The following is a 72,089-nucleotide window of genomic DNA, read 5'->3' as shown; positions in this document are numbered from 1 at the left end:
TTTTTCTTTAACAGGTAACCAAATCAAAATTTATTCAAAAAAATTAATATTTTGGTTTAAAAATATTATATATTAAATATATATATTTTTAATTTTTTCAGTTATTTTGACTGGTTAATTCGTTTTAAACCCAAATTTAAACACCTCTAAAGCTAAATAATATATATATATATATATAATATTAAATATTTAATTATTTCAGTTAATTCGATTAATTAACAGATTTTAAACCGAATTAATCGATAATCGAAGTTTAAAAATAATCATTAACGATTAATCGACTGAACTCAAAATTAATCGATCAATTAATCAACTAAAATTCCGATTCGATCGATTAACCCGATTTTAATCAAATTATGTATACCCCTAATTGAAGGGTCATTTTCAGGTGAGGACCAGAAAACTGTTTTGTGCCCAAATTCAGCATTAAAACAAGGCATATAATGGAAAGGAAGAGAACCGAAGCAATGAAAGACAATCAAGGGAGACAGCTCATCCATTTATAACATATTATTATTTTTCACATTCGGAATATTTCAAGAGTGCCCCCTGAACTATAACATTTTTTCAATACGGTACCTATATTTAAAATCTAAAGTAGTATTTGTCTTCAAATTTAATCTAAATAATATTTGTAAAAACAAATGCTCAAACTAGAATCACATAAAAAGAAGAACATTTCCTTTACCGTTAAAATTGTTCTTTGAATTTTTAATATTAAAAAGATATTTTTTTTAAATCATATATAATATTACGTTTAAGTTCCATTTTAATCACTCCTTGTGAAAAATGTGAAAAATATGTCTTATAATAATGTATTTTTTGTAAATTTTATATTATTTTTTAATTAAATTCTTATTTTATATCGAATTCACTCAAATTTATATTCTAAAAATTAGAATAGAAGCAGAGTAGAATGAAGGACACATATTTTGGATTGAGTGAAGTCGGATAGAGGATAATTGTGTCAACATTTTGATGAGTCTTTCTTGTCCACCAAATCTTCCAGCTTGCCCTTATGTCAATCATTAATGGTACGACCGTTATTTAAAGAAATACCGAGGGTCAATACGTAAAACAAATCCTTGAAGTTTTCTTCTTGGAAACTGCACCATAAAAGCGCCCAACGACGTGTTCTTCGCAAAATACTAAAATTACGAAAATCAAAAAAAAAAATTTCTCAGCGCCTCCTTTGAGTCTTGGGTTGATTTCTTTCCGATTATTTCTGGGTTTATTTTACTTTTTTTTGGAACCGGTAAGTTAATGATGATTCTTGTGTGATTTTTCTGCATGTTTTGTTATATTTATTTGGAATTTCTTATTGGATTTTCAGGTGTTGATCTAAAAGGGTTCAGGAAGAGGGTTTTCTCTCGGAGTGGTAACTGTTTCAGGTTTTGACTAGTTTTACATTGTGAGTGTTATCTTTTCATTTCATTATTGTTTTTTTTCTGTATTTCATTCGTCGATTGAGATTAAGATGATCTTCTAGGCCTTTGATTTTGCACCTTTTTCTTTATGTTTCGATTGTTTTTGTGGATTATTCATTGTTGATCGTTGATATATTATGTTTATATATTATCTTTTTCTTGATTGTTGATTTAATGATAGTGGTAGAACTTATGAAATTTATCAATAGATTATCAATAGAAAATATGTAAATTATACGGAAGTAGATTATCAATAGAAAATATCTAAATTATACGATAATTTGAAATTTTTAGGGAAGCCGACGCCCTTGAGTTTATCCCTGTATAGAATTCTTTGAATGATAAAACTTGTGGCCATTGTTATAGAGATTTGGAAATTTAGCTGCTGTCTGAGGGTATTCTTTGTTTGTTTCACCGCCTTGTGCCATGTCGATTGGTGCATATTAGTTATTTGAATTTCTATGAAGTATGATATTCAATTATCTCATCATTTGCATATTATACATTTGGGGTGGATCTTGATTATTTGAAGTTGGTTTAGTGCTTAATTTTAATTTGGGTGGCTCTATCGGGAAGATTGAATGATCTAATGGAGACCAAAGGTGGTAAAAAGATTAAGTCCAGTAGTAGATCCTTGTTCTATGAAGCTCCTCTCGGTTACAGCATCGAAGATGTTCGACCTCACGGTGGAATCAAGAAGTTCCGATCTGCTGCTTACTCCAACGTGAGTCTTTGTTGAATTTTGTGTGGTTTATATTTCATCATAAAAATATTGAGAATCTTTTAATTGACATTTTTCTGATTTTGTTTTCTTTGCAGTGTGTCCGAAAACCATCCTGACTTCCCCTAAGTTCCCAGTAGTCCGAAAGCCTCAGTCTCACTGCGATCATATCTAGTTTGTTTACTTGCCTGCTGCCTTATTCTCTAGTTCTTCCTTCTTTCTCTGCTTGTTTACTTTAATAGTCCAAGATGGCCTTCCCTGTCTCTGCTATTGGATTTGAAGGCTACGAAAAAAGGCTTGAGGTGTCATTTTTTGACCCTGGTTTCTCTGTTGATCCTCGAGGGACGGGCCTCCGTGCCTTGTCCAAAGTACAACTGGATGAATTCCTAAAACCGGCTGAATGCACGATCGTTTCTTCACTGTCAAACGATCATGTTGATTCTTATGTCCTTTCTGAATCGAGCCTCTTTGTTTACCCGTACAAAATAATCATAAAGACTTGTGGCACTACTAAATTACTCTTTGCAATCCCTGCTATTCTGAAGTTGGCCAACAGCCTTTCCCTTTCTGTACAATCCGTGCGATACACTCGGGGGAGCTTCATATTTCCCGAGGCTCAACCATTTCCTCACCGTAACTTCTCTAAGGAAGCTGCGATCCTTGATCGCTATTTTCCTAAGCTTCGTTCTGGTAGAAAGGCTTATATTATGGGTGGCTCCGATAAAACGAAGAAATGGCATGTTTATTCTGCTTCTGCACGAATGAGTATTCATTCAAAACCAGTGTATACTTTAGAAATGTGCATGACCGGCCTGGACAGGAAGAAAGCTTCTATGTTCTACAAAACTCATGCAAGATCAGCAGCTTTGATGACCGAGCATTCTGGTATTCGAAAGATTCTTCCGCAGTCTCAGATATGCGATTTCAAGTTCGACCCTTGCGGATACTCCATGAATTCGATTGAAAAGGATGCGATTTCAACGATTCATGTCACTCCGGAAGATGGTTTCAGTTATGCTAGTTTCGAGGCATCCGGTTATGACCTGGAGGCTCTGAATGCGAATCAATTGATTGAGAGGGTCTTGGCTTGTTTCAAACCGACCGAGTTCTCTGTATCTTTACATGTCAACATGAACGGAGATGATCTTGGATGTAGAATCCCATGTTCTGTGAACGGATACTGTTGCGAGAAAAGGAGCTTTGAACTGCTCGGGAATGGCGGTTCGGTCATTTACTACAGCTTTGTCGGTGCCGATCTGTGCGTGTCTCCGAGGTCGATTCAGGAATGGTGCAGGTGGAGGGAGGATGACGATGAGCAAATTGTTGGGGTGAGGCCTGTACCCCACCTTTTGAGTGCTTTGTAGCTTTGGATTCAACAAGTTGAACTGAAATTTTAGTACTTGTGTTTTGTTTTAATAAATATGTGTTGAATAAATGAATTTCTGTAGAATGCATTTTATTTAAGCTATAAAATTTTTATTTGATTCCCATTTAAAGATAATATTATTTTAAAATTAAATATTAAATTATTATACTTTAATTTTGGGGTCTTTATATATTAAAAAAATACTAGTTTATTGTTGTTTAATCTTACAATTAACTGTTGTTTTAATAACCATATATAGAAAAGTAAAAATAATTTTTTTAACCCCTCAGATTTATAAGTTTTATCAACTTTATTATTTAATTTTTAGAATAAGTAATATTTAAACTTAATTTAAATTATATTTAAATGTTAAATAATATAATACTATAGAATAATGTAACTACAAATTATATGATACTTGACAAGAATATATCCACCACAAATAATTCTCTCTAAATGTTATATTGTCTTTGAGTACGGAAATTTTAATTTTTTTCTCTCTTATTTAAATAATTTTGTTGAAAAAAATAAATTATTTAATTTAATTTAAAAGATATAAGATATTTTTGCATTTTGGAATAAAATAATGTAATATTCAAATTATTTTTATATTTAATGTGACATTTCAATTTAGGAAATAAACATGATATAACTTTTTAGCCCTCGTTATCCATAGACTATAATTGATTATTATAATGTTGACATGATAATTTATGATATTGATATAATAATCTATAATATTAACATGACAGTTTACGATAATTAATAATAATTAATGATATGACATATAAATTTATGATTTAATATTAAAATAAGTGTATAAAGTATGTCTCAAAAAATATTTTGTGCTTAAAGAATTTTTCTGCCTACTGTTATATTTTTTTTCAATTTTTAATAATAAAATATTATTTTTTAGAAAAAAAATTAAAAACTGAATTTATTTATAAAAAAATCTATTTTTTTACTAAAATTATAAACAAGCTAAAAACCTAAAATTTCACATTTCAACCCATTATTAACCATCATGGGCCATCTCTGACTATCATCGTTATTGTCGAACGATTGAGTTTTAATCGAAATTACATAGTGGCTCAAATGATTGTGACAATGTGACTTATGGACTTCAGAATCGACCGAAATTGATAAAGAACAACAATGATGGTTTAAAATACGATGAACCTTTGAACGTTTCTTCACGAAAAACGGTGCCAGATTACGACAAAAGATCAACGAGGGTTTGATTGGAGGTCGAACTCGGTGCTGTTGACTACGGTAGTGATTATTACGATTGGCTAGCCGATGACAACCGGAAGGGAGAAGTGGGAAGAGGGAGGCATGGGTGTTGTTTGCGGTTTTTCTAATAAAAATATTTTTATTTTTTTAAAATAAATTCTCAAAATTATCATAGCGTGACACGTGTCACTTAAAGAGATTATTAACGACGATTAACGTTCGAATATATAAAAATGTAATGTTTAAAACATTAATTATCATTTTTTAGCAAAAATTTCTTTAAACATTAAAATATTTTTCAATACATAATTTATCACTTATTTTTGTATTAAGCATAAAAATATATTTTATATAATCTTTTTCGTGTCATTGCATTGTTCATTTATAGTGGTAACCACATTTTCAAGTAAGCTTTGATTACAGATTACAGACACAAAGAGAAAGATATGAAAAAAAGATGAAAACAAAAGAAAGAAGAGACGCAAGTTAAGTCGGCGAAGTTTCCTTTGCTATCTTTTCCTTCCTTTCTAATTCGCTTTCCTTTCCGTTTACTCTCTCGGCTCTGCTGTTTTCTCAAAATGGGTTTGTGGGATTCACTTCTCAATTGGCTCCGCAGGTAATTCTCCTTTGCGATATTAATTTATTCCATGAAAAAAAATCCTAAAAAATTTGTATTAATTGCTTACAGTTCGTGAAAAGGAATTTTAAGAACAAATTAGAGATTGGGTATAGGAGAAATATTGATTCTGTAAGACTATGCAACACTGGGTTTTGGTTTTGGTTTTGGTTTTCTGTGCTTTGCTTGGCTTGGCTTGCTGCGAAAATTGTGAACCTTGCTAGGTTTTGAACACATTGAACACCCAATACACCATACATATTGCTAGAAATACGGACTAGTCTAAGTAGCACCGTAAAAATGGCTAGTCGAGCTCGAGTTTTGATGAATCGACGGTACTTGAAAATTTCAAAGTTAAAAAATTTGAGAGTTTAAAGTTGTTTCTATTCAAACTTGAAATAAAAAACTAAAGCTCGACTCAATTTCGAAAATGTTTTAAATTAAAATATTTTCAAATTTAGTTCAATTGAAGCTCGAACTCGATACTGTGCCCTTAAGAACATGAGAACCTCATGTTGCCTTCTTTTAAAGAAAAAAACAACATATAAATATTAATATTATTAATTAATTTTAAAATTAAAATTTTAATATATTATTTCTTCAAATTGCTGACTAGCTTTTCGTGTTGGTTATTAAGTAGTTCGTTTCGGCTCGTTAAGAACTCAAGTCAGATCCATTCAATTCGAATGTTGACTGAGTTTTAACGGATAAGAACTCAAGTAATTCACGATCTGTTTTGTTTCATTTAATGCTCTAAGTCTAACTAGCTTTACCTTCAAGCTGTTGGAATATGGTCAATGTTCGTGTCGAATATCTTTTGTTCGGCTCGATCTAATCATAAAATCCTAGTGTTTTCGGTGGGAAATATGATTTAATGTTTAACATCTCATTTCCTAATATCGGAAGGTATCATTGGCATGAGTTCATCTGTTGTTTGAGATTTTGTGTTCGTTTTATTCGATCTTCATTTAGAATAGTTGAGTTAATTTGATAAGGTTCTTAGTTAAACCAATTGTTTAGTCATGTCTTGGCTTTACATTCTGTTGGGTTCGATGAAGCTCGTTCGATCAACCGAAAATGAGTCAAAAGAGGTTGAATTGGCTTTTTAAAATTTAGAGAGCAAAGAGAATAAAGATAATAAAATTTGCACAATGATTTATAATGGTTCAACTTATCGACCAAGTCTACATCCACTACCTAAGTTCCTCACTTGTGATTTTCCAACAAATCAACTAATTTGTTCTTTTTCAAGGACAAAGATATAACATTTACAAACTCCCTAGCTTTTCAAATGCTTAGTTAGAACCAAAACCCCTTTACAAATAAAAAGAATTGCAAACAAGAAAACCTCTAAAAATGAATGTGTTTACAAATTAAAACTCACAAAAACAAAAATATTTACAAGAGAAAGAAAATAAAGAATGAAAAGCTTTTCTCTTGCGTTTGATTGTTTGGATAGGTGTTGGTAACTTCTTCAAGTGTCATTGAGTTGTTTTTATAAGTTGGAATGAGTTGCTAGCCGTTGGGATGTTTCGGAGCGGTTCGGAATCAAAATAGTCATTACTTGCAACTTTTAAGGCACAAGGGATCGATCCTTTTACCAAAGGGATTGATCATTTTTCAAATATTTTGACACCAAAGGGATCGATCCATTTTGAGAAGGGATCGATCATTTTCCTCGAGAGATTGATCCTTTTGTCAAGGGATCGATCCCAAACTCACTGTTGTCCAAGGGATCGATCCTTTGAGCCAGGGAAGCTTGGAAACGTGACTCTAAAGCGCGGAAACGATCAAGTATGTTTTGAAAAGGTTCGACTAAGTTTGAAAAACATTTAAAAACATATTTTTAACTTTTATTTGGACTTTGAATTATTTTTGAAGACTTTGAATAAATTCAATATAGTCCAAAAATATTTTGCCCTTATTTGTTATATCAAAATATAAGTTTTACACATTTGTTGATTTTTTTTTGCTAAACGTTCGAATTGAAATCGAGTAGTCATATAGAACTTCAAGTTTTGGTCATTCACTCATCCTTATGCCCGAAATATGGGCAATGCTATCTAGCTTTCTTCTCTTACCCGAGTTGTCGATTTGTAATGTCATGTTGTAGACACTCATTTTCGTCCATTTATTTTCTTTTATTTATTTATTTCATATATATCTATATATTATATAGTTTGCAAATGGTTTTTGAATATATATATATAATATATAGTTTTGAAAACATGTTTGAAAACATTTATATATTATATAGTAAATATAATATATAGTTTTTAAAAAACATTTTGAAAATATATAATTTTTAAAAAATATTTTTTGAAAACTATATAATTTTGAAAACATTTTTAAAAAAGTATATATAATATATAATTTTAAAATATTTTTATAAAATATATATTATATAGATTTTTGAAAAATATTTTTTTTATTTTAATTTATTTACCTCTTGTTATTTTTTTATTTATCATTATTATTATTTATTTTATTTATTATTTTTTTCTCATTTTTTCAGGTCCAAAACAGTCCATCAGTTCGGATCCAACACGGGCTAAGCGGGCCTGAACCAGCCCAGGGTTGCAAAACCCTAACGTATCAGCCAACACGGCGCCGCATAAGCAAGGAAACCATACGGTCAAACGGCGCACCAGTCGGTCGGGAAAACCGGGATTGCACCATCCCGAGAATCCCGGCCACGTGAACGTTGAGGGGAACAACCCCATTATCATCGAAAAAGGCATTCACCGAGGGGATATAAATACCTCGGTGAGGCCATGCAAAAGGGGAGGAGAACAACTGTATCACACAAAACAGAACCCACAGATAGCATCATCAACACAGAAAATAGAGCCATCACAAAACAACAACCACGATAACATCACAATACCATCAACACAAACAACATCAACCAAAAACTCAGAGTAAATATCAACAAAAACCTCACAAAGATACAAAGCAAGAAACCATATAAAACCAGTACATCGATGGTGCGTCGGAACCAAGAGGAGCCAAACACCTTCGAGGCCCGAGGAGTCGTCGGAAAAGGTAACGGAACCGAGGGGTTTTTTTTAGATCTAGGGCGTTTGGCCCATTGCATGGTATTTTTGTGGTTAGATTCGGCTTCGGGGTGACGGGAAGCACATTCAGAGAGGTTTCGTTTATTTTCGGCCGCAAGCGGCGGCCGGTGATGGTTATCGACGGTGACAGATGGTGGTCGGCGGGGGCTGACCACCCCTCAGACGATAGGGCTTTAGACGAGGATGAGAGAAAACTTTTCTCTCATTTGTTAGAGAGAGGAAGGAAAATGAGCAAATGAAAGATGGAGGCCTTCATGGTCGGTTTTGGGGGTGTTTATACCCTCCTCAAAACGATGTCGTTTTGGGGAGGGACATCAGTGTAATTTCAAGAGTGGATAAACTCCGTCTTCGATCATCATCTTTTTTAATATTTATACATTGGTCACTGAATTCAATTTTTCGTATTTTAATCTGGGATTCGAATTTATCATGTTTATATTTTAGTCCCTAATTTATATATTTTCAAATCTGGACCAGGAATTTACGCGGGTTTTATTTTGGTCCCAAGTGTAAATTAATTTCTTTTATTTCAGTCTTTACATTATATAATAATGTCATTTTAATCACTAATTTTATGTGTTTGGTATTTTGTGTGATTCTTTAAATTTTATTTATTTTTTTATTTTATTTATTTTTTTTATTTTATTTATTTCTTCATTTTTTTAAAACTCAATTTCACCAACTTTTTTTAATAACATTTTTATATTTTTTTTATATATTATTTTCCCTTTTTTTCTTTGACTTACTTAATATTTATTTATTATTTGTTATTTAACATTTTTTTTACTTTTTTAGAGAAATTCCAGTCAACCAAGGGTAAGTAACTCGAATCGGATTTTTAAATTTTGATTTAAATTTTTAATCTTCGCAATTAAAGACAACCGATAAATTAATTGGTACCGAAAGGGCGGTTCAAGGGTGCTAATCCTTCATTGACCGTAACCGACTCCCGAACACTACATGTTTCTGGTACAACGCAGATCAGGTAAGATGGTGTCCGACCCACCTAAATTCGTTTTAAAATGGTCGGTGGCGACTCCAATCCACTCATTTCAAGTCGAAGCCCAATTCCGGAGCCCAACCGAAAGACGGTTCCGACACATGTAGAAATCGAATTTCATTGTATTGTTTGTTTTGAGAATCCGAGGTAATAGTTAGTGTGAAGATGTGTTTTCAAGCACTTCCGTGCTTATTTCGAGTATCCGCATTGCAGCTTATTCTTTAAGCAGGAAATGGAACTATCGCTTGTCGGTCTTCAGAACGCCGGAAAAACATCTCTCGTCAATGCCATTGCTGTGAGTAACACTGAATTTCTTTCTTTCTTTCTTTCTTTCTTTCTTTCTTTCTTACTGCTGTTTTATAATACTTCACTTTCTAATGTTTACCAGACAGGGGGCTATAGTGAAGACATTATTCCCACCGTAGGTACCTTTTCATTTAGACAAATCGGATATAATGATTATCCTTGAGGATATCTTAAAAGAAAATCATCGAATGTCGAATCCAGGGTTGGGTTTAATATGAGAAAAGTTACAAAGGGGAACGTGACGATAAAGGTATGGGATCTTGGAGGGCAACGGAGGTTCCGTACCATGTGGGAACGTTACTGTCGCGGCGTCTCCGCTATTGTGTAATGCTTTCATTCCCGTAATCCAATAGCTTTTGTCATCTTTTTTTACCGTTTAACGTACATATAATGGCAGATATGTAGTTGATGCTGCCGATAGAGACAGTGTTCCGATATCCCGAACCGAGTTACACGACCTCTTGACAAAACCTTCCTTGAGTGGAATTCATTTACTTGTTCTTGGCGACAAAATCGACAAGTCGGAAGCTCTTTCGAAGCAAGCTTTGGTGGATCAGCTGTAAGTTTTACAAGCTTTATGATAAGTCGTATTTCTCTTCTCTTCTTCGATGATTTACTCCGAGAAAACTCGTGTCTCTGCTCTTTCCGAGAATCTAAAAACATGTTATTGTTTCGTTCAATATTTGTTTCATAGGGGTCTTGATTCGATCAGCGATAGAGAGGTTTGCCGCTACATGGTTTCATGCAAAGATTCCGTAAATATAGACATTGTCATCGTTTGGCTGATCAAGCACTCGAGATTCGCCAAATAAGCAGCGGTGCCGATGATTTCCTATCGTCTCGTTGCCGGTGAAGGAAGGACAAAGGACTCGTGTACAAGTTGAAATTGTGGTAAGAATTTTCATTGAATTTCCTTCAAACTAATGTCTTGTGTGAGTGTGATCCAAATAAGTTTATTTCTTGAACTGCACGAAAGAGTTTAGGCGTGGCTCTGACGAAACGGGTTGCATATAGCATCGGAATCGTTGATTAATGCCCCAGAATATTTAGGGGAATTGATATTCTTTAATGTATTTCAAACATGATACTCTCGTATTCTTGTCCGAAAATGTGTCGGATATGTGTGTCGATAGGCACAGACCCGAGCCCGACAGATTCTGACCTTTCTCAATCTTGTTAGACTTGGTTTCTTTTAAATAATTCGATTCCAAATCGGGTTCGATCAAATTTTTAGGAGATAAGTTAACGTGAAAGTAGGTTTGAGTTCAGAGTGAAAAATATTCGACATGACCCAGAAAATAATGTAATTATATATTGTATATTTAGGTATAATTATAATAATAATAATCTTCTCTATATTATTACTTTTAATTAAATTCTTATATTACCGGAAAAAATATTTTTTAATATATTTTATTTCGGGTTGAATTGAGTTTTTATATAAAAAATGTGAGTTGAGTTTCAGGTCAGGTGGGGTCGAGTCAAATTTTGAGTTATAAGTGTATATTTTTCGGATTAGATCGGCTGAAATTCGTGTGATTGATAGAGATGTTTAGTTGGGCCTTTGGGGTTTTGAGATATACCGTTGGAACAGGTTTCAAGGTACCTAAAATTGATTTTCAAGACAATTTTTGGCTAAATTATTCATATGGGTATTAAATTATAGGATTTATTCTATTTTACTCACCAAATTAATTTTTTTCAATTAGATTAGTCAACTGTTAAATTAGGGTAAAGTGCACAAATGGTTCTCCGACTATAGGATAATATTTTATTAAGCCCCACAACTATTAAAATTTATGAAATGGTTCCTTGACTATAGTCCATTATTTTTTGAGTTCACTGACTATTAAAAGTTACAAAATAGTCACCTAATTATTCATATATTCTAAACTCATTCTTTTTCGTTAAAAAAAATTGATGGTAGTCTGAACTGTACGTTAATATGTTAATTGTGACATGATAGAATTGATCCTAAAATCTCAAATCTTAATTAATATATTAACGTTCAGTTCAGATTATCGTCAATTTTTTAGAGAAAAATGGTGAATTTGGAACATACAAATAGTCGGGTGATAATTTGTAACTTTTAATAGTTAAAGAACTCAACAAAGCAATATCCTATAATCAAGGGATCATTTTGTAATTTTTAATAGTCGATGGATTCAACAAAACAACACCGGCATAAATGCTTCAAATTCTTTGATACTAATAAATTTAAGATTATTTAACATATTTTGATACTTCTATTCTATAATGTCATTAGTTGTTCAAAACAATTAACATTGTTAATTAAAATGTTTACATGATTTTTTTAATATTATTTCACTAGAAATAAGTGTTAATTGTTTGAATTAATTAATAATAATATTTGAACAAATACTACGTTCTATTAACTCTAAATTATAAAAAATAATTAACAATATTATAAAAGTTAAAAAATTTAAAAGTACATCAAATTAAAAAATAATGACTAAATCTGAAATTTGGACATAGTATAAGCATAAGAACCCTAATTTGACCATGACTAAATATTTATTTATATATTTTTTGGAAAAGAGTTAGATTTTCAATAAATAAAAAGGCCTGAAGATAGATAAAATCAATTCGACATATTGTTTTGAGAGCGGTTTTGAATGGATCAAATAAATTGTCACAAAAGAGATTTAATTATATGAGATCGTTGACTAGAAGGCTTGACGATTGATAAAATCAATTTGACATATTGTTTTATGAGCGGTTTTGAATGCATCAAATAAACTGTCACAAAAGAGATTTAATTATACGAGATCGTTGACCTTTTTGATCAAGAAGAAATGAGTCATGATGAATGCAAAGTGAAAGCCAAACTATCATAACAATAGACAAAATCATGTCATAAATGTAGACGAAAAATAGTTTCATAAAAACAGACAAAATAAACGTTTCGAGATTATGAAAAAAAAGAGAAAAAAATAATAATTATTTTCTTTGTTATGAAATTCAGTATTTTTTTAATAGTATGCAGTGATTATGATGCAGTATTTATTTATAATTTTCATAATTAATCCCTGCAAACGTTGTTGCTCAAACTCAAGACATCTAGTGAGAACAACATTTTCTTTCACCACTAAGACCACTTGATGAGTTCTGAAATTCACCATTTAAGTAAGCTAGAGAAACAGTTATTAAATATATTTTAAAATTAACGTTCGAATCTTATTATTGTAAATAGAAAAAAAATAAGAATGATCTCATAACATGTGGCATCTAAATTTAAATTAATTGATCAACGAGTCAAATATCGATAGATATGTTAAAAAAAGAGTAAATTACACATTTAGTGCTTAAATTATCAGTTTTCATCTGTTTTAGTACTTAAACGTTCAATATTTTCAAATTCATACCTAACGTTTAGTTTTTGTTTCATTTTAGTACACTGCCGTTTAAAATTTAACACATCTAGTATCAAAACTATCAGTTTTTGTCTGTTTTAGTACCCAAACTTTCAATTTTTTTCGAAACTTAAATTTTGAACGGGATACCAAAATGAAACAAAAACTACACTTTAGGTATAATTTTTAAAAAATTGAAAGTTTAAATACTAAAACAGAGGAAAACTGATAATTTAGATACTAAACACATATTTTAACCGAAATAAATTACCAATGATTGAGAAAGTAAACGTAGGGTATAAGGAAGAGATAACTAAAGGAACACCATTTGCAAACACTACCTTTTACAAATAAATAATCACATATAGATCCCCTTGTTTTATAACATTAAGACAAAGCCAGCTTTGTTAAGTGGAGGGGAAAGTGTCCCTTTTCTCTCCTTATAAGCTTTTTTTATAATGGGCAAATTGCACATCTTCCCATTTGTCCTTTTGGTGGAAAGCAACATTTCGTGAAGAAAAAAGAAAAAGAGATCAACAAACCCTAAATAAATTCTGCCCTTTTGTTGTGCAATTCTTGGCATATTTATGTACCTGCATCGAATTGTAACAATGATTAAGTTATTCATTCAAACCCAAAGAATCGTTCTAGTATATTTCGGAATAGAATTTTTAAAATTTCGTCTCTATGGTTTAACCGGAATTGAAATAAAGTAAAATATCGAGACTAAATCCCAAATCGAAGCAAACTATAGGGACTGGAATTGGAATTTGACCTTAAAAAAGTAACTAGTTGCTTAATGTGTGGTTTTCTTTTTCAAGAAAGTCCCAGACATTTAAATTAAATAAATTATTTACGAAAAAGCAACGTTTCAGTTGAAATAAAAGATTTCCTTAAATACCAATAAAAGGATATTAGTTTATTTAAAAGTAGGGTAAATTACGTATTTAGTCATCTAACTATCACTTTAGTTTTGTTTTGATCATCCAACTATTTTTTAAAAAGCGTCACTAAGTTACGTTTTGATTTCATTTTGGTCACCCACCGTTAAAAGATTAATAGAACTACTAATATGACGTTTAAAAAAAAATCAATGATGATATGTCATTATCTTATAGGGACACATTATAATTACCTTTAATTTTTTAACAACAAACGAATAAAATGAAATCAATATTTAACATTAGTGATGATTTTGAAAGTAAAATAGTTGGGTAATCATAACTTAATCAATGTGATAGTTGGATGACTAGATGCATAATTTACGCTTAAAATAATTAAACAAAGTAGAAGGACTTATTTAAACAAAGCAATGAGCTGGAAGGGCTTTTCTAATATTTTACCATTTCCTCCCGCCACCTTTCTTTAGGAAAGCATGAAAAATGACAATGACAGCAATCCCATTATCAGCAAGTAATCCAATGACAGTGGCAAACGTCTTTTAGCTGCAATTCCCCAAGCCCCCACGGTGGAGAACCGTGCATAACACTTCCCCAAGAACAAATCGCCGTACACCGCCGCCCGGCAATCGCTTTTCAACCGTCCGATCGCCTCCGACAAACAATCCCGGCATTCTCCGACGCCGAGATCCCCCATGCATTGAGCCAAAGCCTGAACTTCTCCGGACCCGCCCACCCTAAACATCCCGCCGTCGCTCATCAACCCGCCCATCACCGCGTCACGACGGCCGACGATCTCCTCCTCCTTGGCGTACTCCACCGACGGCCCGCACTTCTTGTACACCACGTTCTTGTCCTCGGCCCCGAGGAACGAGGCGTTGTCGTACTTGACGTAGCAGCCCTGCAGCTGAACCGCGCCGCCGCATGCGGTGGGGCAGTAAGAGCCGACCTTGGTGATGGCGCGGGCGACGCAGGTGGCGCAGTCGGGCATGGAGAGGTCGCCGCGGCATTGGTAGAGGCCGTAGACGACGTCCTGTGGAGTCGAGCCAATGACGGTGAAGCTGTTGTAGGAGGAGTAGGTAGCCGAGTTGACAAGGGAAGTGAGTAGCGAGTTGAGGTTGGACTCGAAGGGTGAGTTGGGCGTGTACTGCGGTTGGCTGCAGCCACCAAAGACGAATGAATCTGTTGATGACGAAAGCACTGTTTGGATGAAGAAAGTGCATATGGAGAGTGAGAGTGAAAGCACAGCATTAGTTTCCATTATCGCCATGCTTACTAGAATGACAAGGAAGATAATCTATACATGTGTGTATAAAATCATATAATATTTTCTTAGTTGACTGGCACGGGTCGGGTCAGGCCTGGCCGTTTTCTATAATATCCACTTCGACCCGAAAATATATTACTTTTACCTAATTCTACTCCGTATCGATGGTTGTTGGGTTTTTTTTCGTCTTGAATTCGTTCTGATTCGACTCGATCCAATTATATTATTACGATTGGAGAATCTAGAGATTCATAATGATTTCTAGTTCATAATCAGAAACCTCAAGAAAATGAAAACTGTATCTCTATTATTTAAGAAAAAATGTGAAATTTAGTTTAATATATTAAGAAAAATAGAAAAAATAAAATTTTTTGCATGCCCATTATTTTTAGGAAAAGAATATTAAAATTTTGCACCCCTATTTTAAAATTTCTAGATCCACCACTGTACCTAATGTTAAGTTTTTGAATCTAGTACCCGCCATTAAAAACTTAATGCGTTTAGTATCTAAACTATCAATTTTGGCTCGTTTTAGTATCTAAACTTTTAATTTTTTCAAAATTTAGCGTTAAATTTTGAACGGGTACTAAAACGAAATAAAAACTAAATTTTAGGTATGATTTTGAAAAAAATTGAAAGTTTAGATACTAAAACGAACCAAAACTGATAGTTTAGGTATTAAATATGTAATTTAACCTAAAAGTAAATAAAATATTTATTATTTAATTTCTAACTTTTTGTAGTTTTTTTAAATAACCGAATTTCATTAACCAAACATAATGTCAAAATTGACAACAACTGCAATACAAGATGATATATCAGACCGACGCGTAATTTGCAAGTGCATGGGCCGCGCCATTAGCTTCACGACGGATGAACTGGATTGTAATGAACGGGTTTAAATCCAGAATTTGCCGCGCTTCACGAAGATAAAACTGAAGAGGCGAGACATCAGTGGTCGGGTTAAGAAGATGGTCCACAACGTTCCATGAGTCACTTTCAACTACCACCCGGGGCAATCCAGCATCACGAGCTAGTCGGACACCATTAGAAATTGCCAACTCCTCAATCACACCTGCTGAGGGGGGGTACAGAAACTCGAAAAGCTCGTCCTGCCATCACCATGCCTGTTGAATCCCGAAGCACCATACCTATTGCTAGTGTAGTAGATGAGCATGGACATGCTCCATCGACATTCACTTTGAAGGATCCCACTTGAGGTTTGGTCCAACGATGAAGATGAAACCCGATGTAAAGGCAGCAGCCGAGGACCCCGATGCAGTCATGGCATTGACAAAACCCGATTGAAGCGCTGCTCCAGATGCAATGAGTTGCCACCCAGGTAGCTGACCTTCATGGAAAAACAGATTTCGACGGTGCCAAAACTTCCAGAGCAAAACCAATAAGGTGATGAACCGATGCACTAGCAGTATGTTCATCAGGTGTTCCAGCCACGCCCCAAAAGATGAGAAAGCCTGGTGATTTTGCACAAAGGAAACACCAGCTTCCACCAAAATAGGTGTAACCAATGGGCAGTCACGTAAAGCATGAAAAACGGTTTCATTATGAGATCCACAAAGACAGCAGGTTATATCAGCAGTACCAGTGTGGGCTAGGCGTCGTCCGATTGGTAAAGCTTCGTGAGCTGCTTACCAACCAAACATCCTAACTTGTGGGAGAGTATGCAACCGCGTCAGATAGAGCCAGAGCCGTGATGGCTGCAACGTAGGCATTGACTGGCGGACCAACCACTTATAGCCCGATCGCACAGAGTAGGTGCCGGAAGAGTGGCCACTCCAAATGAGCATATCAAATGGAATCGGGTAGATCGCACAACGCAAAATTTCAGTTGCATCAGTCGGAGTGAAAATTTGGTGGACCAACGGGGCATTCCAACGTGTAGCATCGGGAACCATGAACTCTCCACAAGCAATTGGTTGTGAGACACTGTCTACGTAAGCAGATTGGAGCCGAACAGGGTGAAGTCCACCCAAATTAACACTTAACATAGCAGTTGGACTGTTCAGACCAATTCGCCAATGAAAAGCAGGTTTTAAGACATGAATAGCATTGTAAAGACTGCGTCAAACAAAGGAAGGGTTGATACCAAGTTGGGCATCAAAGAGATGGTAAGACGGGAAATACTTCGTTGCTAGAACGCGGGTCTATAAACATGTAGGATGTTGGAGTAGCCGCCATAATTGTTTACCCAACATCGCATAATTGAATTGTCGCAAGTCGTGAAATCCAATTCCCCCTAAGCGTTTATGTTGACGGAAAGTATGCCAAGCAACAAGAGGCCATCCTCTAGACGAAGAGTCATCTGTCCACCAATAGGTGCGAAGTGACGAAGTGATGTCAGAGAGCACCCCGTCCGGGGTTAAAAAATAGCCCATAACATAAGTCAGAAGTGCTTGTCCCACCGCTTTAATGTCACGACATGACCAGCATAGGATATGAGATTCTTGTTCCAACTCCGAACTCTAGAAGTCACTTTGTCCTGGAGAAATCCAAAAGCCAAATTCTTATTACGGCCAACAATTAGAGGCATACCCAGATATATACCGAGGTCAAGGACCGTAGAAAAACCAACTGTAGAACTAAGCTGATCCTGTAGGTTTTTAGGCGTCACCGGAGAGAAATAAATACTGGATTTCTCATAATTCACCTTCTGGCCCGACAGCCACTCATATAAAGCAAGCACCTCATGGACACGTGAAAATTCTGGTTCCGAATTACGGATAAATAGTAGACAATCATCGGCATAAAAGAGATGCGCGACAAGTGGACCAGTACGGCTGACCCAAAAACCCTGAATACGGTCATGTTGTTGCTCCCAATGAAGAAAGGAAGAAAGACCTTGGGCACATAGGACAAAGAGGAAAGGCGATAGTGGATCGCCTCGGCGGAGACCGTGGGATGCATTGAAACTTTCAGAGAGACATCCATTAATACGGACTTGGTAAGAGACAGAGGTAACACATACATGATTAATGAAACCCACCGTTCCGCGAAGCCAAGCCGAAGGAGCATATTGCGGAGGAAGAGCCATTCAACGCGGTCATTCAAAGAAGCGCCACGTGGCGAGTTGGGCTGCCCATGTTATAAATAATGAAAGAGTTCATAAGAAATTAGTACGTTGTCTGTGATCAGTTTACGAGGGGCAAAAGCACCTTGATTATCATCAATACAATTCGACAACAATGGGCGTAGCCAGTTAACCAACACTTTAGCAACTATTTTATATATGACATTACGCATAGCAATTGGTCTAAATTGTGATAATAATTCTGGTTCCACCACTTTAGGGATGAGTACCAACACAGTTTTATTTAAATTATGCATCGATTCACGACCCTCTAGCAGAGCTAAGCAAGAACTAAGTACATCATCGCCAATAATTGGCCAAAAGGATCTATTAAAATTGTCGGGTAAACCATCTAAACCAGGCGCCTTATGTGGATCTATCTGGAGAAAAGCAGCATGGATCTCGTCTTTCGTATAAGCAGCAAGGAGACTATTATTCATGGAAGAAGTAACCACCGACGTAACCGCAACAGCGAGTTCATCATGCGGTGGAGGGGATGAGGTAGGGTAGGTCAATTTTTCTTTGCCCAAAGAAGATGTCTAATATTTTCAACATTATCATTTTAGGTTAGAGATAGGCACGAGGTAGGGTAGGTCGATTTTTCTGTAGCTCCGACCCCGACCTGGAAATACATTACTTCTACCTAATTCTACCTTACCTCGATGGTTGCTGACTTTTCTCCCGCCTCGAATTTGACCCAATTTTTAGAATAAAATCCCAACCCGATTCAAATATATTATTACAACTAAAAAATCTAGAAATTCATAATGATTTCTAGTTCATAAACAGAAACCTCAAGAAAAAGAAAATAAAAAAAATTATATAAACTTCGAATGTTAAAGGGTTACTTCAATTATGGTTTGTTAGAGCATTATATCAACGATTGTCCTAAGGCATAAAAATGTAGCTTATGCGTGGTCAACACTGTCTATACAGTGAGGTTGGAGGTCCACGAGAGGGGTGGCGCTACATCTAGACAGTTCAGTAGAGGTACAACTGGATTGGTAGTCAGTTTCAAGATAAGAGTGGCCTCGAGACAATATACAGTGAGAGCCCAGTAGGAGTACGATGGAGAAAATGTGATCTCAAGTACATTTACAATGTTCTATATTTTAGTGCCCGCTTTAGTAGACACAATGTCAACCCACTCTTATATTTGTTATGACCTTGTCTAAGAGAGACATTTCAGTAGAGGAATTAGAGATATGAGTTTGAGTATCTAATCCCCTAGGATTAAACATCCTTGTTGATAAGCTTCATTGTCGATGTCTAGTGGAGATTCAAGGTCATAACTTCCTTACCAACCTAATAGAGTTACCATTGTAACACCCTAATTCAATCCGATCGGAAGATCCATGGATTACGATGCCACATGGGACCACCGAAATGGTTAACCCAAAAATTTCTTTTCAAAACAATTTATGCTTATCAAAATCATTCATCATAACATAAGCGGAATCAAATTTAAGTTTACAAAATACATGAGTCTCCCAAATACGTACAAATACAACCCATAAGTTTAAATCAAAAGAGAGTTATGACTCGAATAAGTACAAAGTCCACATAAAATACATGCCCTTTAAAATAGACTCAAGACATACTCTACAGTGGCTAATATGTAAAGTATTCATGCGATAGGCTCCTCGACGATCCCTCTACTAACCTACGCACAGAAACACATTCCATACACTGAGCTCACAAGCTCAGTGCCACAAGAATAACTATGCAATATTACATGCATCCATTATATGAACATGTCAGTTTACAAAAGTCATAAACATGCAAAAGTACATACAAACATGAGATGGACCAAGTGGTGTGGTCAGAGGAATTTACGTGCATCTCAAACAAACACACTAGCCTATCTAGAACGGGATAACTTTGGGTAAAAAGTGAAATTTAAGTGGATCAAAACTTATAGCCTTTAGTCTACTCAGATCCTCGAACGGTCGGGATGAGGTTTAAAATTTAAGTCCCAAACCTAGTCGAGCATAAGGTACGATTTCATAATTTATGTGTATTGGAATTCGTATTGGTACGACCCAAAATTTACGTAAATCGAATGCGTGCCAACAGACAATATCTGAATATTTACAAACAAAGGATGATCGTCATAATACTAGAGTAACTTGGGTGTCCTAACCGTTTCCCGAGCATCATTCAAGGCTAAACTTATGTCATCCTATCTTGCTTGATTTCTAGGTGAGAAATTAGTTATGTTATTTGTTTTTACTTGCATTGAACACTTACATTTTATATGAATTCAAAAACACCCAAGCCCGAACACCAAAACCAATTGAACCAAAATTTCAAAAAATCACCACGGGTATCGATATAGTGCCAACAACATTTGATACTGACCCCTTGGGTATCGTTACTTACCTGAGTATCGATACCAAAATTTACTTCGATGTTTTGAAAGGAGTATCGATATCAAATTTGGCTTTGATGTTTCAAAAAATGTCTTAGTATATATACTTACCCTTTGAGTATCGATACCAGACCTCGAGTATCGATACCCCTACATAGAGTATCGATACTTCCCTTACAAAATAGCCTTATTTTGGCCTTTCACGAAGAATAATATCGGTACTGTTCTTATTGTATCGATACCGATGGACTGAGTGCTCTAGTTTAAGCTCGAACTCATACCCCGAAACTCATCATACACTCCCCTAAGACTAGTAAAGCTTATTAGAGTCTTATTTGAGGGCTTAGAGGTCAAAAGTTGTCATCTTTCATGCTTACAAATATCAAATATGAATTATGCCATGGATTTACTCTAGTATGCTTTCATGAGCTTAACATACCAAATATGCACATAAAATGATCTACATATGGTATGGTCAAGTTAGAAACGTGTTACCTTGAGTCCAAACTATTGAAAAACGTTCTTGAATCACCCTAAGAGTGAGATTTTCCTTTCCCCTTGCCTTAGAGCTCTCATCATTCTCTTGCACTAATCAAAACCATGAAGAATGAGTTATTGACTCAATTTAGAACTTAGGAAGATGTTAAAATGATCCTATAACTCAAAAGTCTCCCAAAATTGAATAGGAAATTTGAGGTTCATAAACCACTAAAACCCACTCTTGGAAAAATTAAGCCCAAAACTTACAAATGGGGCTTGAATGAAAACTTGGAAGATGAAGGTTGTAAATCTTACCTTGAGATTTCAAATGTAAGCTTAAAACTCTTAAAGTTTCTAACTTTGGCTTGGCTCTTGAAGAAGAAGGAATATGGAGAGTAGAGAATTAGAAGACAATCTTTGTGGTGAAAAAGAGATATCATAAACAGACATGAGATCATCCCATATTAATGAGATTTTAGCACTTGGTCCAAAAATTGGGATAATTGCTCACCTAGTACCTCCACATTTGGGTCAAGATTAAAGAACACTTTTTAAAGCTTGTTGGGCTCATCTCAAGCCCAAATAAAATCTATTTGGGTCCAAACCTTCATAAACTAAGGGAAATTTATTCTAAAGCCCAATCGAATAAACCTGAAACTCTTAACCCGTATTTTAGGGAGTTATAACTCTCTCATCCTAAGAAGAAATTTCATCCTTGAAATTTACCTGAATAGAAGATGTATGATACTAAATTTGCATATCTTCATCGAATTCCCATGTCGTTTCCTCTATGCCATGGTTCATCCCTAAAACCTCTATGGAGCCATATGAATATTTTTTTGAAAACTATTGTTGTAGGCAAACTCTACCAAAGGCAAGTGATATTCTCAACTGCCCTCAAGATCCAAAACGGTGCACTTGAGCATATCCTCTAAGATCTGAATAACTTGCTCAAACTGTCTATCCATTTGAGGGTGAAAGGTGATGTTATAATGCAATTTAGTACATGATAACTCCGTAAAAAGGCTATATTTAAGGCCTTTTCACTTAAGTTATTGGTTTTCTTAGAACTCGTATAGGTTCATTTAGGTACATTAAGGAGCATTTAATTGTATTTGGCGGTTTGGCTTTGTCGTGACATTTCTTATTTGTAAATGGTGCTATATTACGGGAAATGTTGTACTCTTACTGGTGATGTTCATGTCGATAAAGCAGAGGGAGAATATGGAGGATTGCTGCAACATTCCCAGATGGCGAGCAAGGAGAATTACCGAGACAAAATGGGACAACCACTGTATGTAGAAAAAGATAAAAACGAAGAAGATATTTTTATGGGAGCTACCAACTGTACACACTCATGTGTTTTCTGCCACCAATCGCCTAGGAGGGGACCATATCCTCATTTGTCACCACCTTCATGTGAAATGAATGTACTTTAGGGTACTAAGGTAATTTTTGCACTAAATCCTAAGAAATTCTCTTAATATAAGTAGAAAAGGTGGCACAAAGCTAGATGAGGATTCTTTAGAAAAAGAAAGAGTGAGCTAAGCAAGATGGCTAGAAAGCTTCCAACTTTCTTTCCCTTTTAATCTTTTCAAGGGTCTCCCCTATAGTCAAGCTCAAGGGAGTGGCATGCTAGGCGTCCGAGAGGAACTAGCTCGTTAAGGTGACATTCATGGTATCCGAGGAGCAATCGAGAATGCGAGTTTGGAGTGTCTTTCACCCTTATGCTTTATTTTCCTCTTGATTTGTTGGGTTGTATGGTTTGGAATATTCTTTGTGGGTGTTTTGAACCCCACCATGAACTAAGCTTTATATGGTGTGGGTTTTTTTATGGATGATTGAGTACTTGTTTTAATGAATGTTTGATGTTTTTATGTTCATCTATTTGTTTTATTCATTGTGTTAAATTACTTGAGATTGTAGGAGGCATGAAATTGTCCATTTCTTACGTACAATGCTTAGTGTTCAAGAGAAAATAAGGGAGGATCTATGTGAGCAATGTGTTCTAGCTAACAACTAGAGCCTAGTCCAACTTATTGTTTGAGAGAAACTGAGGTAGGATTTCAACGACTAAAATGAGTGGTGCTTATTCGATAGGTTAGATGTTTTTGTTCATGTCGAGAGGTATTGCTGTGGCATTTTAGCCTGTAAAGTTCCCTTGACTCGAGAGAGCATAGAGACACTCTTAGTAAACTTTGTCGACCAAATAGACCATAGAAACTCAAATGATTATGAGAGCCAAGGCTTAGGATTCTTTAGAAACCCCACAATTCATTCATGTAGTAGTTTGTCATGTGAGGATTATCAAGTCTGCTCATTTATTTTCGAATTCGTAATTCATTTTGCTTTTACATTTTCAGTTACTTACATTTTAAACATTTTCACTTGTCACGACATTTCCATATGTCATATTACTATCACATCTCACATTGCCATCACATTTTCATAGTACCATCCACACCCATTTTATTTGTTTTACCACGACATTCTCATTTCTGCAAACCACCACACTAACTATACTCAGGTAGTTTAATTTTGGTGCTTTAGCTTAACTTGAAAATTCCTCTAATCATTGTGGAACGATACCCATTCACTCTTTATTACTTGTACGATTGTGTATACTTGCACATATTTTGCGTCCAATTTATAGTACTCACAACACATAACAAGTTTTTGGCACCGTTGCCGGGGATTGGCAACTAGAAGAGTAACAATTTTGTTTCAACATTTTGATTATACTTTCGTGTGTTTTTAGTATAGTTTTACTTGTTATTTTCTTTTTCAGGCTTTGCCATTGCATGTCCAGAAGGTCCGTTGAGAAATCTCTTTATCCTCTAGCACCTGAGATTGAACTGCTTTTCAGACAAAAGGAGACGTACTCAATGTGCTAATAGAGCCATGAACAAAGATCTAAACCAAGGTGTTCAGCAAGTGCAAGATCCAACAGATCCAAATGCTGTGGTAAATCAGAATGCTAGACTTGTACCTCGACCTTATGCTATCAGAGATCACTTTACTCCTATTTTAAATGAACTCAATCCAAGTATTGTAGCACTCGAGATTTAGGCAACCCACTTTGAACTTAAACCAATCATGTTTAATATGTTGAATTCGATAGGGTAATTTGGTGGCATGCCTCATGAAGATGCCAAACAACACATTCGTGCTTTCCTTGGGGTTTGTGACTCATTTCGATAACAAGGAATGCATGAAGGTATGTTGAAGATTAAATTATTTCCCTATTATTTGTGCGGCTGAGCAAGACCTTGGTTGAGTGGAGTTCTATCCGGTTTGATGGAGTCATAGGCTAATCTATGTAAAAGCTTTTTGATGCGGTGTAATTCGTCGAACATGAACATTCAACTTAGAAATTACATAACATCATTTCGAAAGTTGATGATGAGTCTATGTATGAGTGTGGGGACCACCATAAAGGATTTCTTCGCAAGTACACTAATCATGGATTTCAAGATTGGACTCAAGTTGTGATGTTCTGCAATGGAGTCAACGCACCCACCAGGATGATGCTAGATGCCTCAGCAAATGTCACTTTGCTAGATAAATTACCTGAAGAGACATTTGACATCCTTGATAGGATTGACAACAATGACTATCAGTTTCCTTCTTCAAGGCTAGGAACAGAGATGAGAGCAGCATGGACATGAGAGCTAGATGTTAAGGATTCAGTCTCCGCCCAACTCTCCACTATCACAAATATATTAAAGAATTTGCAACGTTCCAATGAAGTGAAAGAAGTGAAAGTGGTTAGTTCAACATGTCTGTTATGCGATGGAAATCACCACAAGAGTGAATGCCTAGGAAATCAAGAATACATCAACTACGTGAGGAATTACAATCGAAGTAGCAACAACAACAGCCCCTACTCCAACACGTACAACCCAAGATGGCGTCAATTTCCTAATTTCTCGTGGGGAAATCAAGGAGTCAGTAATGCTATTCATCCAGTTCGAAAGTAGATTGTAAACGAGCCCCAAGGTTTTCAAACAAATATGTCTTCACATGATTCTAACAAAGGGGCAACGACTTCATCAAATACGACTTCGTTGGAGGCTACCATGCAAGAATTTATAGCAAGCACAAGGATAATGCTACAAGAGCATTCTTCAGCTATCAAAAATCAAAGAACCTTGATGCAAAGTCATAACTCATCTCTACAAGTTTTGGAGGGATATGTTGGCCAGATTGTCACAGCATTACAAGAATGCCAACCATGTCTTCTACCAAGTGACACTAAGGTCACTAAACCGCATGGCAAGGAGAAATATAGTGTACTTACACTACGGAATGGCACCCAAATTAACCAACGAGACAATTTTGGGGGAAAGAAGACTAATGGTTCCACCCCAATGAATGTGCGAATAGAACAAAAAATGTAAGAAGAAATATTTGAAGAGAAGGAAAATGATGAGGGTTTAACAAGTGAACTTACTGATGGGGAAAACAAAAATGCCACAAAAAAAGTAGTTCTTACACCATCAATAGAAGAAATTAGACCCCCACCACTTTCCCCAAAGGCTGAAGAAATACAATGATGATGTGCAATTTAAGAAGTTTGTTGTCATTCTGGATCAACTCTATATCAATGTCCCACTTTTAGAGGTCGTTGATCAGATGCCTATTTACGCCAAATTCCTAAAAGAGATTGTTACCAAGAAGAAAAAAGTCAAGAAGTTTGAGACAATTGTCACAATAAAAGAATTATGCTCTAGCTTGAGCAAGCTGCCGCCAAAGCAAAAAAACTTGGACAGTTTCATTATTCCATGTTCTATAGGAGACAATTATGTTGGGAAGGCACTGTATGACATTGGATCAAGTGTGAATCTAATGCCCAATTCAATATTTTTAAAGCTTGGGATGGGAAATACAAGACCCATCTCATTTATTTTACAACTCATCGACTGATTCCATTTCGTCCTGAGAGGAGGATCGAAGATGTCATAGTGAAGGTGGATAAATTTGTGTTCTCAGCCGACTTCCTTATAATTGATGTGAGGTTGATGCTAATGCACCCATAATTTTGGGGAGGCCATTCCTATCCACGGGTCGTATCCTTATCGATTGTGAGAAGGGTGACCTCACTATATGAGCATCCGATCAGAGTGTAACCGTGAATGTCTTTCGCTTCCTCAAGTATATGGATGATTTTGAAGAATGCCAGAGCATTCTGAAAACGAACTCAATGATAGAAGGTGCAACATAATAACTTTTCCACAACAATTTCATACAGCTGGGAGAGTATGAAAATTTCTTGGAAGAGGACAACAAAGAGGAAGTTGACAAGTTCCCATTGGAGGTACAACAGTCTAGCTTAATCTTAGCTAGATCAGGTATGAGTTTTAAACCCCTTGATTTCGATGAGTTTATTCTTCCTAAACCCTTGTTACATCATGTACCCAATTTGGAGTTGAATACTTTTCCACAACATCTCAAATATGCTTACTTGGGAGAGAATGACACTTTGCCTATGATTATCTCCTCTAGCCTTAATCCCGGCCAAGAACGAAGTTTGCTAAGTGTTTTGTCACAGCATACGAAGACGTTAGGTTGGACTATTGTATATTTGAAAGGGATAAGCCCGACCATTTGCATACATAAAATTCTACTGGAATAATGTCATGGCAATTCCATAGAGCCACAGAGAAGGCTTAACCCTATCATGAAGAAGGTGATCATGAAAGAGATTATGAAGTGGCTTGATGTAGGGTTTTTTTACCCAATATCCAATAGTTCGTGGGTGAGTCCGGTGCAATGCATTCTCAAGAAAGAGACATGACTTTGGTGAGAAATGAAGACAATGAGCTCTTACCCATGTGCACCTCACTGGATAAAGGATTTGTATGGATTATCGTAAGCTCAACAAGCTACCAATAATGATCATTTTCCTCTACCTTTCATCGATCAGATGCTTGATCGATTGGCAGACAAAACATACTATTACTTTCTAGATGGATATTCGGGGTATAACCAAATTGTCATTGCACTAGAGAACCAAGAAAAGACAACATTCATATGTCCTTATGAAACTTATGTTTTTCGTAAGATGCCCTTTGGTATATGCAATACATCGACAACTTTTCAATGTTGTATGTAAGTTATTTTCTCTAACATGGTTGAGGATTTCTTGGAAATATTTATGGATGATTTCTTCATTTCTGGAGATAGCTTTGAAAAATGCATTGGCAATATTGCGAAGGTTCTGAAGCTTTGTGAGGAGGTTGACCTTGTGTTGAATTGGGAAAAGTACCATTTCATGGTGACTGAAGGTATCGTGTTGGGCAACAAAATCTCACACAAGGGTATTGAGGTGGATAAAGCCAAGATTGAGGTGATTAAAAAGTTACCTTCACCGACTACAATTAAGGGCATAAGGAGTTTTCTTGGATATGTGGGTTTCTATAGGAGGTTCATAAAAGACTTCTCCAAAATCTCCAAGCCTTTGTGCACCTTGCTATAGAAAAATTAGTCTTTTGTATTCGACAAATTTTGCCATGGCGCATTCATAGAGTTGAAGCAAAGCTTTACCTCAGCTCTCATTGTTGTTTCTCCCAACTGGGCGTTGCCATTCAAGTTGATGTACGATGCAAGCGATTATGCCGTAAGAACAGTGTTCGAACAATGCCGAGGTAAAATTTTCCATGTTATCTATTATGCTAGCCGCACATTGAATGATGCGCAACTTAGCTATACTACCACTGAGAAATAATTACTTGTCGTGGTATTTGCATTTGATAAGTTTATGGCCTACTTGATAGACACTAAAGTTATAGTTCGCACTGATCACTCAACTATCAAATATTTAGTGAACAAAATGTATCATGATCTTGAATTCTCGACATATATCCTCTTTCCAATATCTATATAGACCTTTGGCGACTTCCCAAGGCATCATGGCGGTAGAGGTGGCCGTGGACCTTTCCATGGTGGTTGAGGACGTGGTTCTTATTATAGAGGAGGCTGCGACTATGGCGGGAGAGGTAGGGGTATTGCATGGAAAATCGTGCCAACTGGTTAGCATTTGAAATCTGAGTACAATTAGTATATCAAACTGTTACCAGAGATTGTATGAATGTGTCGACCAAATCGAAGATTTGCCTTTGATTGTACTCCTATAATGGTTGTTTGTTTTGGGAATCAGAATACTGAACTAAAGAAAAAGAAAAAAGAAAATCAATCCCAGAAGACAACATAATAGATTTCCATTGCACTGCTACGTTATAAGGTTTTGAATGGTTGGTTAATGTGAGGGTCATTTGACATGTTAAACCTGTTGACAGCAATCTAAGACTATTTTGTATCATGTGAATCTCAGTTCTGATTTCATGTTATTGTAAAAGACTTTTTTAAGAATATTTGATGAAAGGGTTATTTTGGGACAAACTTGCCTAGGGTTGTCTAGTTGATTATATTTAGGGTAACTACACATTTAGTGCCTAAACTATTACTTTGGTTCTGTCTTAGTACCGATTTTTTTTAAATGATACCTAATGTTTAATTTAGGTTTTAATTTGGTATCTTACTGTTAAAAAAATTAATAGAAGTGTTGTGACATTATCTTATGATGAAACGACAATATCACCGTTAAGTTTTTAACGGTAGTACCAAATTGAAACTCAAATTAAACATTAAGTATGATTTTGGAAAAAAAAAGATAAAATTTAGATGCCAAAATGGAACAGAACTAATAATTTAGATATTAAACATGTAATTACCCTTATATTTATTATTGCCATTAGGTTGTCAGCATTCAAAAGCAATGTCTAGCCATCAAGCATAATATTTTATATTCATTTTATTGTTTTTACCAAATCTCATAAATTTCATGTTCTTAATATTCTGTTTAATAACTAAGCAAAACTTACATTCATCATTAGAGCTTGAGTTTTGCTTTAATTGCAAAGAAAACACTTTTCCTTTGCTTCTGTCACAACCGTCTTTCGGGTGGGCCCGAAATTGAACTTCGAGTTGAATAAAAATATTAGAGCCGCCACCGATCATTTATTTTTTTCAAAATTCGATTGATCGGACATCATCTTACTTGATTTGCGTTTTACCAAAAATATGTCGGATTCGAGAGTCAGTTACAATCAAGGAATGATTAACACCCTTGAACTGTCCTTTCGATACCATTCAATTTTTCGGTTGTCTTAATTGCGAAAATTTAAATTTAAAAAAAATTCAATTCAAACCGATTAAATTTTATCGATTGAAATTGTTCCTAAAAAAGTCAACAAGATTAGATTAAATAAATCAAAGAGAGAGAAAAAATATTAAGAGAAATAAAATAAAAAAAAATAAAAAAGTTAAATCTTAAAAATAATAAAATAGACGAGTGTAAAGAAATATATATATATAAACAATGTAAAAAAGAAATAATAAAGAAAATGAAATAAATCAAAATTTATGGATCAAATTAATGTTAAAAATGAACTACAAGAGAAAAAATAAAATTAAGGGGTTAATTTGCAAAATATAAAAAATATAAACAAGAAATAAATTGAAATAATTGAAAATTCGAAGACACAATTGAAACAGGTGACCAAAATAAATTACACTTCAAAAGTCCAGAGACTGCAGAAATAATTTAATTATTTGCACAAAGATCCCTCGACTATAAATAGCTAAAAAACCAAAAATATCATTTCTTACCCATTCCTTAAAAAAATCCCGAACCTTGAAAAAAAAACCTCTCAACTCTCCCCATCTGGCCAAAGGCCAGCCACCGCTCTGGCGACACCCCGCTCTGGCGACACCCCCACCGTGCCAGCCACCGTTTTTTTTTCAAAAAGAATATATTATATGTTTTTCAAACTGTTGTCTAAACAAACCCCGGACGAAAATGGGTCTCTAAAGCCTCAATACTAAATAAAATGAAAAGAAAAATCATATTGTCTGGGAAATTCTGAGAATCACGTTCAAGGTATTCTTGCGTGGCAAGTTAGTATTAAACTTCCCCGCACGAATTCGGCAAAACTTGCAACAAAACCACCCATTTGGTACCTCAAGGGAGGAAAAACAACAAACCCAAGGCTACTACAACATATGCGATCGGATTAACTCTTCCCGGAGAGGCGGACGGATCGCACTCTTCACTGAGCCAGTTTCAAAAGAAAAATAACACAGGAAATCACAGCCTATGACCTTATTCCAGGAAGAACAAAAAGATGATAAGAAAAGAGAACTTGTGACAAAAAAAAATCTCTCCTTATTGTTCCGTTGCGAATACGAGCAAAATTGTTGAGAATCCTCTGCGTTACATTTACGAGCCGTCTTAGACTAGGACCACAGGTGTTCTCTTCTATATTCTCTCACAATCACAGGCACACTTGTAGGCGGAATCTAAAACAAGAACAGCAGCTAATTAATTTAGAAGTACTTGCAAAAAAATAAATAAATAAATAAAGGGATTTATCTGCAAAAGCGTTTTTATGATCGCGCTGCATTTGCTATGTTTGCACACATAATGAACATTACAACAATCAATTGCGGCAACGAAGACTGGGAAAGAAAAATCACCAACTTAAAGGATATTCCATGCTTCTAAATAGTGATACCCCTACTAAGTTTTTCTTATCTAAGTCTTAATCCAATCATGTTGCTTTTCAAACTAAAAGAAGCATTATAATAAAATCATAACTTACCATGCCATAATCTGTGATTATCATGGAGACATAATCTGAAGGTGTTGCATCGTAACTGTCAATGAAAAAGTTCATATTGTCATCTCTTAGAAGATGCACTAGTTCTACATTCATCAAACTATAACACTTGCACTAAATTCAAAAGCTGCAGATTTTCTCGATTGACCAAACCATCTAAGTCGCTGATATCATCTCTGCCATGAACCTTTGAAATGGCATCCGGGTTGCCTGCAACAAATGGAACAAATACTTAAGCCACATCAATTTAGGTGATCAAAATGAGGAATCAAGTGTAGACCGAGCAAAAGCCGAATCCAAAATATATTTTGGGAAATGCCTACCAAGTTCATTAAAACAGATTGAATCAAGCTGCACCCTTTCATGAAATTTATATGCTTCACAACACACTAATACTGGTACACGGAATGCATGAGCAACCATAGCAACACAAGCAGTCCCAACTCTTGAGTAAACTGTTCCATTAGACAAGACCGATGAAGCACCAAGAAAGGTGCGAGTAACCTCTTGCATGATACAAGAAACAGCATTTACATGAGTGTATGTACAGCTAAGGCCCTTCCTCACCAACCTACGTAGTAAGAGTTGTCCTTCAAGCTTTGGACGAGAGTCGACCACTACTACACGGAATTGTTTGCCAAGTTCATGGGCATGCAATAAAATCATCTCAACTGAAGAGGATGCACCATATGTGAGAAGAACGTCACCATCTCGAATCTTTGTAACATCATGTTTGACTATCACCTTCTCTGTAATGATGATCTTTTCATTTATGAAACGATCAATATCTGAAATAAGTGTATCTTTTGCTTCTGGTTCAGACACAGCCAGTGGTAACTTTGCAATTCGATTCTTTAGAAACTTGATTGCATTGCCCATACTAACCGAGAGTGGTCTGCATTCAATCAAGAAAGAAGCATAACTACTTATCCTTGCAGTTAAGTCTCTGATTAGAGTTTTTTTCTGGTGGAGTTGAGTAATCCTTGATAGCCTCTTTGAATGCTTGAAACACCACAATACAACGTGCATTCCCACCCCATATATCACCAGACAAATACTGCAATCCAACCTGACAAAGCAACAAAAATTCATTGGTACTGCTATCTCTTTGATACAATGCTCAACTATATCTGATCTACTAAACAAAACCACAAGAGATGCCGAAATAAAAAACCGGTAAAGCATGATTTTCCAAGAACATATTACTGGAAGGTAAGATACAATCTATAATTAAGTCATGTTGGGAGGAATACCTTGTAGACAGCAGGGTGAATTGGATCAAGTTCAAAAAACTTGGCCTCTAAATCCGGGAGCTGAGTTCCATGTTCGTACTGAGGCAAATGCCTGAACAATTCCACCCTATTCCTAACTTCAGTTTGTTTCACAACAGCACGCTTTTTCGCTTTCTCAACTCGGCTTGTATCATCATATTGCATTCGTGGATGAGGGGCATCTTTCTTCCTATCTTTCTCAGGTGCACGTTCACCTATCTTCTTCTCAGAAGCTGCAACTTGAGAACCATCATTCTTTTGTGAAGACATTTTTGCGGCTTTACTTGGTTTTGTATTTGCTGAGGTCACGACCTTAGATGTAGCAGTTGATGCCTTAGTCCTTTCAGCTAATAATACATTGTGATAAACAGAAACAACGTTATTAGGGATTTTTTAAAAGGTAAAATACACAAGATAAAACAAATATCTATAGCTCAACCATCAACTCATGTAGGTTTGGAATCCTGTTTTGGGAATACAGGAGTATTAGATTTACACGGAAAAAGCCATGCAATGGAAATGCAAGCATGGCTCACAAGAAAGAAGTGATTTAAACAAAGCTAATCACTGTTGCTTTGACTCCCCGTTTTTCTTGAAGCACCCTTTCCAACACTTGTGTCTGAAAATTTTTCAAACATGGGTACTAACCTACTAGGACAGGGTCCTCCAAAGGCCCTCCAAATATAAGAAAAAACTTGAAAAAAAATGAATATACATGTTTGAGGAACAAACCCACATTCAACATTTACAGTGAAGAGCAAGGAACATAAGCATAAAAAGGAATATTCCATAGCAATATGTACCTTTTGCAACGGCCTTGGCAGCTCGTTGAGCCTCCTGCAGGGCACGTCTTTCAGCTTTAGAAGTTTTCTCTTTCAATGTCTTTGAACTAACAGGTCGATCATTCTGTATTTCAACTGATGCTCCACCAGCCTTTTCTGCGGTCAAATTTTCCCTTTCAGTTGAAATCACTTCAATTTCACAATTCTTAGAATGACAAAAGCAAGACTCTGTTACATGAAACAATACAGGGAAGATTCAGGGTGGGGCTGTAGAAACAGCTGCTCCCACTAGAATTTTGAAAATTTAAGACACTATCTTAGAAAGAAGCTATTTTCCCCTAAAATATGCAACCGAGCAAAACTCGGCACTGTAAGAACAAAATCCATGCATTGCAATGCATATGAATTGGTTGAGACTCAATATGATCATATACTTTAAAAGTATAAAACCATAAATTGTAAATATACAAATATTGATAGCAATTTCAACTTCATTACGAAATAAACATCCAACAACTCCATGAATCTGAGAAAAATAATGAAATGTAATATCTGTAAGTGAATTTTAAATCCAAACCCATTTCCCAAATTAATCCAATGGAGTTTATCAAACAAATTACACTATTTTCTAAACCCAAACCCATTTCCCAAATTAATCCAACGGAGTATAACAATCATTTCTTTTTTTTTTCTCCACAAAAGGGAAAAAAACATAACAAGAATAACGGTTTACCACTCACCGGAAATTCCCGGAGGCAAATTAACCACCGATACAGTAGTAAGCTCACTCGCGGGCACACTACTCGCCTTGACGCCCGGATAGGAGGATGGCGATTTCACGGTAACAACCTTACGACCAGGCGAGAACGACGAGGGCACGCCGTCGTTTTTATTTGGAATCGTTACCGTTCTGGAGGAATACAAGACCGCCGTCTTGGGGGAGGTCACCTGTAGAGCCGTACGAGGTACGGTGTCTGAATGGTGATGTGGCGGAGGGATCATAATGGGGGAGAATGAATCGCCGGAAGTAGAGTGATCGTTAACCTGAGTGGAAGACGGAGATTGAGGTTGGATCGGATCTTGATGACGTGGATGATCCGAAGAGGAACGCACGGGTGGCGCCGCCGAGGTAAAGAACCCAACTTGACGGACCTTCGGATCGCTGACTGTTAGAGCGGTACGGCTAGGGTCCATTCGTCGGAAAATTTTTCAGATTTTATGGTTTTAATGGAAGTGTAAAATGTAATACATTTTTGTTTTATTTAATAAACATTTGTTTATTTTTCCTCTCATTTTGTCCATTTGCTTTGCTCTTATCTCTCCACCTTATTTTTCCCTTTTTTTTATGATCTCTCACTTTCGGATTAAATGCCAAATTGGTCCCTCTACTTCTACTATAAAACCAAGTGAACCCTTACTTTCAATCATGATCAAATGAATATTTATAATCAAATAAATTTTTATTTGAAAACTATGGATCAAATAAGTTTCTATTTTTAAAAAATTAGATTAACTGGTAAAATTTATTTAAATGAGATTTTATTAATTAATTTTTTAAAAATAAGATTAGATGTGCTCGAAGATTTATTGAATAACCAATTAGTTTTTGTTTGTAATGAAATTGAATGAATGCATATCTCATACTTTGATAATTAAAAGAATGAAATATTAAAGGTTGAAATAACTAAAAAATGAAATAATTAAAATTAGGATAAACTACGTCAAATATCATCAAACTTTAAGCGCTGACTCGTTTATACGATCAAACTTTCAATTTCATCAATTTTAGCTCTAATGTTTACTTTTAAGTGTGATTACATCATTCTTGCCGTTAATGACTTAACGGGACGATGACATAACAGTTGTATACAGTGACGTTGCTGACGTGATTGTCTCACCAAAATGACATTATTTTGACGCGACTATTTAAACGCGACATCATTTTGTTAGATTCACTTGATGAAAAAAATGCTTTACATGTGATTTAAACAAGAGTTTTTCATGAGATATTATTGAAGACCCAACAGCAAACTAACTTAATAAATTATTATTTTCTTAACAAAACTAATATATATAAATATATATATATATATATATATGTTAAATAGTAGTTTGGATTAATATCATTTATTAATATTATTTTATAAATTATTTTTAAACAATAAATATTATTTATAATATAAGCATATAAAAATTAATATTTTTTTATAAATATGAAAAGAAGAAGAAGAAGAAGCAATCCCAACAAATTTAGAAACCAGACTATCCAATATACATTTTTACTTTTCTCCAAAAGTCGCTTCTTCTCTTTTGACTCTTCTGCATGGTGCTCAACCGCAACTTTATCAGTCGGTACAGCAGCAGACGTTGTTGTTGGCTGTAGTGGCGGTGGAACATCTTCATCTTTCTTATGCTGTCTTGGGAGTTTCTCTTCGATCTTATTGATGAAACCCTTCTTCTCCGGTGTCTCTGGGTGCTCTTCGAACTTTTCCACCGGGATTGTTTTTCCATCTTTCTTTTCTCCACCGATTTTCTCCTTAATCTTCTCCTTCAATCCTTTCTCGTCCTTCTTCTTCTTCTTCTTCTTCTCTCCGCCTTCACCTTATTCCTCGTCGCTAGACTGCAAATTCACACAACACATCGCGTGTTATAGTATTTGCAAATATCGGAAACTTTTTGAACATGAACATAAACATAAAAGAATTTGAAAAATACATACAGAGCTGGAACTGCTACTGGATCGGTGAAGCTTCTTGAGGAGACTGGACTTCTTCTCCTCACCTTCTTTATGTTCCTCCGTCGCCAGTGATTCTTCAATCTTAACTTTCTCGAACTCAGTGGCCAAGGCTTCTTCTTGAGGTTTGGGCTTCTTGACTAATATTTTTTTATAAATATGTTTTCAGTGTGAGGATAACTAGAGAAATAATATGATTATAAAAATAATATTAAATAAAGGGGTAAACTATATTAAATGGTCATCAAACTTTTAGGGTATTTGTATTTTAGTCACCCAACTTTTAATACTTACAAATCAACCACTGAACCTTTAGTTCGTTTTCAATAAGATTCCTGACGTTACCTACAGTTAGTTTTATCTGATGTGCCACGTTACCTTCTGTTAACCTTTCTTCTTATTCTTCTTCTTCCTCCACATGTTGCTTGGTGACAAGAAATTTGTCTTGATAACACAGAGAGAATATGAAGAGGAGCTTCATAAAGCCATGAATGCTAAGGTAGAAATTTCCATGCTGTAGAAATGTGCAGAAGATCTGGACGAGAAGATCGTATCCCTTTCGTTCAAGTGTAAAAAACTCACTGCATCAAGATTTAATGCTCAAATCTGAGTTGTTTTCCGAGCTATATAATTGAAAATAATAGTAAACGAACTAAAAATTTAATGATTGTATTACAAGTTTTAAAAGTTGGGTGACCAAAATGGAAGAGTCCTAAAAGTTTGATGACCATTTATGTGGTTTACCCTTAGATAAATGATATTTATAATACCCAAAAATCGGGTTAGTAGTTTCAGGTATAACTTTGGGCATAGAGTGCTTAAATATGATTAATTTAATCATTTGGGCCAAAGAGAAAGAGAATTGGGCTTGAGGGAAAGCCCATAAGGTGTTAAAAATGGTATTTTTTGAATTAGATCCAAAGTAAGGAGGACCAAGGGAGAAATTTACCCATACTTTGAAACAAAAGTTGATCCCTTTAATTATGCATATGTCTCACCTTGGGAAGGGGCTTCCCATTATCTTCTTCTCCTTCATCTTTTCTTCATTCTCTTCTTCCTCTCCAAATCTCCTAAAGGTGAAAGCTTTATTGTTCTACAAAGCTAGTTCGGATTTGTGAATGTAAGAAAGTTAATCTCCTCCCCTAGAGCTTCAAATCTAGCACAAAATCTTAAGGTTTGGCCATGGTGACCGAGATGGAGGTTTTAGAGAGGTTTTAATTTTAGGGCTTGTGAGTGTTCTTAGGTTGTACATAAGTGTTTAGAATCATGTTTCTACTCACTTAGAGTCTTAAAACAAGATTATAATCCCCTTATTTGCTTGTGGTTAGTGAAAGAGTTGGGAGAGAGCTCAAAGGTCAGGATAAAGAAAAGTTGGTGCTTGGGTGATCTTAGGGGTCTTTTCCTCTAGTTGGTATTAAGGTAACACATAACTAACTCCCCTCTACCGCATGTAGGTCATTAAACTATGTTTACTTGCTTGTTGTGTTCATGGGTGCAAATATGGGTCTTTGTGGGTTTTGATGAAAACATACATTTTGATGTTTTTACAATGTTAAAATAACCTATAATGATGTGATAACCTCCCATAAAACTTAACAAACGTTTAGTATCCTTAGAAAGGCTTGTGAGGGGGTTTTAGAAACCATTTTCATGCCTAAATAAGGCAATTATGGTAGGGGTATCGATACTCGAAGAAAATATCGATATTGTCTTTCATATATGTTTGAGAAAAGAGGATTATAGACTAGCAATATTTAGGGTGGGTATCGATACTCGCAAAGGCAATATTGTACTGAGGGCACTTTGCAGATTCCAATAGCCATTTTTGGTATTGGTACTCATGTGAGTATCGATACTACTCTCAACGGAAGTATTGTACTAGGAATTATTTTGAAACATCGAAGTAGTTTTCGGTATCGATACTCGGGTAGTATCGATACCCCCAAGGGAGAGTATCAATACTCTCACATGAGTATTGATACTGAGGAATTTTCCAAAACATCGAAGCAAATTTTGGTATCGATACTTGGGGCAGTATCAATACTATGAGGCCAGTACCGATACTGTCATACCCAGTATCGGCACCCTCGCTCTGGTTTGAGTAGAAAACTCTATTAATTTTATGGGTTTGGAAAGGGGGTTATAAGGGCATAGAGACTTCTCTAACAAGACTACAAGTGAGAACATCATTCGAAAATTATTAAAAATAAGAACAATTATTAATGTGGCATAAGACTAGCTTTTGTTTTTCGCTTGAGAAACAACAAGGACACCCAAGTTACTTGAGCGTATGCATATGAGATTTGAGATAGAGAATAAAAATATCTGAATTTTCTCTCCCAGTACTAAGCCACTTTAGTATCAGTGCGTATGCACTTCTGTATCAGTGCTAAGGCACTTTAGTATTAGTGCTAAGGCACTTCCGTGATATAATAGTAAGACCACAAGATGCTTTTGTATGGTGTGTTGATGCACGATAGTTTACCATGATTTAAGCTTGATGCATTTCATTGCAACGTGATTTGACTTGCTAAGCATTCGTAGCTAATGAATGCATGTAGTATAGTGGAGTTGTTTATGTGGCATTGAGCTTGTAGCTCAACTTTTGAAATTGTTTTCGTTCGCAAGTTAGTAGGTGTTAGATTTGGGAGCTATCGCCAGATAGTTGGATTCCAGATATCAATAGTTGCAAAGTATGTATTGATTTCTTTAGTGGGTATGTATTTCATAGACCCTCGTATTAATAGAGTCATAACTCTGAACATTTATTGTATTTGAGATTATTTTGGGAGCCCACCGGTTTTGTAAACTTAACTATTTTGTTCTTACTTTATTTCATTTTATTTTTATGAGATGATTTATGTTAAGAAATTTAAAAGTTTCCAAGAAAATTTTTGGATTAGCCCTCCGGTGGTCCATGTAATATCCATACCTAATCAGGCTTCGGTCGGATCGGATTTGGGTGTTACAATATTAATCCAAACTACTACTTAAAATATATATTAATTTTGTTAAGAAAATAACAAGTTATTAAGTTAGTTTGATGGATGGGTGTTTAGCATTAGATCATGATGAACTATGGGTTAAATCTCATGGAAAACAATTTTTTCATCAAGTGAATCTAACAAAACTACGTCATTTTGGACTTTTTGAGCACCAAAATAATCACGTCAAAATGATATCCTTTTAGTGAGACAGTCACGTCAGCAATGTCACAACATTCAACTGTCATGTCATCACCTCGTTAAGTCATTAACGGCGGAGTGATATAATTGTATTTAAAAGTAAATGTTAGTGCTAAAGTTGGTAAGATTAAAAGTTTTATGGTATAAACGAGCGAACGCTTAAAATTCAAAGGTATTTAATGTAGTTTACCCTAAAATTTATGTATACATATCAAAGACAAACACGACAAAGCGGGCAAAACAAACTCCCCCGCACCATTTATCTATACAAAGTCGATGGTATAAATGTTTGCATATCGTGAGAAGTCTACGATAATCTTCGTCTTCAAACTCTTCCAAACATATAACACATTACAAAAGTGATGAATTTAGAAATATTTTTGAGAATGAATATAATATATATATATATATATATATATATATATTAACAATATAACATTTTTTTTAATGAAATAGACATAAATAAAATTTTAGGATAGATATCATCAATAAAATGAAACTAATCGAAGAAAATTCATGCACATAAAGTTTCAAGGTAGGGACCTTAAATAAAATAAATGACTAAACGAAGAAAATTCGAATTTCATGGTAAATTCGTGTCCACCCAGCCCTCGATGGATCCGCACACGGTCGGTATAATTATAAAACGAGAATTAAAAATAAGATTTGAGGGTAAATCCAACGTGATATAGCAAATTCTCTCCTAATCAGCGTAAGAGCACAAAACAGACCAAACCCAGATTACAAATTCCGTGGTTCCTATTTTACTCACCGTAATTTTCAATTTGGTCTCTCAACTTTATAGATTGAGGTTTTTTTTGTCATTACATCTCACGCCATTTGACATGGCTTACAGAAATGGTTTTTTAATCGTTTAAAAGCCACGGATGTTGTAAATAAAGCCTACTCGTCGGATTTGCAGTCAACTTTGCCCACATCTTCGGCCCCTGAAAAGCATCGCCCAATGGATTTGGTGGCGGAGCTGCCCTAGATCATGAAGTCGAAGCAGACGCTGATGCCGATTAAGATAATGCAAGCTGAGGTGAGCCGCGCTGACCCTGCTGCAACCCTTGGACCAATCGGTTGGCGTCGGATAATGCAACATCAACCACGTCGGAGCAAGTTTTATAGCTTTCGTGAAGTGTTTGATCGCGGCGTTGAAATGACGGAGGAAAAGGCGGTGTCACCTTTGGCTTCGTTGGCCATGGCAGAAGAATTTGTTAGCTTCGACTTTTTCTTTGGGGAAGATGATTGTGATTTTTGAGGTTTAGTGTTATTTAGTAAAACATGGAAATTTATCCTAAATTTTAATCAATTATTTTATTTTATTTTTTACTTATCATACTTTAGCTTTTAACAATTAAAAAACTATTTCTCTAAATCACATCATAACCGCATGAGAAGTTTAATGACATAGTGATAAAAAAAAATTCAATCTATAAATTAAGTGATTAAATTGAAATTTTTTTAAAGTGCGGAGAGTAAAATAGGATTCATATGAAAGTTATGTTGTCAAATTTGTAATTTATCCTTATAATAAAATCAAGGCTCTACTGGCTTAAAAAATGGTATTTGTTGGTTAATTTACATTTTATAAACTTTTTTTGATTAATTTATACTTAAAACTTATTTAAGTTTAAAGGTAGTATCTAAACTTACTTTTAAATTATTATATGATTAAATTAAATTTTAAAGAAGAGATAGACTCGAATTCAATTATTTAAGTATATATATATATAATATATTTACTCATAACATAAAAGTATTATGAATGAAAACCGTGATACAATAATAAAACAATTTTAATCGATAAAAAAAATTCTAATTGACATCTGATTTTTAATTTAATTTCGGGACAATTTATTCCCCTTTCTCTTGAAAAATTTCCAAACTACTAATAAAATCCATACACCCATTAATGATGATGATGGGTATTGGTGATCGTTCGATAGAGTCGAATCAAAAAATTTCAAGTTATTTGAGTTAACAAATCACATTTTACAACTCAGAGTTGACTTGAAATTTTTTCAACTCAATTCAAATTTTCGAGTTTTTGTTTAAATTTAATTGTAAATATTTATAATATTATAATATTTTTTATTCCAATTTAAATGTCTTTCTATAACCATATATACAATACAAATATATTTCTTCATATTTTTTTCATATGTGATATACATATATTATACAAAATTAAAGGACTCAACTCAAACCTAAAAATCAATCCACTAATTACTAAAAAATTTGAGTTATTCGAGTTGTGTTTTACAACTCGACTTGAACTTGAATTTTTTTCGAGTCGAGTTTAAGAAACTGCAACTCGAAGTTAATTCGAGTCGAAAAAAATTGATTTCTCGAACCGAGTTTTGTTCACCCTAATGATTGGTTTAAACTGATAATTAATTGGAGCAAGAAAATTTAATCTATATATAAAAAGGGTCCTCCACTAGCTTACAAATCTAATTAAATTTCTATTTTTCAGGCTGCATTAATGAAATATAACATCGAAAACTCAAGTGTAAACCATCAAATTCGAGACCCAACACAAGCGAAGCTCAATTTGTGACTGGATAAACAGGTTTAACCAAACCTAATAAGACAACTCAAATAGAAATCAAGTTTTAAAAGTTGAACTCAAACAAACTCGAGTTTAAATAAAAGGAAAAGTTAACAATTTCATGGAAGTGGTTAAATTTAGACAAAAAAGATACCAGACCACCATCAGCATATATGCAAGAACCCGAAAAAATACCTCACACATTATGAACAAATCGAATCGAGCATGTAATCGATGCATTCGGAACTTTGAATAAACAAATTATCATCACCTTCTAAATTTGGCCCCTCGTTGCGAAATCTGGAGAGCGAGAACGAAAAAAACTATGTGGTTGGTGTTTCACCAACGGGTCCGGGTCGGGCATTTAACAGGGGCTGAAGAGCTTTGACAACGATGCTCATATTCGGCCTGAAATCAGCTTCGTATTGCACACACAACGCAGCAACAGCAGCCATCTGCATCCGGAACGACAAAATGCTTTAGGCACGGAAATGTGACGGTGGCTAACAGAGGAAATGTACAAATAGAAACAGACATTATCAGTAGCAACCAAGCATATTAATACCTTGGCAACAGCCTTGGGAGGATAATCTCCTCCTAGTCTTTGATCAACACACTGCCTAACCTTGTCTTCACTAAGTCTTGGTGTAGCCTAAACAAAATTCGAGCCTCGAATTAATCATCCGTGTCTGAAAAGTTCAACAACGAAACGAGGCTGGATATACAACGAGTTGCAGAAAAGTACCCATGTCACAAGACTTTGCTGCCCGCGGGGTAAAGTATGATCAACGGGTTTTCTCCCCGTCAAAAGCTCCAGCAGCACAACACCGAAGCTGTATACATCACTCTTGGCGTTTAATTGCCCAGTCATTGCATATCTGCCAATGAACAGTCGATTTTCAAGGCATTCAATCAGGCTCTATAGGAGAAGAAATTTCGGATACAGCATGCTTGTACTCGGATATCAAATAAAAAACTACTCCATTTTAGTTTACAAATATCAATTCACCAAGCTTGTCCAAATTCACTTTCAACAATAATCAATGATATCTGCCGAAATAAAAATAACAGATAGTGGTATGAAAATACTCCACAGATAACTTACTCAGGAGCATGATAACCGAAGGTTCCAAGTACACGAGTGGAATGAAGACGGGCTGCCATATCAGGAGCCTGATTAGATAAATCAAAGTCTGCAATCTTTGCCACATCATCATCAAATATTAGCACATTGCTAGACTTTATGTCGCGATGAATGATGTAAGGATTAGCCTTCTCATGCAAGTACTCGAGCCCTTTCGCAGCTCCTACAGCAATTTTTACTCTTTGTGCCCATGTCAGAACAGGGCCTGGCTGAGCTCCTTTAACCCCTTTTCTCCCTGGCATTAAAGAAATAATAATCTCAATATTAACAGCAAAACATAAAAGTTACAAACCAAATATTTCATTTCCAATAGAAGAAGGAACTATATAATTAAATTTTATAATAGCATCACAAGGAAATTCTTCCTTCAAGCATCATCACATTCCCATATGTGGTTTTCAACTTTGTTTAGCTGGAGAGATGAACAGAGCATCTTCACACATACCATGAAGAATATCATGCAGTGAACCATTAGATGCAAACTCATAGGCAAGTATACGAGAGCTCCCATCAACACAGTAACCAAGCAATTGAACAAAGTTTTCATGCTTCAACCTTGATACCATGGAAACCTGATAATCCATTAACCAATGAATATAAGTACGAAACTCTAAAATTGTATCGGATGTGGTAAATGTGACGGATTTCAGATGTCAACTGAACCTGGGCTAAGAACTCGTCATCAGGCTGCTTGCTGGCATCTAACTTTTTTATTGCTGCAGCCTGCCCACTTCTAAGAACTCCATAATAAACACGACCATATGAACCTTCTCCAATCAACGCATTGGTGTCATAGCTATCTGTGATATCCCTTAACTCATCTGCTGGAATAGCAGGGACTTCAATAGGCTGAACCTTCACCGTTTGAGCACTCTTTGATGCAGTTTCAGATGGATGGTAACCTCCATCATTTCCTGAGGAAAAAGACAACCCATATAACATCAGTAGATTCAGTAAAAAGAACACAAAACACGGCCATCATAACATGCAGAAGATAGTCAAACATGTATCAAGTAGTAAACTAAATTAGATTTATTTAAAAAAAACATGTGTTTTTGTCTCTGTGTATAGCATTCTAGTAAAAATCAAACAGCATAAAATTAAAGCTAATAAACAAATTACAATTAAACTACAACTGACCGACATAAACACCAAAGAATCCCATGCCATTCTACTTATTATGCTTCATTCAACTAGTTCACAGAATTGAAGGTGTGAAATATACAAGTGATGTTCACCAAGAAGCTGATGCAAAATTCAACCACAAAAGATTACCTGCTGAATTTTTAACCACGTAGTGGCCTCCATTGTCTGTGGGTTTGTGGATATCATCTTCTTCACAACAGCCAAAGCAACTCATGGTTCAATCCCTTGACAATTATCTCTGATTTGTAAAATGCAAATCTAGAAAAGGAAGCATATGAGTTAGCGCAAATGTTTAAAAGATAATCCACTTTTCTTTGTTAAATAAAAAAAAAGCTTAACCACCACCACTTTTTATATGCATTGTAAGTATAGAAAATGCCGATGAATGCATCGAAATTCCAATTGATCTAGAAATCCCTTGTACGTGTTTTGTCTCGTTCTTTTCTCCATTTCAATTGTGTAAACATATATTACAGAATGTGTTAAAATCATAAACACGGATATGATAAATGAATTGTCTCTAAAAGTATAGTGTTTATTACACTGCTTTCATGGACGGATGTAGGAGAACGCAAAACTTTACTCGACTCGAAAAACAGATTTTTTTGACTCAACTCGATTCGAAAAAACTCGACTCGAATTGACTTTGAATTGTAATTTCATAAATTTGACTCGACTCGAAAAGATTTCAAGTTCAAGTCGAGTAGAATACAACTCGAATAACTCAAAATTTTTAGTAATTAGTGGATTGGTTTTCCAGTTTGAGTCGAGTATCTTGACTTTGTATGATATATGTATATCACATACCAAAAAAATATGAAGAAACATATATATGGTTAAAAAAAATATTTAAATTGGAATCAAATAATATCTTAATATTTTAAATAATTACAAATAAATTTAAACAGAAACTCGAAAACTCGACTCGGATTTATATTCTCGACTCAACTCGAAAAATTTTCAAATCAAGTTTGAGTTATAAAATAGAACTCATCAACTCGAATAACTCGAAATTTTTTTACTCGACTAGATCGAAACCCTCACCCTAGACAGATGGATGGATGACAAAGTACAAGAAGCAAAATGCATTTTTCCATTACGTGTGAGTTTGTGGTCTAGATATAAACCAAAAACATTTGAATTTTCTCTTGGCAAATGTCCATGTGAGGGATATCTTCTAAACCACAGAACCTATTTTCTTCATCTATTTTTTGCCTTTAAACAAATAGGTTGCTCAAAGGAGTCTCTCATATCTTTTGAAGACTTCCATTCAAGATATTAAATATGGCATGTTGAAAGAATCAATAAAAAAGGAGCGCGAATAATGATAAATTCTGTAAATACATGGAATTACAGCATTTCATTCTTATACATAACATCCCCTAAGAAACGATTGGTAAGGGGAATTAGGCGCCTTTCATTTGGTCATCCAAATGCAGCCTGGCATAGGCAAACATTCAATGAAATCACGGGAAACTCATACTCAGAACCAGCTTAAAATTGCACATGCATGAAAACATACCGGACATAAAGTTTGGCAAGGCTAATTAGCCGCTGCAACTGCTAGTAGAAAAAAAGCTCAAATCTACAATTTCACCATCTTTTTCACCTAAAAGTTCCCCAGCACAACAATTCAGTTCCAAAGTAGCTCAGATTCCAGAAATGATAACAAATCCTATTCAATAAGCTCTTCCCAGTACAAGAGGGAACACTCCAACTAAATCATCTGGTCAATATAAGTTCAAACACTCAAATCAAGCATGTCAACCACTCACCAAACAGAACTGTAACTCGCAAGGTCAGATTTGACAATCTAACTCAAAATCTTATTTTCTTTTATCATAATTCCGTAAAATTAATTAGCGTCACTGATCCGCATGCATGCTAATCGAAAACAACTAGAATCAAAGACGAACTAAAAATCAAACAAAAAATTATAAAAAAATACTATAAAATAAATAAATCACCTGAAATCAGCCGCCGATGAAGTGGAGCAATCACTTGGACTCGGATCAGTCCAGTACGAGAGTGAGCGTTATAGCGGGGCCGGAGATCTGAAATGGCGGGGCCGTCGACAGATGCGAAGATTAAGAGAACCTGAGGGCGCGTAGCGTATGATGAGAGGAAAAATCGGAGTCTTGACTTCGCTGGCAAATTCCTTCAATTTATTTTATATATTTTTTAATTTTACGTTATATATATATATACGGTGCTAGCCAGACTTGACAGTTGACCCCACCGACCGTCGGTTTGAACTTTTTGAACCGGTCTGGGATTACAGGAATTCAGACCCACCGTGTTTGATTTACTTACGTGGCTGATTTTAATTGGAGCAACTGAAATCAAAGTAAATTGATTTTTTTATTAAGGTTGTATATTTGGGGGAAAATTGAATTCTTTTATTTGAATCGATTTGTTGATTCGAAAAAATTAAAATAAAATTTGAGTTATAAAATAAGACTTAAATAATTTAAATAATTTAGAATATTTAATAATTAGTGGATTAGTTTTTAATTTCGAATCAAGTTTTTTAACTTTACATGATATATGTATTCGAATATGAAGATATATGAAACATATATACATATATATTATATATGATTGTAGAAAGTTGTTTAAATTGAAATCAATTATTACCATAATATTATAAATATGTAAAATTAAATCTAAACGGAAACTCTAACAACTCGACTCGAATTTCATAAATTACATTCGACTCGAATAAATTTAAAATAAAATTTGAATTATAGAATAAGACTTACCAACTATAATTTTTGGGTAAACTATGTATTTAGTACATAAACTATCAGTTTTGATCTATTTTAGCATATAAATTTTCAATTTTTTAAAATCATACCTAAAGATCATTTTTTGTTTCATTTTAGTACCCATGTTCAAAATTTAGCATGAAATTTTGAAGAAAAAAATGAACGTTTAAGTGCTAAAATAGACCAAAATTGATAGTTTAAGCACTAAACACGTTAAATTTTTAACAGTTGTGTATTAAAATGAAACAAAAACTGAACATTAAGTATGCTTTTAAAAAAATGAAAGTTTATATACTAAAATGGACAAAAACTATAATTTAAGTATTAAATACGTAATTTACTCCTAATTTTTTTCCTCGACTTGATTGAATACGAACTCTTGTATTACACACATTCACCATGAATCACCTGCATCACAAGTCTTAAGCAACGGTTCGTGTTAGTTCCAAGCCGTCGACTGAGCAACGACAAAGTGGACAATGCCCATCCTTAACCAGCCATTCATCTACGCAAGTTGATGGTACATATGCTTGCACTCCACAAGAAACCTACAACAATCTCCATCTTCGAACCCTTCCAAGCATATAACACAGTCTGTGTAACGAGATTCGGTTTCATCTTCTTTCTTGTATAGGACAATGACCTCGATCGTACTCGACCTCCGAGCTTCCACGGCTCGATCGGCTCGTATTGGATGGCTTGCCGGCCCGGTTTCGAGATCCGAGTTTAATCTGTTGCGCGATAAAATATTTCCATGAGTATCACAATCGGTAACAATGATGACATCTTACTGTGTTCTAAAAGTCTTAGCTGGCATGTATACGAGAATGAAATGTCTACAATTTCTTAAAATAGTTAGTATTAAATATAATTAATAGTATGAATAAATATTATGATTTTTCTTTATGAAACTTGAGTTGCTTGAATGAAACAAAATTTTACTCAGTTCAATTAAAGAAATGTTTTGAATTTCTGATTTGACATCTGTAATTCGTATTGGTTCGCGTATACGGGTTATGGGTGTTACAAATTGAGCTCATAAGAATGAATCCTAAAGATTTGCAATTAAACTCAAAACATTATGTATAAGATAAAATAGAAAATAAAGAGCGAAATGACTTTTCTCTTGATCTAGATTGCTTGGATAAGTGTTGTAACATTCTTCAAACATCACTGTGTTGTTTTTATAAGTTGAAATGTGTTTGTGGTCGTTTCTAACCGTTAGAGATATTTTAGAGCCGTTGGGGACTTTTTTTGCTGTAAAATAAAACCGCCTAGAATATGGAGTATCGGTACGGCCTTTTGGAGTACAAATACTTCTTTTAAAATAAACTAGTTGTTAATGACCATTGAGTTTGATCAATATTGATACTAGGGTTTGTGGTATCAATACGAATGTGTAAAATAATATCGATACTCCTAGAGAATCGATACCAATTTTACATTAAGAAGTTTGAACAACTTGAAAAATAAAGGGTAATATCGATACTACCATGAGAGTATTGACACTTCTCTTACCTTTGACATCAATACTGCAAAAATAATGTCGATATTACTTACCCAAAAAATAGTTTTGAGTCCAAATTTTTTTATCGACTTTGAATTATTTTTGAAATCTTTAAAAAAATAAATCAAATCTAAAAATATTTTACCCTAATTTGTTATATCAAAATATATGTTAAATAAATTGGATATAGCTCTATTTTTTCGAATTCCAAAACCTAAATAACTCATTTGTAAATAAGTAATTGAATGATCTGGTTAGAAATTTTAAAAGACAGCCACATATTTATAAATCCACTACTAATTGAGTGAGTTATGATATAATTTACTTAAAATAATTAGTTATAAATATTTTTAACAATGCCATTTTAAAATCCATTCCATATTTAACGAGATAATGATCTAATGACTACAATAGATTAATTGAATGATTTGTTATAATTTTTTGAAATATTAAATATTATGACTTATTAAAACTTATTAATAATAATTCAGTGATGTATGGTGTATTTAAAAAAAAGATTGGATAAATTATGTATTTAGTACCAAAACTATTAATTTTAATTTATTTTAGTACCTAAACTCTCATTTTTTTTTCAAAACCATACTTAAAATTTAATTTTTATTTTGTTTTAGTACCCATGTTCAAAATTTAACGTTAAATTTAAAAAAAATGAAAATTTAGGTATAAAAATGGATCAAAATTGATAGGTTAGTACTAAACGAGTTAAGTTTTTAACAGTGAGATACTAAACTGAAACAAAAACTAAACATTATGTATGATTTTGAAAAGATTTGAAAGTTTAAATACTAAACGGATCCAAACTAATAGTTTAGATATTAAATACGTAGTTTACCCAAAAATCTTTTGTCTTGGATAAGAACTGAGTCAACGAGTGAGTTAACATCCAAAGAAAAAATCTGGAAGTAGAAAGCGATAGGGTTTGGCTGCCGTTGCTAAAGTGGATAAGAGGCATTTAGAGCATACAAATCGAAGGAGAGAAGTTAAACTAATTGCAGATCCATGGAGTTTTTGGCGAAAGAATACGGGTACGTAGTGTTAACGGTGGTTGCTTACTGCATTCTCAGCATATGGATGGGAATCCAAGTGGGGATCGCACGCAAGAAGTATAAGGTCTATTACCCGGCTCTCTACGCTCTCGAGTCCGAGAACAAAGATGCGAAGCTCTTCAATTGTATTCAGGTTTCATTTTCTCATCTCGTTTTGATTCCGTTTTCTTAAAATTGTTGGAATTAAAGAATGTTAATCGATCGGATCGGATTCCGTTTGCAGAGAGGGCACCAGAACTCGCTGGAGATGATGCCAATGTTCTTCATACTGATGGTTTTGGGAGGGATGGCTCATCCTTGCATCTGCGCCGCGCTAGGAGGTTTGTACATCGTCTCCCGTTATTTCTACTTCACCGGATATTCCTCCGGTGACCCTCAGAAACGTCTCACCATCGGGTATTCTTCTATTTTTCTTCATTTTTGCTTTTTCGTTTTTCACAATGGTTAATTGCTGTAGATATTCTCAAATTAATGTGTCAATCTTTGGACTTTCATCAGTTTAATCATTGAAATAAAATACTAGATTCATATAAACAATGGAACTCTGCACAATTCGCCCTAGATTCATATAAACAATTTTGTGTTAAAAATAGTTCTCTTATATTTAGTGTAGCGGAATGAGTCCTTAGGTGTCTTAAGTAAGGTTAGAGCTCCGAATCTTATGGAGAAAACAATGAAATTCTAGCGTTTTAAACATAGAAAACTGGACGAAGAGGTTCGTTCATGTAACGGAACTCTGCAGTATTCGCTCTAGATTACACAGAAATAGGTTTTATCACATGAACAGTTGTGTTAAAAAATAGTTCTCTTATAATTAGTGTAGTGGAATGAGTCGTTAGGTGTCTTAAGCAAGGTTAGAGCTCCGAATCTTATGGAGAAATATCGAGATTCTAGCGTTTTAAACTTAGAAAACTGGATGAAGAGGTTCGTTCGTGTAATGGAACTCTGCAGAATTCGCTCTAGATTACTCATAAATAGGCTTTATAACATGAACAGTTTTTTGTAAAAGTTAGCTCTCTTGTAATCGGTGTAGCGGAATGAGTCGTTAGGTGTCTTAAGGGTTTCGAATCTTATGGAGAAAATGTTCGAATTCTAACAATTATAAATTGAGAAAACTCGATTGAGAGGTTCACTCATGTAATAGAACTCTACAGTATTTGCTCTAAATTACTTAGAAATGGGTTTTATCACATGGACAATTCTGTGTTTAAAATAGTTTTCTGGGTTTAAACTTCCAGTTTAGTGTATTGAGGTTTGCTTCAGTTTTAGCCCTGTTGGAACTCGACTTGTAAATGAACAATGATGTGCAGGAAATATGGGTTTTTGGCTTTGCTGGGCCTCAAGATTTGCACCATTTCATTCGGAATAAATCTACTTAGAGGTTGATTTTTCCTCATCTTTGGCTTTTACTCTCAACACCAAATAATTAGCCCCCGTCAATGCTAGGATGATACCGTATGTTTTAAAAGCTGAAGCAGTCTTCTTATGTATGTTTTTATGTGTTCTTTTCACAACTTGCTCCTAAGTTTGTTGTTTAGCTTCCTTAACCTCATCGTGTATTACTATGGTTCAAGCGAATCCATGAATAGTTTTTCTTTGATCTCTTTTGTACTTTTGTTGTAACCGTTGAAGGGTGGCGTTACGGGACGAGAAGCTCTCGTCCCGCAACTAATCGAAGGTGTGATTTGGTAGATCGTTAGTTGTCACTCGAGACACCGATGAATCCGTTTCTATCAGTTTAAGTTTTTTAAAAATTATTTTAAAATTCGTAAAATTCAATTTAAAACTCGCAAAATCCCAAATCTCAAAATCAAGTAATATCAATTCTTACACTCCCAACTTGGGTTATAAATAAGGTTTTGCAGAAAGCAAAATGAAACATTTACACTTTTGTTTATCGGTTTGAACATTGTTGGACAAAAACATTAAATTAGAATAAAACAATGGGTTCCATTTGGCCTCTTTTTTCTAGACAAATGGTCTTGACGCAGAAGCTTCGCAGCATCGCGCTATGATTTCTATCGGAACAAATTAATATTTGATTTCTAAACTTGATGACTTTTTTTTCAATTTAATTCTTATATTTTATTGTTCGAACTCAGAATTTAGTATTTTTAGGTTAAAGTAGTAATACTAGGGATGGGCATGGGTCAAGTTGGGTCGGGTTTTTGGTCCACCCGACTGGACTCGAGAACAAAGGAGCCTCCACCCGAGACTCGACCCGACCAAAACAAGAGTTCACCTGACCCGATATATAACTTAGAAACCCAACTCGACCCGAAATAATAATAAAAAATTATTTTTATTCAATAAAAACATTGACTTAATTGAAAAAAATTATATATAGAGGGGTATTATTGTAATTATTCTTAAATATATAAGGTAAAATTATATTTTTTTGACGTCGAATCTGGTATTCTTGACCCTAAACCTGAACTCCACCCGAACATCACACTTAAAAAACCGGACCCTACTCTAATTTTTTTTAAAGAAAACCCGATCCAATTGGGTCGGGTCGGAACCCGTCGAGTTCGGGTCCCATGCCCATCCCTAAGTAATACATTTATTTATATAAATTTTGATTAGGTTTACTCTTTTTTTTAATTAACCTAGAATAAATACAAGACGGTATCTATTCAAAGATAATTTTTAATCATTTAAAATTAAATATTCACACCATGATATTTTTTTTTGTACTCTTCAAAAATAATATATTTGTTAAGGATATTATGCCGAGTTTTACTTTTTTTATATCACTTCTCTTCAGATTTATATTGTTAAAAAACTCAAATAAACCTCTTAATTATATTGGATCAGATTCATGCGAAACTTTATTTTTAAAATCACAATTTTTTTAAAAAGAAAACCTTATTTGGAAAATTATGAAGAGATATTTCAGCTTATAAGAATTAGTGTCTGTTTCATCTTTACTTCTAATTAGAAACTCTATGATTCAAATTATTAATAATGTTCATGATTTTTTTTAGTATAGCTAGAGGAATATGTTTATATTTAGAGTCAACTAATAACATGTTGAAAATTATAATGGAATCTCATCTCAAAATATGTTAAATATTAGTTTTGTTAGCCTCCTACGGGAAGGAAAATTTCTCAAGAAACCTGAAGCTATCACCAACATTTGAGGATTTGGTACATGCATGCTGCCGGCAAAATGGGTCATAACCACCGGCTGATTTTGTAAAATTCAATGATGATGCAGGGAGACATACATGGTGAGATTCTAAAAGAACACCCTGATCGGTAAACTTAAGGGACAAGATCTTGTACATGAAAAAAACGGGAAAACCGACTAGTAGACATAACCGGTAAGTCTGCCTGCAAAAACTGAAAACAAGTTAACCAAACAACAAACTTAAAGTCGAAATTTGGATTCACTCTTGGAATATCAAAAGCTTGAAGCAATAACCCTAGATATCCTAACACTCTCTCTCATTTTGCTCAATGTATGAGAGAGTGAGAGCAAATACATCATCAATCAAAGAGAACGAGATTAAGAAAAGCCGTGAACCAGAATAGAGTTTATTAACACAAACAACATCTCAGCATCATTTAAAATTTGAGCAACATAGAGATAGGAAATTGGCTCAATGATTCTTTGATGCTAACTACATGTCATTACCTAAACCATCCTTTAAGGTAACTCTAATATGAAAAACTGTTTCCTAGATCGAAGACCAGGCTAAAGTCCACCAGTCAATTCATGTTCTCAATCAGAAAAGTAAACCTCCCCAATGACTCAACCTATAAGAGGGTGAGGTGATGAATCAATTCCAAGATACGACCAAATGATATTAAGCTCCCGTACTTTTTAATTGAATATACAACAGAACTTAAGGTTTGCCAAAATAATATTGGCAAGTAAGCTTTAGGCTATTATCTTTTAAAGATAAATGTTAATTAGTGCCTACCGAAACAGGTTAAGCTGAAATATAAATGAAAAAAAAGATTCATAAATCAAACCAGGGGAACCGCCAGGGACGGAAAAAAAATCCCAGTCCAATGGCTGTTTTGGTCCCGATTAATTGAATGCTTAATAGGTCTCTACGTTATTGAAGTTAAGCAACCTGCCTCTCCCCGTAATTGATCCTGACTCGTCCCTGTGCACCACCAAAATCTACCATACATATCAGCAGACAGCTTCTTATGTTTCACCTACCAGACATGGTATGCCAGGAAGTGTGGATGGTAGTCACCAATGAATCCGACAAATCATTGCCAGGAATCAAATGAAAGGAATACACGATTAACATACAAAAACTAACAGTTATACATTTCATAATCATAACACAATAGGTACAAAGGAAGGAGTGCAATCAAATAAAAACAAGGACAAGAAGAAGGTAATAATTATAACCTTAAAAGCTGAACTAGGGCTTCCAAAAGACTGCAATGCAAAACCATCAATCACAAGACAAACACATGATAACAATACAGATATTATTTCTAAGCAAACAGATACCCACGGACAAATGAACAATCGATGCATCAACTACCACATGTATCACCACTATTCAAAGGGTAATTCATCTATGGTTTCATTTTGTTTTGCATTAAAACAAGAAACAATTAAAATGAATCTATAGAAATGAAAAAAAACATTATAACAAAGCAAGCGTAATACAGCATCCGAAGGATTCATACAGTGATAGTATTTAGATTACATGTAATCCCAAAGGCTTAAAACAAATCTCATAGATATGAGTTTTACTCAAATACACAACAATTAACAAACGATTCTTATTCATATTAAAGATTTCAACATATAATTTGATCAAGGGGTTTCCTTAACGTTAACGGTGGGGATATTTACATACCCAATCTTCTTAGGGCTAAGTTCTCCATCGCTCTCATCTTCCTCCAAAAAAGCTTGATGATAATCAGACCGGGTCGAGAAGAGTGACCATACCAAGTAAAGGGTGGCCCCCGTGAGAGCGCCGCAGCCGACGCCGAAGAGAAGGGCGACGACCACGCTGAGGATGTCCCTACTTCGCTCGCGGAGCGAGGTGAAGACACCAGACGGCTTGGGATCGGACTGTTTGAGACTCAATTGGCTGATCTCGGTGACGACGGTGACGAATCCGGCGGAAGCGGAGGACGAGAAAGGATCGTTAGGGTTGCCAAAGGAGAAAGAATAGGAGGTGACGAAGAAGGTCTTGCAGGGTCTTGCGGTGGCTGAGACTGAAAGGAGGCCGACCGCCAGAATCGCCGCCGCAACCGCAAATTGACTCAACTTTCCCATTCTTCCTTTGCTGTAATTTCTTCGGATTTCACGATTTCTAATCTGCGAATCAAAATTCCGTTTCAAATTTATTTATACACACACATTGAATTTGTTTATTGACTTTTTGGATAATTGCACGTTTGTCCCTATACTGTATAAAATATACAAGAATGGTGGTGCATTTTTTTCAAGTTACAATTGTATCCACAAACAAATTAATACTGAGAATTCACACATTATATTTATTTATTGCTAAATTTAAATATAGATATTTAAAGGGAGAAGTATTAATATTATTAAAAGTAAATAGTTTTATTAAAAGAAAATCAAATATCCAAAATTACAATTTAAAGTTTATAATTATAATTGTAAACAAATATGTAACTAAGATATTTTCTTATAACAATTAACACAAGAAATTAGTCATTAAATATCACATAATGATCCTACAAAAAATGTTAAAAAATAATAATAAAAAATCGAAGTTCACAATATGTATATAATAAATACAAAATTTTATTTTATTTATCGAAGTTCACAATATGGTAGAACATTTGAGTAATATTCGGCTAATAATTCAAGTGAATTAATTATTTGGCTCAATGGGACAACCTAAATATTATTTTGAGAAATATGAATTTTGTTACAATGCATGGCGAACTCGTCAGGCTCATATGACGAGTTTGTCCAGATGTTATATTTTAATGGACTCAGGTCTGTGGACCATGTGAAGCCTAATCGTTTAATATATTTCTTGGAACTCGTTATGTCCACATGACGAATTTTAATAATATATATAAATATTATAATTAAAAAATATTTTTATGTTATATCATTTTAAAAAAAATTAAATTATTTTAAATTTTATATCAACTTACCTCAATAATTAAAGGAATCGTTGTTGTTCCTAGATGTCACGGAGAGCCAAAAAACACGATGAGAGACCCAGGTGCATTTAACCATTTTCATTGTGCACCAATCAGAGAGTGACATGTGTCACTCTCTGATTGGTTCGAATTAATAATATAAAAATATAAATAATAATTTTTAAAAATGATGTGGCAGTGCCACATCAGCGATCTCGATGATATGGACTTCCACGTCGACTTTCCCCTCCATGCGTGCGCGTTTAGTCAGCACCCCGCGTTGACCGTCAGTTGACTAACTGTTTTTATCCAGTGCGGGTTATTTTTGACCCAAAAATAAACGTTAAATGCACAAATGTTAAAAAAAATAATATGGATAAATTTGATACTACTGTTAAACGTTAGGGTTATTTTGTTGCATTATGCCTTTTTATCATGATACACTTTTGAAGAAAAACCCTTTTTTAGCAACTGTAAAATCTTATGGATTTTTATCTTCAGGATATTCGCCTTGTTAGAGACAAGTTCACCCATGTTTCGAGGGGATTTGCATTTGTTCATTTCCATTCGGTACGAAGAAATAATATCTGCAGAGACTAATATAAAGTAAAAGAATAGTGCTATTGTTCTTAATGTTACTTTAAAAATCTTCTAATGTCACGTACGAAGGAACCAAAATTCTGTTCTCTTGCACAAATGAACAGAACATCATGTATGTATGCGAAGAAGAATAAATATGCATCCGTAAATTGCTTCTATTGATTTTTTTCTCCATTAGCACAACTTTTGACACAGTAGGATAACTTGTCAGTTGGCACATTACTATCCTACCTTCTGGTGCTGCTCTCAATCTAGAATTCTGTTCCCCCTTGTGGGCTTAAAACCATGTTGTATTTAAACCTTTCTGCTTTTGATTTTGGTTGGGAAACTTATTTGTAAGATGATCCGTACCTCTGAATGTTGGATGTCATGTAGGTTGGTGATGCCACAAAAGCTCTTGAAGCTACAAATGGAACAACTCTTGAGAAGAATGGGCAGACCTTAAGAGTGGCATATGCGAAGAGCATTCTGGGGCCAAGATCAGGGACACTGAGAGCTTCACAGTCAAGTAGCCTCGCAGCTGCTACGATTGAGGCAGCAGCTTTTTCTCAACAGGTATTTGAAGATATCTTTGGTTTCAATGATGTCAGCGAATACTTTTTTTTTGGCCCGAGTGCAAAAATGTTTTTAGTAGCGAAAGGATGATAGTTTCTGCTATTAAATACATTTCTGTTTTTATTGCCAAGCGTTTAGGCTGGACAACCTTGTCAGCTTAGGTAAGATTAAACCCAATAAAGAATAAATATGGTCTAATTTGCCTGATTAACTGTGAGAGACCGGAGTATAAAAACCAAGAACAAAGTCATTAGCACCAGGTCTGTTCTTCAGTGTACTTCCAGATCACCTCTATCCCACAAAATCATTAGGATCGATGATCATGATGTTTGCATTTCAATGAAGTAGCTTGGTGCCTAGAACTGACTGAAAGAAGATTTTGGAGCAGTTACTAACAGGAAAGTTGCTGATAAGAATCCAAAAAGATGGGAAGACATAAGAAGCTTTAAATGTTTATGTGGAATTGAAAGAAGGCTCCATATTTGATAAGCTTCTTAACCGAAGTGATAAGAATAAAGTAACTATGAGAAATACAAAGCTATAATTAGTTGTAAAAATGTTGATAATCATGCCACTATAAGGTGTTACTGAAAAGTCAATTGTGTTCCAATATCTTTTAAACTCATGACCTTTTTTTTTTGTATTTTTGAAGAAATAATTGATAGTGTTAGGTTTACTCTTGGTTCTTGGCTTTGCTTGGTCAGCCTCCTTGCTGTGTGTCATTTCTAGCATATGGTGTGGTCTAGAAGCTTAAAAGAATCAATCATAATGGAGTTCCATGGACTAAGAACCCTTACTGTATTGAGAGTATAATGGTTCATCTAGTATTCCATAATCTCTATCTCACTAATACCATGAACTGATCAAATTTTGCATTACCTCCTTTCATAAATTTGTTGTCCTTGTCCACTGTTTAGTGGTACTGAATGAAATAAAAGAGAGAGAATTTATAAGAACCATATATAGACTATGACCTTGTTTTTTATATAGTCCATTTATTTTGATGCAATTTATGGTGCAAAATTTTGGCATGTACACTTGCAAGACTTTCTAGCTGAATACTTTTGGGACATAAGCTGGTAGCCATGGGTTTTGTTCTATTGCAGTCTTAATTATTCTCTTCATAGTTTAATGTTGATGTTCGTAGTCATTATCTTAGATGGTGCTTTTATTTTTAGTTTTTTTTTCCCTTGATCAATATCTAGAACCCTTTAGTTATAGCTTATGAATGTTAATAACTAGAGTATGCTATACAATAAACCCTTAGAGCCTGAAAGCAAAGCTACATGACCTTTTACTGATTAGTTCAGTCATCTACGTATTCTTACTTCTTTCATTTCCCCCCTAAATTTATAATTTAAAATGCCCCTACTGTTGATTTCATGCAGGTCCTCTGCTATTGTTTTTCTTAGGCATTTGTGTCTAATTTCATGGGATGCAAGTTGTTTATTTTCTTCATCCTAGTTTCCACTTTATGCTTCTTGGTCTGATGGTATTGTCATGTATCCTTTCAGTACGATGCGGTTGGATGGACACCAAAGGAATATAATCCGGATGACAAACAGTCTACTAGCTGGCAGGAGCAAGGTGTTGGTTCAGTTCAACAAGATCATTCAGCTTGGCATTCTGGATTTGGGTGGGATGAAGCCTCTGGTTATTATTTTGATGCTGCCTCTGGGTTTTACTATGATGGAAATATAGGTTTGCTTTCTTTTTCTTGAAGTCCATGACATTGCTTTTTTACTCTTTTGCACATTACAAGTAAAACTATTAGATTCTTTATTATGATGGTAACAGTGGGACTTGGTATTCATACCATCACCAATCTCAGCAGTACATCCCTTGCAGTGATAAAAATGACAGCATAATACCTATAAAACAAGCTGAGCCTTCCAAATGAGGTGATGGTTCCAGTAACACAAAAGTAATAATATCCGCACCAGCTGCTACTGTCACATCGGTTGAGAAGGCTGCCTCACTACCAGATGCAGTTCAAGCTGCAGCAGCAGCAGCACTAGCTGCAGAGAAGAAAAAAAAGGAGAAAGCAAAAGAGATAAAACTTGCTTCAAAGAGTAGTATACTAGCTAATAAGAAGAAGATTAATAATGTGTCGACAATGTGGAAACAGAGGAGTCATGAAGGGCAGACATCCCGATTGGGTCTTGGTGACAATCACTTGTCAGCTTCATCTGTAGATAGGCTTCTTTCAGCTGAACAATATGCAAAGAACAAGGACCGATTTGATATGATGGACTTGCAGGAGGGTAATACAACATGTTCAGGTGTCAATACAACTGTCCAGGCTGCATCAACATGGGGTCTAGGGTCTCCAACCAAGCCAAGGCCTGTTAGTAATAGCTCAGGGGGGACTTTAATGGGAGTAATAAGAGGCTCTGCAAGGGGCCTGGTGAAATCCGATACTCCATCTTCTGTATCTAGTGGGGTTTCCACCTCTTTGGCTGGTGGAGTTGCGGAGAGCTTCAGATCCGGCAACTATTACACCCTTCAGGACGGATGCATCTGCATTGGGTTCTTCTACTACAACTGGGAGTGGTAAAAGAAGGTTTTCTGAAGCACCAGTGCCTTCTACTACCAACAAGGAACAGTCTCAAACCACTTATCGGGACCGTGCAGCTGAGAGGAGGAACTTGTATGGTTAATCATCTTCCAATGCAGATTATCTGCCTGATGATGAGTTCCGGAGTTCAAGTAAGCTTGTTTAACAGTATCCAATCTTTGTTCACATTTTGCCGGTCATTGTTTAAAGACCTTGGTTTTGCAACTTGATGGGTCCATTTATCTTTAAAACTTCTGTATTAATCTTGTGAGAAATTCTGTGTTTGTGTACTTTGAAGATCGAGATTTAGCATTCAAAAAATTATCCTCAGATCCAATGCCTTTCCCACCTGGTGTTGGTGGTGGACGTGCGGCTGTATCAGATGATGTACAAAGTTTTGAGGTCATCACTGCAAAGAAAGCAATTGACGAGAACAATGTGGGTAACCGAATGCTCTGCAGTATGGGTTGGCATGAAGGATCGGTACGGTCTCTCTTGCACCTTTTGATTACCTTTTCAATTGTTATTGAATTTCATGTCTATTGATTTTTTTTTGGATAGAAATAGGGCCTCATTAAAACCCCTTCATAACCATTAAGCTCCTAAAAACTCAATGATCATAGAAAGGAGGAAAAAAGTGCCCAAAGATTTATTACTAGAGTAAGAGATACAACTAGTTCGGAACATAAAATACAACAGAAAACCCCTTTAAACCAACCCAAAGACATGCAATGCTATGCCTGATTTAGCTAAACGATCAGCTTCCACATTTATACATCTGTTACATTGAACTCACTAACTTGGCTATAACTCTGACCGCATGAACATAAAGATCTGGACATGTCTCCGGATTGGAAATTCACTTTAGCTCATTGTAGGAATCACTCTCTAGAATTAGACTTCCTTTATCCCTCCAAACCGATTTAAAAAACAAATCTAACCCAGCATGAATTGCTTTTAACTCAGCAATGATCGGGGGGCCTGGTCCAGTCGAACTTGAGAAAAACTCCAACCTTTTACTATCAACATCTCTTATCCAAACCACCAATACCACTGCATCTCCAGTCAAAATTAACTGTCCCATCAACATTAAATTTTAAGAAACCCGAGGGGACACCACTTAGACTCGGACAAAACAGACCTCGAAAGAATACAATGCTGATAAGCCAAAGTTAAGTCTCCTATTAAGTAGTCCAGAGGGATAGAAATATTAGAATACTTAGCCAAGAACCAGAAGCCACCCTATACCTGACCAGAAAAACTATATTAACTTTATCCAAACTACCCTTCTCGAACATAATGTTATTTCTGCATTTCCACATAGTCCACAAAACAACACCCAGCAAAAATTTCCAAATTTCCGAATGAGGAACTAAATCCAACCAGAACAACAGAAAACTTCTGGGAGTATTAGGTAAAACAAAATATAAATTCCACATTTAAAGAAACCTCACCCAAATCCCCCATACAACATTACATTCAAAGAACAAATGGCTCACCGACTCAGTATCCTCACCACAAACCGAACAGGAAGAATCATCAATACCTCTAACACCCCGCCTCAATAAACCAGTTTTAACTGCCAATTTCTGGTGGAGAACCTGCCAAATAAACACCTCTATTTTTGGAGGTATTAAACCAGTTCAAATTAACTTAGACCAACACAACTCCGGAGTAGACAAGGTGGAGATTAAATTAGTACAAGATTTAACCGAATAAATTTCTATTCCAACTTTCGCATGCCCCCATTATGTCCGACTCGTAGTTATTCCTAATTACCGATTTCCAAGACACATTAGATACATATCAATGGCTTTCTGATCCTCCAAATATATAAAATCCTATCAGATACGTCCCTCCAAATATGTAGATATCAATGGATTTTGGTAGAAGATGATATGCATACAGAGAATACGTATATAAGAATCAATAGTTCATAATTTTAGATGTGAAGGGGGTTTTTGTCTTTTCATGCTGTTGTGCATTTGATGTGTGAAAAATAGGGACTGGGGAAGGATGGAAGTGGAATGACAGAACCAGTGGAAGCACAGGCTATGGATGGAAGAGCAGGGCTTGGAAGTCGGGTGAAGTTGGACCCGAGCCTCGAGGTGCAAGCCGGCGATAGTTACAAAACTGTGATTCATAAGAAAGCAGTTGCTAGGTTCCGCCAAATGCCCTAGGTATGTTCTGAGAGACTAGGCTCAAAAGATGTTTGTCAACATGTTTTTGATAATTAATGAGAATCCTTAGGTGGTTTGAGTTTTTAGATCCGATATCTCCTTTAGTTGTTCCAAATCTCAATGAATGGAGCTGTTTGCAATGCATTTATACCTTATCAAGGCCTCCACAAAACAAGTACACTGCATGCATGCATATATATATATATATAGAGAGAGAGAACCTTAGGCACAAAATATTTAAGAAGGCTTGGTGTAGTGATAATATACACTATACTTTGAGAGAATTTGAGTTCAAATCTCGCATGAATCAAATGATCTCAATGGTTAAAGGATTTGTTGTTATCCTTTAAGATATCGGATTCGAGCATCACGTAGGTTTGGGCACTCATTGTCAAATGGTTGAGAGTATTTGAACATATATCATTTTGCTTTTTAAATCTTGATTAGTAACGAAGTGTTCTTTCAAATGTATTTTTTAAAATAAATAATATAAAATATCTTTGTTTGTACTTTTCACCCAGATATTTTTAATTTTGATAACGAAATGAATAATAATCTATTATAATAATTTAATTTTGATTAAATATTAAAGATTTTGAAAAGTTGTTTCCTTATAAAGTAAATCTAAATTGATCCTTTTAGTTTTATTAATTTTGTTTTTAACAGACATCGATTGTTACAAATGTATCAGGTGTTTCGATCAACTTTTGACGTTCACCGTAATATCGACATTAGACCAGAAAATATTCCCCTTTTCTTACCGATTTTTGACTTGTTACGGTATTAATGTGATACTTAACGTTATTGATGTGACACTGACAGTTCACTATATTACTATGATAGTTCATGATATTAATATGATAATTCATGTGTGAATAATAACATAGTGGAAGTTAAATTAATTTTCATAATTAATTTATTTTTTTAACAAATTTGAGAACAGTTGATTTTAATTAAAAATTTAAAAATATTAGAAAATATAAAAAGTAAATAAAAAAAGTTATTAACAATTAATTGGTTTAGTGAGATGATACATTAGATTCCTTAAGCAATATCAAAGTTTGAATCTTGTCGTTTGTTAATAGAGCAAATTGGGTTGGGATGGTCGCCCTCGCCTATGTATACTCGATCTGGATTAGTCGGTCAATAGATCAGACAACATAGATTAATTAAAAATAAATAAATTTAAAAATTTAAAATACTAAAAATTATAAAAAGATAAATTAGGTTATAGTTCTTCATTCTGAGTGCATTTTGGCACCATTTTGTGATGTTAAAAGGATATTAATTGTGTACGAATCAAACAATTTTAATGATTAAAAAATATATTATTATCTTTCAGGATTCTGAGTTTGAAATTCACCTATACAAGAATACGAGCGTTCATACATATACACTTATTGTTGACCTCATTAGTGTTATTATTCAGGATTAATTTTATGTTAACGAACCAATTTATAAAATTTTAAAAACAATAAAAGTATATTATTAATAAAATTTAAAACATTTATAATTCAAAATAGAATTTTAATAAGTTTTATCTAATATTTTATATATTTTTATAAAGTGTATTGTTTTCTAAAAAAAATATTTTTAATCTTTTTCGTGAGAGTTATCACTTTGTGTTTTTGAAATTGAGACACCTAAAAGTTGCTTATCCTACTTTGTCTATCTGTTTATTGACAAGCAGCCTGCAGGTCGAAAATCACAGAAAGAAGAATTAAAATTCAAAGGAGTGGGCCTCTCTATAGTACTAGGCGTTTTTATATAAAAAAAATCTTAAAAAATCATTTATTTTTATTTTTTTTTTGATTAATATGATATAAGTACATGATAGTATTTGTTTAAATATAACTTTTAACATTTTAACATTGATTATTTACATCCCTGACATCTATGGTGTTTAAATATGGGTACTCAAAGGGTACGATGAATATATGGAATTTGCTTTTCATAGAATTTGAGATTATTAAATGCATTTTGTAGAACGTGAGATTGTTCTACGTGTGTAATTTAAAAGATATTTTTTAATTAATACAATTTATTTTTTAATAAAATGATTAAATATAAAATAAGTGTCTAAATTATACATGTTTTCATTAATAGGTGTCTAAAGTATTTTTTTTGTCCATCCAGGTGCCTAACATTATCAACGTTATCACTTTAGGTGCCCAGGTCGTAACGGCTGTTAAATGAAAATTGTTATCCATTTATTTGCTGACACGTGACCATGATTTGAATTTGGCTTAAGTATAAAATAAGTATCCAAATTATATTTTTTTTTTCCAAATAGTGAATATAGTATATTTCAACCCATCCAGGTAGGTGTGTGCTAAAATACCCGACCCGGTTGACTCGAACCTAAAAAATCGGGCAATTTTCTAAAAATAATTACATGGCTGGGTTGGGCTCGGGTCATAAAATTGAATTTTTCCGAGTACCTAGTTACCCGAGTACCCGATTATGGTTTTTTAGGGTAAACTACCTATTTGGTCACTTATATATTATCTAATTTATGTTTTGGTCACTCGATTATTATTTAGGGTAAACTACCTATTTGGTCACTTATATATTATCTAATATAATTCATATGTATTTTTATTTAGGGTAAACTACCTATTTGGTCACTTATGTATTATCTAATTTTATATTTTGGTCACTTGATTATTTTTTTTTCAAAATTATACATAATGTTACGTTCTGATTCTGTTTTGGTCACCCATATTTAAAAATGAACAATGATGCTAACATGACATTTTTTTAATTATGTTTGGATGTTGGACTATGTAATTTGAAGTTTCAAACATTTAAATTTATATGTGTTTTTTAATTAATAATTTAAAAAAATTCGGGTATCCAAGTACCTTATTACCGAGTATCCGCAACATCCGAGTCGGGACACGGGCCGAGAAATCAATTACCCGAAGACCCAGGTATCCAACACTTCGGGTACCCGGATTTGCACACCCCTACATCTAGGTGCCTAAGTTATAAATGTTACCACTTTAAGTGTCTGGCATTACAAACATTACCACTTAGGTGCATCGGTGTTAAAAACTCTGTTAAATGACACGTGCCACAATATGGTAATTTTAAATTTTTATTTAAATTTTTTTAAATATTTTATTTGCAAAAAACCCATTTTTTAAATACCAAAAAAACCTAAACTCTTAAAATCTCTTATTTTAGTCTCATTTATTCTAACCGCCGGTCATCTCCTGCCCCACATTCGTCGACGACAGACCACCCATACGTCGTCGTCCACCCACTAACCGATTACAACTCTTAATATCATCTCAAAACCTAAAATTTTCAAATCCCTAAAAACCCAAATACCTAATCCCTTCAATTCATTTGATCGATCATGGTAATCAGTTGTTTAATTGACTGTGGAAACCAACCCCTTAGCCATTTTATCGATCAACCATTTGAATTTTGGTCGTTTAGCCATGAAAAATTAAAATGACGAAAGGAGAGGGGATGTAGGGCAGGGAAGGGGAGGAAGAGCAGGGGAGGGGAAGCACACGTTTTTTTAATAATATTTTTATTTTTTTTAAAAAATAAATATTTCAAATTTTTAGGTTTTGTGACTCGTTTCACTCAACAGGATTTTTTTAACGTCCGTTAACACCAAGACACCTATAGTGGTAACGTTTGTAATGTCGGGCACCTAAATTAGTAATGTTTATAACTTAGTCACTTGGATGGACCGAAAAATACTATCGGCACCTATTCGGAAAAAACGGTATAGTTTGGACATTTATTTTATACTTAAGCCAAATTCAAATCATGGTCACGTTTCAGTAAATGGATGGATAATTGTTTTCATTTAACGACTTTCACGGCCTGGGCACTAAAGTGGCAACATTGGTAACGTTAGGAATCCTTTTGGGCCAAAAAAATACTTTAGATGTCTATTTAGAAAAAATGATATAATTCGAGCACTTATTTTATACTCAAGCCTTAATAAAATAATAAAAAAAAGATTTTTCATTTAATTACTAGCACCTAATAATTTATTCCGAAACGGCATGAAGTGCAAGTAAAATAGTAATTTTGAGTTTCAAAGGCGTGACAATGCCATAATCTGTTCATCTGCAATTTCCTTATTGACCTGCGTCGTCGTCTTCTCTGTAACTTGGAAACTTTTGGCCAATGCCCTCAGATGAACTTTCTGTATTTTCCCGGTCGAAGTCCTGGGCAATTGAGACAGAAACTTCACCTTCTTCGGCACCATGAAATGCGGCAAGTTTTCCCGGCAGTAATTTATGATGTCCATTTCCTTAACGTCCTCCGTTTGTCCGCTCGAGTTCTGCCGGACGGAGACGAAGGCGCAGGGGCTCTCCCCCCACCGTGGGTGCGGCATTGCCACGACGGCGGCCTCCAGGACTCTTGGGTGTTTGTAGAGAACAGATTCGAGTTCGACGCTGCTGATGTTTTCGCCGCCGGAGATGATGATGTCCTTCGATCGGTCCTTTATTTCGAGGTATCCGTCGGGGTGTATAACTCCCACATCGCCGGTGAAGAACCAGCCGTCTTTGAAGGCTTTGAAGGTCGCCTCTTCGTCTTTGAGATAGCCTTTCATTATGCTGCTGCCACGCAGAACGATTTCTCCGATGGTTTTTCCGTCGTGCGGGACGCTGGCCATGGTTTCCATGTTCTTCACGTCGACGTCTTCCAGTGTCAGTACGCTGATCCCCTGCCGTGCTTTGAGTTTGGCTTTGCGCTCGTTTGACAGGTGGTTCCATTTGGCTTGCCACTCGCAGACTAACGCCGGCCCGGTGGCTTCCGTCATGCCGTAAGTGTGTGTTATGTGGAATCCGAGGTGTTCCATCTTCTCGAGCAATGACGCCGGTGGTGGCGCTCCGCCGGTTAGGACTTGAACGGTGGAGGAAATCTCACGACGCTCGTCGGGTTTCGCCTCAAGGAGGATGTTGAACACGATTGGCGCGCAACACATGTGGGTCACGTTGTGAGCCGCTATGGCTCGGTAAATGTCGTACGCGGAGGTATTGCGTATGCATACGTTAGTTCCACCTCGGGCAGCGATGCCCCAGGTGAAGGTCCAACCGTTACAATGGAACATGGGGAGCGACCAAAGATACACCGGCTCGTTCCCCATTTCCCATCCTAAAATCGAGCTTAAAGTACTCAAATATGCCCCTCGGTGACTAAAAACAACCCCTTTCGGTTCCGATGTAGTTCCCGACGTGTAATTCAGCGCGATCGGATCCCACTCGTCACCGACTTCAACCGGGACGAATCTCGGATTCCCATTGTGAATCAACTCCTCATACTCCAACTCCCCTAGCCGAACACCGGTAGGAGAGTCCACATCATCTATGACAATCACTAGTGGCATGCTCCATGACCGGCCTTCCTGTGTCGAGTCCACCATCAACATCCGAAGCGCCTCACTAGCCAATTGTAGATACCGATAGTCGACGAAGAAGGCCCTCGCCTCGGAATGACGAAGAATCGTGGCGATGTTCTTAGCATCGAGCCTGGTATTGATCGTGTTGAGAACCGCACCTGCCATGGGGACAGCAAAATGCATCTCGTACATGGCTGGAACATTAGGAGCCAACACGGACACCTACAAAAACATAAAAAAAAACATAAACGAAACGAAAACACCTACCCACGTATACACATAGTACAAATACATGATCTAGTGAAACTTACAACTTGGTTTTTGAGTATGTTAAGAGACCGTAGAGACGAAGCGAGACGACAACAACGCTCGTAGGTTTGACGCCACGTGAACCAAGTGTTCTCGTAGATGACCGAGGCACGATTAGCATAAGATCTACTAGCCCGTTTGAGGAACGTCAAAGGGGTAAGTGGTACATAATTTGAGTTGCATTTCGAGAGTCGGTCCATCGAAATTTCAACAAAAAAAAATGAAAGTTTTTCTTAACGACAAGAAAGCACAAAGAGATCGAATGAAAGAAGAGGAGGATTGAAGTGCTGGGTGCTTAGGGTGAATGGAGAAACGAATATATAGGGGGTGAAGTGGGGGCAAGAGACGCATTGTTTATGGTGTAAGAAAAAACAATTAAAAAGTAATTAAAATAAATAATAATAATAATAATAATAAAAGGGTGTAAATTGCTGGGAAATTGCAAAGAAATATGTGAAAAGTGAATAATGGGAAATTCTTACGTGCGGCATCTTTAATATACGATTAAGAAAATGTGTTATCGGTTTTGTTATTATTTTTAACAAAATCAGTAAAAAATTACATGAAACATTATTATTTTTACCGGTTTTGTTATTATTGGGCGTTTTACCGAGTTTGGTAAAGCGCTACTTAAAATATTATTTTTTCTACCGGTTTTGTTATTATTTACCGGAAATGTTAAAAACATTAATGTTTTAGGCAGAAATAATAATGTTTCCGGTATTTTTTTTACCGAAAATGTTAAAAAATAATAACAAAACCGGTAACCCCTTTCCTTAACCGTATATTAAGACCGCCGCACGGTAGAATTTTCCATGAATAATTCAGCAGAAAAAAAAAGGATTGTTCAGTTGATTAGAACTACCTTTGGATGGTAGTTATGTTGTACGATAGCCTTAATATACGATTAACGAAATGTCTTACCATAAATATTAATAATATTTTTAATATTTTCTTTAAAAGTTTTGAATTTAAGTAGTTACATTTGTATGATATGCGTTGTCGATGACTACGAGATATTATGAACATATATTATCTTGTAATTACCTTAAATTATTTAAAATACAAAAGGTTGTAGACAACTAGGGATGAGCCCACGCCACCCCGACCCGAAAATATATACCTAAAACCCGACTACGTCCCGTCCCAAAAAATCTTAGGTTTTTTCTGTCCTAGACTCATCTCCAATTTGGTCCGAATGTATCTGTTCATGAAAGTCGCATCGAGTTACTTGAATCTTATGTATAGAATCGATTCTAAATCGAAGTTTTATATGTATAAACGATTAAGTCAAAATTCAGTTAACATTATTATATTATTACAATATAACGAGTTTGATTGACATATGTAATCGATTTTATAGGATAAATTATAAATTTCATCACTGAATTTTATTCTCTTTTCTATTTTGCTCACTGAATTTTAAAAGTTTTCAATTTTATTATTGAACTTAATACATTAGATTTTTTTGTCACTGAATTGTACTCTCTCCTATTTTAGTCACTTCGACGTTAAATAGTTAACGACATTAAAAATAGTATCATTAAAAAAAATTCACTAGAACGATGTCGTTTTGCATCTATATAACAACTCATTTTAACGTCAGTTAACTATTTAACAATTGAGTGATAAAAAATCTAATGTATCAAGTTTAGTGAGAAAATTGAAATAATTTAAAGAAACACAAGGTTTAATACAAACCTTGATTTTATATTCTATCCTAATTTTGATTGACAAGTTGAAAAAAATAAAAATTGTAATAAATGGACAAAATACCCCAACCAACCATGTTTTGTCATGTCCTGGTATACTGTATACGACTTTCTTGGAATCAAACGCACTGATATAAAATAATTCAAAAGTGTCGTACGTGAAAATAAATTAAATACTTTGTTATAAAATTTGGTTTACTAGAATTAACATAAATTAATTTAAATGGTAAGCAATTTGATATCGTTTAAGCAAAGTCTCGAGTTTTGTTATAAAATTTGGTTTACTAGAATTAACATAAATTGATTTAAGTGGTGATTTAAGTGATAAGCAATTTGATATCGTTTAAGCAAAGTCTCGAGTTTGAGTCATTATGTATGTAAAAAACCCCTATTAGGAGACTCACCCATCAAAGTAAGATATGCTACGCGGGTAGATCTGGATTAGTCAAGACAAAGTCTTGAAACTGAGAAGGCAACAAAAAAAAATTTGGTTTATTGGAGCGAAATATATATTTATTGACAACGAGAAAGAAGAGAAGGTATTCAAGTTTGAAACGATAAAAAAGACAGATAAAAAATCAAAAATGAAAAAGATATAAAGCCATAAGTGACAAATCTAAAAATTTAAAAATGAAAGGTCTAAAAATTTTAGTACTTCTTTTTCAATAAATGGCTATGCAATTATTCATTTATTTTTCAACCATTAATAAATTGAACCATATTTTATAATTTATCCAAAATAATAGATATGCACTTGGCCCTAAGTTCATGAAAGTCACATCAACCACAATAATAGGTTTGATTAGGAGTAAATATTTGGTGGATTCGGGTGAAAAATTGAGTTATTCAAATTTATAAGTATCATTTCATTGTTCAAATTTTATTTAATTTTTTCGAGTCGAATATATATAAGATTTGTAATTTTATTTAGCAAATTAAATACCCTCTAAAATTAAATAATATATTTGTAATTTTATTTTCTAAGGAGAATTTTGAGAGCAAAATATTGATGGAAAGAAAGAACATGCAAATTGGGGCAATTAGAGGATTAAATTGAATAAAATATGAAATTGACAGGCTAAATCAAAAGAGATGAAAATTATTATCATAAGAAAAAATTAAAGTTAAGGTATTCTACTATAGGTGTTAGGAGCTTGTGATTCAAATTTGGTCTGAAATAAACTTAGAATGAAAAAGGAAATAAAGAAACAATGAAATCAGAGATCAAATCACAAAACAAATAAAACGCTTAGTTAAAGAGCAAATTGGGTTGGGTGGATCGTCTTAGCCTCTGGAGTATTTGATCTGAATTAATCGGTAAATAGATCGGATACTAGTGATTAATTAAAAATATCACATTTTAATTTTTAAGTTGTTTAAACTTTATAAATTCAAACTCAGGATTTAAATCAATTTCGAATTGACTAAAAATAATTTTTTGAATCAAATCAAATTTTAACATTATCTTTATTAATAGGGGTTGGTTTAAGAGGTAAGCAGCTTCATATCGCTTAAGCAAAGTCTCAAGTTCGAGTCCTTGCGTACGTAGAAAATCTATGCTGGGAGACTCACCCATCAAAATTAGATGTGCGATACGGGTCGGTCTGAATTAATCAAGACAAAGCCATGGAACCGGGAGGTTAACATTATCTTTAAACTTGGGAGAAAACTTCAAAAAGTCGTTGTGAACAACCATGAAGGTAGATTAGGTTATGGATACTAAACCCTTGAAAGATAGATAGAATAGATTCTAAATAAAAGTGAAAGTCAAAGAAATTAATGGAAGATATTATTATCTCATTGATTGAATGCCTACTTCATAGTTTCTTGGAAAATCCAATCACTTATTCAAGGATTCGGTACTCAATTATTATTAAAAATTATAAAATGGTCCTCTAATTATAGGACATTATTTTGTTGAGTCTCACAACTATTAGAAGTTACAAAATGGTCTCCGACTATAGGATGTTGTTTTGTCGAGTCCCTCGACTATTAAAAGTTGCAAGATGATCGTTTGGTTATTCATATGTTCCAAACTCGTCATTTTCCATTAAAAATTTGACGGACGTTTGAGCTGAACGTTAACACATTGATTGTGATATGATAAAATCATACTTTAATGATGTCTACTGGAGTCGTCTTTGCTTTCAATCACTGGCTCTATGATACAATATAACCAGAGAGTCGATCCATAAAATATGACTCAAATGATTTTGGGATTAGATTTTATCATATCTCAATCAATAGGTTAACATCCAGCTCAGGTGATCGTCAATTTTTTTAACAAAAAATGATGAGTTTAGAATAAATGAATAATTGAGTAACTGTTTAATAGTCGGGGATTGAATAAACTAACACCCTATAATCGAGTGATATTTTGTAACTTTTAATAGTAGAGAGACTCGATATAATAGTACCCCTATAATTAGGGAACTATTTGTGTATTTTACCCTAAGATTTTAGGTTTAACTTTTATCATGCGTGGATTATATATTAGCTTAATAGTAGGGACGAGTCTCAAGAATTTTAAGATTTTAGGTTCAAATTTGTTATACGATAATTTTTTTAATAAGCTAAGGTGATTACAAAGTAGTATATATTCTAAATTCTCTCAATCATTTGACAATGAACGCTCAATCATCTTGCTGCAACCGTTGGTGCTCGAACCCGTGACCTATAGGAACATCAACAATTCCTTTAACCACTGAAGTAAGTTGGTTCGAAATTTAGTTCATATTTATTCTAATAAGTTATCTAGACGTAATATAACGTAGATTCTATTTTGGTTTCTATACTTTTATTTTAGGGTAAATTATATATTTAGTACCTAAACTATTAGTTTTGGTTTATTTTAGTAGCTAAACGATCAACTTTTTCAAAACCATACTTACAGTTAAGTTTTTTTTTTTTTTTTTTAGTATCCCGTCGTTAAAAACTTCAGTTTTTGTTTCATTTTAGTACTCCCGTTCAAAATTTAACGTTAAGTTTTGAACAAAATGAAACTTTAGGTACTGAAACAGACCATAACCGATAGTTTAGGTACTAAACATGTTAAGTTTTTAATGGCAATGTACTAAAATGAAATGAAAGCTAAACATTATGCATGATTTTGAAAAAAAATATAAAAATTTACGTACTAAAATGAACCAAAATTGATAATTTAAATATTAAAAGCGTAGTTTACCCTTTATTTTATTCATTAGTCACAAATATATTAAAAATAATATTTCTTTTTACCTTAATGAGACCTGACATGCAAAGAATGAGACTTTAAAGGGACTAGTCAGTGCCATGTCCACTCCGAATAATATATTAAAAACTGAAAGATTTGAAGTTAAAACAATTGTAAAATTGTTCCTTGGCTCATCAAAAAATATATATAATTCATCGTTGGCTCCTCATATATTTTGATATTTTAAATGGTTCACACTAAATATTGTGAGTTTCGCCTAGGGATGGGCATACGTTAGGTCGGGTCGGGTTTTCGATCAACCCGACCCAAAAATATAAACTCTCCAATCGGAACTCAACCTGACCCGATTTTAGGGGTGACTTCACCTAACTCAAATCCGACATGATTTTTTGAGATAAAACCGGAACCTGACCCAAAATAAATATATTTATAAAA

General features: G+C 34.7%; 6 protein-coding genes and 4 pseudogenes across 6 annotated transcripts; 4 read left to right on the top strand and 6 right to left on the bottom strand.

Moving 5' to 3' along the window:
• Positions 1-1,154: 1,154 nt before the first annotated feature.
• Positions 1,155-3,593, top strand: LOC120136690 (S-adenosylmethionine decarboxylase proenzyme-like). The gene is made up of 4 exons (XM_039152652.1): positions 1,155-1,255; positions 1,334-1,411; positions 1,969-2,151; positions 2,247-3,593. The coding sequence occupies exon 4, from the start codon at positions 2,397-2,399 to the stop codon at positions 3,510-3,512; it is 1,116 nt and encodes a 371-aa protein (XP_039008583.1). The 5' UTR covers positions 1,155-1,255; positions 1,334-1,411; positions 1,969-2,151; positions 2,247-2,396; the 3' UTR covers positions 3,513-3,593.
• Positions 3,594-5,217: 1,624 nt separating this feature from the next.
• Positions 5,218-10,918, top strand: LOC120136707 (ADP-ribosylation factor-like protein 8c). The gene is made up of 6 exons (XM_039152669.1): positions 5,218-5,363; positions 9,654-9,735; positions 9,829-9,861; positions 9,949-10,070; positions 10,144-10,305; positions 10,441-10,918. The coding sequence occupies exons 1-6, from the start codon at positions 5,326-5,328 to the stop codon at positions 10,556-10,558; spliced, it is 555 nt and encodes a 184-aa protein (XP_039008600.1). The 5' UTR covers positions 5,218-5,325; the 3' UTR covers positions 10,559-10,918.
• A 2,576-nt stretch (positions 10,919-13,494) lies between these two features.
• On the bottom strand, positions 13,495-15,293 carry LOC120136710 (annotated as a pseudogene).
• Positions 15,294-29,950: 14,657 nt separating this feature from the next.
• On the bottom strand, positions 29,951-34,175 carry LOC120136787 (annotated as a pseudogene).
• A 514-nt stretch (positions 34,176-34,689) lies between these two features.
• LOC120136840 lies at positions 34,690-36,728 on the bottom strand (annotated as a pseudogene).
• Positions 36,729-41,702: 4,974 nt separating this feature from the next.
• LOC120136754 (pto-interacting protein 1-like) lies at positions 41,703-45,861 on the bottom strand. Its single transcript, XM_039152719.1, has 8 exons — positions 45,692-45,861; positions 43,854-43,982; positions 43,242-43,492; positions 43,024-43,150; positions 42,540-42,813; positions 42,180-42,312; positions 42,000-42,086; positions 41,703-41,889 (listed from the first exon to the last, which is right to left on the bottom strand). Exons 2-8 carry the CDS (start codon positions 43,936-43,938, stop codon positions 41,758-41,760), a joined length of 1,089 nt encoding a protein of 362 aa, XP_039008650.1. The 5' UTR covers positions 43,939-43,982; positions 45,692-45,861; the 3' UTR covers positions 41,703-41,757.
• Positions 45,862-48,918: 3,057 nt separating this feature from the next.
• Positions 48,919-50,666, top strand: LOC120136756 (microsomal glutathione S-transferase 3-like). Its single transcript, XM_039152721.1, has 3 exons — positions 48,919-49,199; positions 49,290-49,462; positions 50,377-50,666. The coding sequence occupies exons 1-3, from the start codon at positions 49,020-49,022 to the stop codon at positions 50,450-50,452; spliced, it is 429 nt and encodes a 142-aa protein (XP_039008652.1). The 5' UTR covers positions 48,919-49,019; the 3' UTR covers positions 50,453-50,666.
• A 3,022-nt stretch (positions 50,667-53,688) lies between these two features.
• Positions 53,689-54,390, bottom strand: LOC120136755. Its single transcript, XM_039152720.1, has one exon. The coding sequence runs from the start codon at positions 54,324-54,326 to the stop codon at positions 53,859-53,861; it is 468 nt and encodes a 155-aa protein (XP_039008651.1). The 5' UTR covers positions 54,327-54,390; the 3' UTR covers positions 53,689-53,858.
• Positions 54,391-55,361: 971 nt separating this feature from the next.
• LOC120136839 lies at positions 55,362-61,157 on the top strand (annotated as a pseudogene).
• A 3,876-nt stretch (positions 61,158-65,033) lies between these two features.
• LOC120136740 (trans-cinnamate:CoA ligase, peroxisomal-like) lies at positions 65,034-66,999 on the bottom strand. The gene is made up of 2 exons (XM_039152706.1): positions 66,752-66,999; positions 65,034-66,662 (listed from the first exon to the last, which is right to left on the bottom strand). The coding sequence occupies exons 1-2, from the start codon at positions 66,947-66,949 to the stop codon at positions 65,130-65,132; spliced, it is 1,731 nt and encodes a 576-aa protein (XP_039008637.1). The 5' UTR covers positions 66,950-66,999; the 3' UTR covers positions 65,034-65,129.
• Positions 67,000-72,089: the final 5,090 nt, after the last annotated feature.

Source organism: Hibiscus syriacus, unplaced genomic scaffold (genome assembly GCF_006381635.1).
Source record: "Hibiscus syriacus cultivar Baekdansim isolate YM2019G1 unplaced genomic scaffold, ASM638163v2 tig00110637_pilon, whole genome shotgun sequence".
NCBI classification, from domain to species: domain Eukaryota; kingdom Viridiplantae; phylum Streptophyta; class Magnoliopsida; order Malvales; family Malvaceae; genus Hibiscus; species Hibiscus syriacus.
Note: the sequence above shows the minus strand (reverse complement) of the source record. Positions and strands in the feature narration are given on the sequence as shown.

Coding starts and splice junctions, on each gene's coding strand:
- LOC120136756 (XM_039152721.1), top strand. CDS start 49,020: ATGGAGTTTTTGGCGAAAGAATACGGGTACGTAGTGTTAACGGTGGTT. Junction 49,200..49,289: donor AGCTCTTCAATTGTATTCAG/GTTTCATTTTCT, acceptor TTCCGTTTGCAG/AGAGGGCACCAGAACTCGCT. Junction 49,463..50,376: donor CAGAAACGTCTCACCATCGG/GTATTCTTCTAT, acceptor AATGATGTGCAG/GAAATATGGGTTTTTGGCTT.
- LOC120136755 (XM_039152720.1), bottom strand. CDS start 54,326: ATGGGAAAGTTGAGTCAATTTGCGGTTGCGGCGGCGATTCTGGCGGTC.
- LOC120136740 (XM_039152706.1), bottom strand. CDS start 66,949: ATGGACCGACTCTCGAAATGCAACTCAAATTATGTACCACTTACCCCT. Junction 66,663..66,751: donor ACATACTCAAAAACCAAGTT/GTAAGTTTCACT, acceptor ATGTTTTTGTAG/GTGTCCGTGTTGGCTCCTAA.
- LOC120136690 (XM_039152652.1), top strand. CDS start 2,397: ATGGCCTTCCCTGTCTCTGCTATTGGATTTGAAGGCTACGAAAAAAGG.
- LOC120136754 (XM_039152719.1), bottom strand. CDS start 43,938: ATGAGTTGCTTTGGCTGTTGTGAAGAAGATGATATCCACAAACCCACA. Junction 43,493..43,853: donor CGTGGTTAAAAATTCAGCAG/GTAATCTTTTGT, acceptor CTTTTTCCTCAG/GAAATGATGGAGGTTACCAT. Junction 41,890..41,999: donor CTCCCAAGGCTGTTGCCAAG/GTATTAATATGC, acceptor TTCCGGATGCAG/ATGGCTGCTGTTGCTGCGTT.
- LOC120136707 (XM_039152669.1), top strand. CDS start 5,326: ATGGGTTTGTGGGATTCACTTCTCAATTGGCTCCGCAG. Junction 9,736..9,828: donor CTCTCGTCAATGCCATTGCT/GTGAGTAACACT, acceptor AATGTTTACCAG/ACAGGGGGCTATAGTGAAGA. Junction 9,862..9,948: donor GTGAAGACATTATTCCCACC/GTAGGTACCTTT, acceptor GTCGAATCCAGG/GTTGGGTTTAATATGAGAAA.